Source organism: Heteronotia binoei, chromosome 6 (genome assembly GCF_032191835.1).
Source record: "Heteronotia binoei isolate CCM8104 ecotype False Entrance Well chromosome 6, APGP_CSIRO_Hbin_v1, whole genome shotgun sequence".
In the NCBI taxonomy this organism is placed as follows: domain Eukaryota; kingdom Metazoa; phylum Chordata; class Lepidosauria; order Squamata; family Gekkonidae; genus Heteronotia; species Heteronotia binoei.
The window spans coordinates 74,787,566-74,858,527 of record NC_083228.1 but is presented as its reverse complement, the minus strand read 5'-3'; the positions used below and the strand labels follow the sequence as shown (position 1 = coordinate 74,858,527).

General features: G+C 42.4%; 1 protein-coding gene across 2 annotated transcripts; it reads left to right on the top strand.

Annotated features, from left to right (window-relative positions):
• The first annotated feature begins 10,780 nt into the window (after nt 1–10,780).
• WBP1L (WW domain binding protein 1 like) lies at nt 10,781–66,343 on the top strand. Of its 2 annotated transcripts, none has more exons than XM_060241755.1 (4): nt 10,781–10,998; nt 51,280–51,382; nt 62,374–62,535; nt 64,102–66,343. In XM_060241755.1, the coding sequence occupies exons 1-4, from the start codon at nt 10,912–10,914 to the stop codon at nt 64,830–64,832; spliced, it is 1,083 nt and encodes a 360-aa protein (XP_060097738.1). In that variant the 5' UTR covers nt 10,781–10,911; the 3' UTR covers nt 64,833–66,343. The 2 variants fall into 2 exon arrangements, with proteins under 2 accessions (XP_060097738.1, XP_060097739.1); XM_060241756.1 differs by lacking the exon at nt 10,781–10,998 and adding an exon at nt 40,491–40,704.
• The last annotated feature ends 4,619 nt before the right edge of the window (nt 66,344–70,962 follow it).

The window sequence follows — 70,962 nt, the reverse complement described above, 5'->3', positions numbered from 1 at the left end:
GATTAAAAACAAAAGAACCCAACAAAAATAACATAGCCTATCATCAGCAAGATAGTACTTGAACGTGCAATGTGCCAATGATATTTCAAATCAATGTGCCAGTCCCTAGGCTGTATGACGTTGATCAGTTAGCTTGTTTACAGAAACTTGGCAAATACTAGTTGGTAGTTCTAGATGACAGCAACATCTCCTCAGGAACTGGAAGCTAAAGTAAATTTAATTACTAGTGTTATTGTGTGTGTGGTCTGTACACGTGTTGATTAAATACGGGTCTTGTGTGAACCAGCCAGCTTAATGAGAATAGCCAGGCATAAGACAGAGACTTTCCCTTCACTGTCTCTCTATTCTTGTCCCAGCAGGAGCTGCTGACTTAAGTTTTAACACCCAAATACCTGCAATAAGTGTCTAGACTTGCACTTTTCAACCATTCTTTTATTTAAAATATTTTTTAGATGTAGCGATAGGGCTCCAGTACAATGTTGGAATTAAGACTTTATCAAATTAATAAGTGAAAATTTATTGAAAAGAATCAAACTATAAATAAGCAATCAGAGTAATACTCAAGTACATCTAGGACACCAAAACAGTAAGGAACCCATACCTGCACCACTCCTAACAATTACACAACACTCACACATACACCCTCCCCTGCCTTGCCTCTTGTTGATTTGGATGGGAAGACAGGGGAGGCTCAAAACTGAGGGAAGGTTTTTTTCCTTTTTGTTTTTTAGAATATGCCCGGGAGGAAAAGGCATGTCTTGGAATAGCCTCCTTTAGTTGTGGGCTGATCACTGGAGCCCTTTCTCTTAGCCAAAAGTGTGGCAAGAGAACAGTGTTGTCATGCCTGATGGTATCTTAATTAGATCAAAACTCTGAGAATAGCAGTCATGGGGCCACCATGCCCGGCTTAGTAATCTCTCTCTGGGCTTGTACTTTATACAGGGGTCATATTTTTCCATAGGTGAGCTAGATGGCCATTGTATTAAGCTGGCTGTTGCTTAAAATTCAACCGTGCAAAGTGGTCTGCCCTTGCCCATCCTCCTGTGCAACTATTTCCTTTGTCTTGTACACACATCTTCCAACTGAGTGTGTGTGTGTGTCTATGTTAAGTGTCATCAAGTCACTTACAATTTATGGCAACCCTATGAATGAATGCCTTTGGAAACGTTCTATCATTATTAGGCTACAGCCTTGCTCAGGTTTTGCAGACTCAGGGCTGTAGGGCTGCCAATCGCCAGGTGGGAGCAGGAGATCCCCCAGTTTGGAGGCCCTCCCCCCACTTCAGGGTTATCAGAAAGTGGGGAGGGGGAGGAAAATGTCTGCTGGGCACTCCATTAAACCCTATGGAGACCAGTTCCCATAAGCCCAGGTATAATGGAGAATTGATCCTATTCTATGAGCCCTCAAAGAAGGTGTCCCTATCCTTCATTATTCCAAATGGAGGAAGGCATTTAAAAGGTGTGTGGTCCCTTTAAATGTGATGGCCAGAACTCCCTTTGGAGTTCAATCCTGCTTGTCACAACCTTGCTCCTGGCTCCACCCCCAAAGTCCCCAGATATTTCTTGAGTCAGACTTGGCAACCCTAGAGGGCTGTGGCTTTCTTTATAGAGTTAATCCATCTGAGGCTCACCAAATTCTTTCAATACACAACTCTTAGATGAGGTTGGGCCAGATCTTTCTGTGGTATCAGGATAGGTTAAGTGATAACAGACCAAAAGAGTTGTGACTGGGGCCACAACATTGAGTCAGAATGGTCATGGCAATCCAAATAAATCACAGGCAGAACTCTTTAACTATTGAGAACTATTAACTATTGAGAAATGCTGATGAAGTGTTTCCTTCCATTGCATTCCTCAAACCCACTGGCCTTCTAAAGGACAATGGTTTTACATTTTAAAACACAGGTGATTGACCAAGTTTGTATGCCCCCTGCTATCTCCGCGGGACTCCAAATATACTTCAAATTTACAACACATCAGGGATGGACCCAAAGATTCTATTCCTCCTATGGAGATTGGTCCCCATAAGGTATAATGGAGAATCAATCCATGGATATCTGGGGCTCAGGGGGGCTGTTTTTGAGGTAGAGGCACAAAAGTTTCAGTATAGCATCTGGTGCCTTTCCTCAAAATACCCCCCCCCCCCAAGTTTCAAAAAGATTGAACCAGGGGTCCAATTCTATGAGTCCCCAAAGAAGGTGCCCCCATCCTCCATTATCTCCAATGAAGGGAAGGCATTTAAAGGTTGCACCTCAGGGGACTGGCAACCCTAGCTGGTGACCTCCAGCCCCAAGGATGTTTGCTAAGCCTCAACCAGAGCCAGAGCCTTCTCAAGCTCTGCTGGTAACCTGCCCTGAGGATGCTTGTGGGGGAGGGAGGGCTAGAAGCCAAATAAATAAATCATACCGCACTGAGGTCTCTCTCCTCTCCAAACTCCACCCTCTCCAGGCTGCACCCCAAATGACCAGGGATTTTCAAACCCAGAGTTGGCGACTGGCTGCCACAGGAAGGGGAAAGGCAGGAAAATTCCATTCTGCAAATGTCACTCTGCTTATGGTAATTTGGATCTAGTAACTCTTAGCAGTTATAGCATAATCTTATCTATGCTGTGATTTGTCATTTGCTTATAAACGTAAGAAGCACACCGTTCAGTATCTTTTGCAATATTTCCAGCACACTGGCAAGTGCCAAGCAACCACTAGAAAATGTATGGAGGTCCTTTTGCAGACCACAGGGACTCTTTTTCTGTTGCCCATTTTATAGAAAGTGGCAATAGTGTCTTTCTTTTAGTAGGCTGTGAGAGAGGCAGATGATTTTTTAAAAAGATGGTCCTCCACCACCACATTCTCTTCAAACATAACATTAATTGTGAGTATAATGTCACATCGCCCCACACTTGTTCATGGTAACTCATGCAATCCTAGGCCTGCAGGTGGAACTGGGGGATCCCTCAGAATTATAGCTCATCTCCAGACTACTGAAATCAGTTCCCCTGCAGAAGATGGATGCTTTGGAAAGTGGACTAAGGCAATGTACTCCTCTGAGGTGCTTGTCATCCCCAGGCTCCATCCCCAAATCTCCAGTTTTCCAGCCTGGATCTGGCAACCCCATCCCCCATCAATGGCCAGGGGGGACCTGGCAACCCTATCAGAACCATCACTGCAGTTATAGAATTTACTATTGGGACAAACCTTAGTGTTTTAGCTGGGTCTCATATATGTTGTTTCTGCAATAACATGGACTTTCTGTGATGCAGAAGGTCTAAGAAACACTGAGTCACTCTGTTCTTCATTGCTCTCTTTTTCTGTTTGATCAGCAGAATTCACACACTGGTAACTTTGTCACCTGCCAACTGGTAGTAAGCAGGACTGATAGGACTCCAGACTTTCCTATAAAAGAGCCAATTCAAACCTTTCCTGAGGAAATGCTTTTCATGCTGATGTCTTTTATGAGGAATACCTGAATGCTGCACGATTATGGGCTGCATTCTAAGGTTCATTTTCACTTTTAGTAGGACACTGTATTGGTGTCTTTGGCCTAGTTGTTGGGGCACCTCCCTATAATGTAGACTGCACCCAGGAGCAGTGCCCTATGGCTTTGCACCGAATGGAGGAAATCCTGTTAAGCTTTTGAGAGGACTGAGCAACAGTCTTGCTTTGAGTTTGCAAAAAAAAAAATGAATTAAAAATTAAAAAGGTATCAACTAGGAGGGTTGTCAGTTCTTGGTTTTAAAAATACTTGGAGATTCAGCCGCGGAGCATGGTGAGGGGAGACCTTCAGCACATGATGCCATTGAATCAACCCAAAACAGCCTTTTTTATCTGCGGGAACTATTATCTATAATATGGAGATCAATTGTAACAGTGGAAGATCTCCAGCCCCCACCTGGAGGTTGGCACCCCTAAACTTTCCACATTTGTTGAGACCATTTAAACTGATGTAATTAAATCTCCATCTGGTACGCAGGAACTGGCGTATATGTTAACAGTGGCTGACCATCGTATTCAATTCAAGGGTAACTTGTTCATTATGTTGTATGTTGCTGGCTTTCTAAAGCTGGATGCTTCTTCATGCTGCATGCCAATTTTGCATAATAACTGGTTGGTCTTCCCACAGTGATGCAAATGGATAGATCATCTACAGTGTTTGCTAACCCCCATTATTTCAATGAGTTTGAACATATGCATAGATATTACGCTGACTGTGTACACAAATCCATTTGTGTTTCTGCAGTGGGTGGCAATGTTTTTATTTCTTTTTTCTCCTTCTCCCTGTCAAAGATCATTATAACATAAATATCATATTAGGGCAACTATCATAGATGCATGCCCCTTGGTGTTAATTTCCATTCTGTTATGCCTGTAACAGCTGTTTATGTTACAATGTGATGCTTTCAGGCAGGGCTTTCTTCTGGAAAAAGAGGCCCTGTAACTTTCAAGAGAGAAATAAAGGAGAAACACAAATGCCCCTCGTGAACTTTTAAACAATTTTTTTGAGAATTTGTTTCCATGAAGAGGTTCCAGAACTTCATTCCACCACATTTCCTCAGAAAAAAGACTCCGCACATTTTAATTTTTTGTTTGGATCAGGGTGTAGAGCAGTGTCCCCTTTAAGTTGTTAATGTGAGCTAGCTCACAGTTTTTTAGCCTCCAGCTCACACATTTTTGTCTTAGCTCAAGAGAAATGGCCCCAAAGCAAACTAATTTTATGCAGTAGCCCCCAATTTAATGCCAGTAGCTCATGAAGTAGAATATTTGTTCACAAGACCCCATAGCTTAGATGGAGTATTGGTGGGGAGCAGTGCCGGATTAAACCCTGTGGAGGCCCCTAGGCCATCAAAATCTCAGGGTCCCCCTCGCCAATTATCTCAGAATTGGAGCACCTGCCCTGCCACCCAGAGCCCCCACTGCAGCCTGCAGGTACCTTCTAAAAAGCCCCTTTGACAAAGCTGTGGGTGAGAAGCAGAGAGAGGCAAACTAGGCAATGATGCCAGCAGCAGCTGCACCAGGCAAGTTGTGCAAAGTGTGGCAAAGTTGCTGGCTGCATGTGCAGGCTGGGAGGGCTGAAGCAGGGGGGAAACTGGGGAGGGGGCCCCATAGGCCAGTACCTACTTGGCCTAATTGTTAATGTGGCCCTGGTGGGGAGTGGACTTCTCTGTAAGCAGAAAGCAGTAAAAATGCTCTTTGGTTATAATCCTTAAAGTAAAATTCACTAAAATCTTATGCATACCAATGAATGCATAAGATTCAGGATTCCAGCTGGAAAGTTACCATCTATATTTGTTTTTTCTCCCAATTATCTGCTTCCACAGATGTCATATGCCTAATAGCTTGTAATTTCCTACATGTGTGTGCATGTTTAATCCTCTTTCCATATTATCCTCTCTTTCCAGAAATGTAACCTTCCAGATGTTTTGAAGTGTCAACTTTTTATTTGACATCTCTAGTTTTTAAACAAAATCTGGACACCAAATGCATAGTTATGTCTTTGCTCATTGCATTTAATTACAGCCAGGAAAAATATATATAAACAAAGAACAAAGAACAGGCTCCTGGGTATTTCAATCTTTGTGATTTTGCAATGCTAGTGCTATCCTGGGTATATTAAGAGGAACCGAGGCTTAAAAAATACCATTGCAGAAAACTGGCCCTAATTTTTTTTTTACTGTAATAATTATGTATGTGTTAATTTCAAATACTTCCGTCCCAATTATGAGTTAGAACAGACAAATGGAAGTACTTCTTCACCCAAAGGGTGATTAACGCATGGAATTCACTGCCACAGGAGATGGTGGCAGCTGCAAGCTTAGGCAACTTCAAGAGGTGATTGGATAAACATATGGAACAGAGGTCCATCAGGGCTATTAGTCACAAGGTATAGATAGCACTCTTTGTGTGGAATAAGTGATGCTCTGTGTTCTCAGTGCTTAGGGAGGGCAACAGTGGGAGTGCTTCTAGTGTCCTGGCCCCACTGGTGGACCTCCTGATGGCACCTGGTTTTTTGGCTACTGTGTGACGGACTAGATGGGCCATTGGCCTGATCCTACATGGCTTCTCTTATGTTCTTAATTCTTTACATCCCCCCACAGTTTCTGGAGATGGGAAGGAGATAAAGTCTTTGACCCATATTTGGGTGCTAAAGTAGTGGTATTGATCTCAATAAATTAGAGATAAAAAGGAGGTAATATAAGTTCTGCCTTCAGATGGATAAGTGTTGTGGAAAACATTTTGTCTTCACTAAGTTCTTACTCATAAGAACATAAGAGAAGCCGTGCTGGATCAGGCCAATGGCCCATCCAGTTCAACACTATGTGTCACACAGTGGCCAAAATCCAGATGCCATCAGGAGGTCCACCAGCAGGGCCAGAACTCCAGAAGCCCACCCACTGATGCCCCACAAGCACCAAGAATAAACAACATTTCTGCCCCAGACATAGTGTTCCATCTATACCATGGTGGCCAAACCGTGGTTTGGAGCCACATGTGGCTCTTTCACACATATTGTGAGGTTGAAGAGAAATTTAATACAGGCTTACTCTAAAGTAAGTGTGCATAGCATCATAACCTTATGTCAGCAGTCAAGAGCACTGACCCATAGGTCAACAATTATTTCTGCCATGTGTGAAGCAGGAAAGGAGGGGAAAATAGGCAGGCTTGCAAGCTCTTCTCCTTCACCACAGAGGTTTCCCAGAGTCCTAGAGTGGGGAAAGAGAATGCAAAAGCTAAGGGAGAAAAGTAAGTGCATAGGGAATGGGAGCTGCTGGCCATACTGCTGAGTCCAGAAGGACACACACTTGGGATTCCTGCCCTTCCCTGCTGGATGAAGCAACATGAACACAGCCACTGCCAAGAAAGGCAATGAGATAGAGAGTGGTGAGTGAAGAAAGGAATACTTGGCAAGTGATGACAGTGGCAGGACTAGGGGAAGGATGATGGCTGTCCTCACCCCTCCTCTGTGAGGTGCACCAGGATAGCCAATGGTATGCCCTGTGTCTTAGCCAAGCGAGCTGCAGCACTGATAGAAGAGGCTTGCCTCCCGCCCTTGGCCAGCCAGTGCATGCCTGGTAGCCAAGGGCTGTGGCTGGCCAAGCGCCATTGTCCCATGACAGGTTTGCAGGCCTGCTGAGCATGGGGAAACTGCTGCATCACCCTCCTGTACTGGCCTGGTAAGGAGTGGTTTAGAATGAGTCCAGGTCTGTCAGTTTTAGGGTTGCCAAGTTGGAAAATACCTAGAAACTTTGGGTGTGGACCCAGGAGAGGGTGGGGTTTGGGGAGGGGAGGGGCCTCAGCATGGTCCAATGCCATAGAGTACACACTTGAAAGCAGCCATTTTCTCTAGGGAAACTGATCTTCTGCCAGCTGGAGATCAGTTGTAAAAGGGGGAGATCTCCAGCCCCACCTGGAGGCTGGCAACCTGAACCTCAGTTTCCAGTCTGCACATGAATTCCTATTGGCAGTCTCCTTTTGAAACTCTTCTCCTGAAGTATTGTAACCAGGGCTTTTTTTGTAGATAAAGAAGAAGAAGAAGAAGAAGAAGAAGAAGAAGAAGAAGAAGAAGAAGAAGAAGAAGAAGAAGAAGAAGAAGAAGAAGAAGAAGAAGAAGAAGAAGAAGAAGAAGAAGAAGAAGAAGAAGAAGAAGAAGAAGAAGAAGATGATGATATTGGATTTATATCCCGCCCTCCACTCCAAAGAGTCTCAGAGCGGCTCACAATCTCCTTTACCTTCCTCCCCCACAACAGACACCCTGTGAGGTGGGTGGGGCTGGAGAGGGCTCTCACAGCAGCTGCCCTTTCAAGGACAACCTCTGCCAGAGCTATGGCTGACCCAAGGCCATTTCAGCAGGTGCAAGTGGAGGAGTGGGGAATCAAACCCGGTTCTCCCAGATAAGAGTCCGCACACTTAACCACTACACCAAACTGGCTCTCAGCATAAACTCATTTACATATTAGGCCACACCCCCTGACACCAAGCCAGCTGGAACTGCATTCCTGTGCATTTCTGCTAAAAAAAGAAAAGAAAAGGAAGCCCTAATTGTAACCTTGAAAGCTGAATATTCAGGGAGATTGAACCCCCACCCCCCGCCATGCAACTTGTTTGTGTCCATTTTATTGCCTGATCTGTGCCCATTTGTTCTCTAACTAGAAACCTCTAGTTTGTCTGGTAGAAATGGCAGAAGGACACTGTGGGGCACCTCAGCATATGGGTAAATGTGAACCCTTGGTACAGCTGATGTTGCTGGGTCCTCTGATAGCATTATTTGAGTGGAGATGGAGATGGCACCAGAATTTGTGGTTGCAGAGGCTACTCTGTATCTCCATCTTTAGTGTGTATCTCTGTGGAATGATATCTAGCTGTTGTGAAGTTGTCATATTTATATCCTACTTTTTTACCCTAAGAACCAGGGCTTTTTTTGAGCAGGAATGCACAGGAACGCAGTTTTGGCTGGCTTGGTGTCAGAAGGTGTGGCCTAATATGCAAATATGGTCCTGTTGGTCTTTTTCTACATAAAAGCCCTGTGTGAAACAATGGTGATGTCAGGGGGTGTGGCCTAATATGCTAATGCATTCCTGCTGAGCTTTTTCTACAAAAAAAGCCCTGCTAAGAACAATTTTAAAAGAAAACATTTTTATCCTGTCCGCAATTCCCACTGCTGTTTGCTTGAGAGATGTTACTCAATTGATGGCTTTGGAATGGCAGTGGTTGGATGGTGTGCTCTGGAGCCTCTTCTTTCCAGGATTAGAAGTCTTTAACATCCTGGAAGCAAGTACTGCTTTGCCTGAGATGCCATTATGTGAGGACTCAAAGAGTAATTAACACATGGAATTCACTGCTGCAGGAACTGGTGACATGACAGCTTCAAGCACAGACAGCTTCAAGAGGGGACTGGATAACCATATGGAACAGAGGTCCATCAGTGGCCATTAATCATAAGGTATATATGGAACCAGGGCTTTTTTTGAGCAGGAACACATAGGAACGCAGTTCCAGCTGGCTTGGCATCAAGAGGTGTGGCCTAATATGCAAATAGTGATGTAAGGTGTGTGGCCTAATATGCAAATTTGTTCCTGATGGGCTTTTCTTACAAAAAAAGCCCTGGATGAAATACTATGTCTGGGGCAGTGATGCTCTGTATTCTTGGAACTAGGGGAGCAACAATGGGAGGACTTCTGGAGTTCTGGCCCCACTGGTGGATCTCCTGGTGGCATCTGGATTTTGGCCACCGTGTGACACAGAGTGTTGGGACTGAGTGGGCCATTGGCCTGATCCGGCACGGCTTTTCTTATGTCTTTATAGATCCAAGAGGGCAGCCGTGTTGGTCTGAAGCAGTTGAACAAAGCAGGAGTCGAGTTGCACCTTTAAGACCATCCAAGTTTGATTGAGAATGTAAGCTTTCATGTGCTCTCTAAGCACACTTCACCAGACAAGGGGATCAGGTATACCTCGTCTGATGAAGTGTGCTTAGACAGCACACGAAAGCTTACATTCCCAATAAAACTTGGTTGGTCTTAAAGATGCAACTCGACTCCTGCTTTGTTCAACGTATGTCTTTATGTTCACTTATAATTATAAGACCATTGTGATGTGACCTGCTTTTCTCATTTCCCTGCCTATGTAACAGCCAAGCCAACATGTGAGATGTTGCCTCGGTACTAGGACTGCCTGAACAGCCTACATTTGTTCTCCAGTCCCAAAATGCATACTCCTCTAGCAGTTCAACCAAGAAGGAGCTCAGATAGGCAGGCACATGTTCTGGTTAAGAGTTTGGGTTCCCTAAAAGCAATGGAGGACAGTTGTATATATTTGCAATCAACTGTGTTCAATTGTGTGAGTTTGGAGAAGCTCAATGTATGCATACTGCTGCAAATGTGGATGAAGGGGCACTCACACTAGGGTGAATACTCTGAGTCCCTCAGAATCCAAAGACAAACCATTTCACTTTCCTGTGAGAATTAAGATCCAAGTGGGCAGCTTTGTTGGTCTGAAGCAATAGAGAATTAATGCAATATACTTATGTTGCTGTTGTTACCATGAAGACCACTTAGCTGATGCCTAATAGCTTATGTAGGTATTAGTAGTGCCACTTAGCTGATGCCTAATGACTTATGTAGGTATTGGTAATGCCTGTTTTCAGTTGACAAATTTAAATTAAAAAACAGTCATGGTAGTGGTTTACATCTTTCTCCTTGATATAGACACCCAAGAATGATGGCACTGAGGCATGGTGCAGACATCAATTATTGTATGACCAATGGAAATAAATTCAATTTTATTTTTATTTGCCATTCAAAGGATAGCAAATGTGTATACCATTACCTTAATGCATTTTTCTTTGCCAGGCATTAACACTTGTTGCAATGGTGTGGTCTGTATTATTGTAGCTGTATGTGTATTTCCATTTCCAAAGTCAGTTTAATGTGCCCTTTTTGGTAGCAATGCAACTTCAATTCAATCTAGAGTTACTCCAGTCTAAGTCCATTTAAATCATTCTTATGTAGCATTACTCCAGTTTAAGCTTACTGAAACCAGGGGTTTATACTGGAACTAAATGATCGCACTGTAACCTCACCACCCTCATTCGTGATGTTTCTCGGCCTCTGTCTCTTTAAATGTGTCTCCAACGCAAAGGAAAGCCTCTCGACGTCCAAGTACACTTCCGACACACTTCATATGGCCACTTCGTAGCTCCTTTCCGCTGCGTCGCATGAGAGGGCGGAACTCCACACCAGGTGCTTGCGTTTCTGAAGACATGTTTTAAGTAGCAGCTGCAAAAGCCTATGAAAGGAAGGAAGGTCCGCCTACTGCCCAATGGGAGTCACAGCATGGGCGGGGAAAGTCTCCCGGGGTGCTTCAGTTCACGGGTCAGGCTCGCAGTAGCCGGGTGAAGCCAGCTGGGGAACGGGGGGTGGGGGGGGATGGAAAGGAGGCTCTTCGGTGCAATGGCCGTGCTCCTTTTCCAGGCCTTGCCCGAGGGGTTGCCGGCCAGCGTGGAGATCGCGCAGGTAGGAGGAGGGGCAAAGGGGGAGAGGGGAGGAGTTGAGGCCTTTGAGGGCAGGGCAGGGCGTGGAAGCGGAATGGGGCTGGGGGGAGGGCAGCGGACAGCAAGTTGAGGCGACTAAGGGAGACCCTTGGGAAGGGGGAGAAACGGAAGGCGGACTTTGCTGTGATAGGGGATGACTTTCTTGAGGAAACCGGCGGGGATTGGGGGGGGGGGGGGCTTCGGGAAAAACCCTTGGCAGAGGCCTGGTAGACAAATAGTGGTAGACAAATAAGTAGATGCATGCATTTGCAAGTCTCTGAGGGAGACGAGCGTGGCGGATGGATGCGACTCTTGAAATATCGTTCCTCCTTGTAAATGATATATTTGGTCATTTAGCATGTTGAGTTTCATAAATAAATAACTCAGCTCAGTGCGGGGGCGGGAATCACATATATAAAGAGGAAAAAGCAACGCTCAAATCAGATGTTATGATCATAACGTGTGTGTTTTGCTGACCATGAAAATGCTGTTAGGATGCACACATTGTTACTTTCTCTTTCGTGGTTTGTACATACCTGAACACAGAATATGGAGGTGCTGCATCCTTTAGGAAGGATGTATGCTTGAATTATTTGCTTGTTTCTATGAAATAAAAGCAAGTGGGGCTCAAGTTGTTCCCTGATGCCTGTTTTATGTGTCATGAAGATATGCAGTAACGTAAATGTGCTGTTTCACATTTGATCATGTGATGCTGTATGACTATATTTTGGGTCAGGCTGTCAGTGCCCAAATATGAAATATTTAATGAAGTCCTTTCCTGTATACGAAAAAGTGGTGTGTGAACTTCCAGGAGGGTTTAATTTTCAGCAGCAAAAAAGATACTGTGGAGACCTCTAAAAAAAGTGAACATGTTTGAGAACTTAACAGCATCGGACCATTGGTACATGTAGTTGAGTGACCCCTTTCACACATCAGCCAATTGGATGCCCTGGAGGGCCAACAGAGTACAGAGGCCTAGCCCCGCCCCAGCATTAGCAAAGATTTTTTTCATGACATAAGTTTGTATTGGCAAGAGCCTTTGTCCTCGGATGACCGAAATATGAGTGAAATATGCAGGCAAAGTTTATCCAGTACTTTTCCTATGTAGAGAATAAATGTTGTGTAGTATTATTGTCAGACTTAGATGGGTAGGTCTGGTCCAACCTCCATTTAGCCATGAATCTCACTTGGTGACCTCGGAGCCAGTCTTTTCCAGTTTAACTTACCCCATGGGGTTGTTAGGATAAAAAGGAAGGAATAACCATGTGTGCCATCCTGAGCTCTATGAAGGAAGGTTGTTTTTAAAAATGTAACTGATAAGTGAATAAATGAACAGAGAGTAGGTGCCAAAAAATGGAAACCTACAGAAACCAGTGGGAGAACATTTTGCTCTCTGTGGACATTGTATCTCTGACTTCAAGGTCATGGTACTTTTAAAAAGTTAGAGAGAAGTGGCAGAAAGATGGTCAGGAAAGGAAAGGTCCCCTGTGCAAGCACTAGTCGTTTCCGATTCTGGGATGACGTTGCTTTCACAACATTTTCACGGCAGACTTTTTATGGGGTGGTTTGCCATTGCCTTCCCCAGTCTTTTACACTTTCCCCCCAGCAAGCTGGGTACTCATTTTACCAACCTTAGATGGATGGAAGGCTGAGTCAACCTTGGGCTGGCTGCCTGAATTCAGCTTCCGCCAGAATTGAACTCAGGTGGTGAGTGAGCAGAGAGTTCAGACCACAGTACTGCAGTACTGCTGCTTTACCACTCTGCGCCACGGGGCTGCAGACTGACTTGTTAATGATGTTAAAGATGGTCAGACTTGTTAATAAATTTTTATTTCTTAGTTTAAGTAATGATTATAATACAAAGGGTAATGGGGAATTCAAATTTTACTGTTTGTGCATTCCATAAAGTATAAATTATATATTATAAATTGTACACTATGTCCCTAAGTATGTTGGCTCAAATAGGCTCTTGCCTATGTCACTAAACAGGGTAGCCCTTAAGATGCCAAAGAACACTTTCTTTTTAGAAGCAGCTATCTAGGAAAAACAGGAAAGGCTTGGTACCTCCTTAAAGTGCTATAGTATAGAAGGTTGACATGTTGACATCAGATGACTCTTCATATTTTGCCTTTCCAAATTCAATTCAGAGGTGGCTATGTATGCATAATAAGCCTTACCGGTTTTGCTAAAGAAAAAAGTTTGAGTCCAGCGGCACCTTTAAGACTAACAAAGTTTAATTCTGGGTATAAGTTTTTGTGTGCATGTACAATTCTTTAGATATGTATATGTCCATCTCAGTAGCATCGGCCAGGGACTGGAGAATGGAAATAGGTGCCACCCACTTAAGATGTAGTAAACAGAATTCTGTGGTAGCAGTTTGGTTCTTTCTTTGTTGTGCATTCTTCAGCACTATAATGCATTGCTCTTTCTTTGTCATGTCCTAATGTAATGTTGAAAACCACTATGTGGCTCGGGAGCCCTATTACAAGAGAAGCTCAAGGAAGAGACTCTTGCCTAGTGGATTGTTGTATGCCCCTGCCTTCACAGTTTGCAAACATTCAGATGGTTAAAGATGCAGGAGTCATGGAATATTGAAAATCAGTTAAGAAGGTTTCCTTGGAAGATGGGGTACGCATTAGTATTAGAAGAAGACTGTGTACTGTGGGGATTAGGAAGGCAAGAGAGGTGTGCAGATTGATGGGCTCAAGAAGAAAATGCTGATATTGGATTTATATCCTGCCCTATACTCTGAATCTCAGAACAGTCACGATCTCCTTTACCTCCCCCCCCCCAACACACAGCTTGTGGGGTAGGTGGGGCTGAGAGCTCTTACAGCAGCTGCCCTTTCAAAGACAACTCCTATGAGAGCTATGCCTGACTCAAGGCCAGTTGCAAGTGAAGGAGTGGGGAATCAAACCCGGTTCTTCCAAATAAGAGTCTGTGCATTTAATCACTACACCAAACTGGCAAATGGGGTGTGGAATCTCATTCAGGCCTTAAGAACAGGAGGCATCTGTGATTTTGATAGGAATAGGGTAAAAAGTTATGTAGGCTGATTTTTTTCCCATGTTGATTCCAGTAACTTCTTCAAATCTAAGCCTGTGGGAGTCTATTGGAAGTAAAATTAAACCAAAATCTCATGATATGGGTAGACCTTAGTAATCTCAACATATGTTTCCTATTCATACCCACATCCACATGCTTGGGCTGAGGAGCTGATGAACAGAATGTGTGTGGTGGAAGTAATGCATGGATTCAAGTTGTGTTGTTCCAGAAATGGTAAGACATGGAGAAAACAGAGTCCTGGGACAGGGCTAGAAAGGAGGAGACTTCAGGGACAGTGAAACTAGGTTGATGGAACTGGAAAAACTGTGCTTATACAGAATGATCACAAACATTAACTTTTGAGGGGAAGAGTCATCTGAGTGTTAATTCTGTGAAAAGAGGGAATGGTCACTTTGTTTAGAGAACACAGACAGAGGGCATAAGATTGAGGGAAGGATGGATGGAACAGGCAGAAAGAAGAGAGACTAGAAACAGAGGGAGGTGTGCTATGAAAATCCTCTGATAGGGTCTGCAAAAAGGTTGGTCTTTGAGTGGAGAGGTAAGAGACTTGGAATGGGAGCAGTTGCCAGATTGGTGGGGCAGGTGAATTGAAATGGCCAGCCATACTTTTGGGTGCAAATCTTTCATAGAACATATTGTCAAAGAGACTTCACTCAGATTATAAAGAAATAAGATTTGCTGCTCATACATCTATTGTAAATGAAATATCATGGTCTACTTGATAAGAAAGGTGATATATAGTGGTTAAAAACATGGATTATTTAGAAATTAATGGTGGCAAGCGCTACCCTTTCTGAAGTTAAAGCCAAGCCAGCTGTTATAACTCTAATTCATCTTCATGTTCCTATATTGATGTGAAAATGTGATGGAAATTGGTTACCTCATCTAGCAACAAATGTAGAGCAAAATTATGACTGTCCCTGAAGAGTGTATGTTATGGAAGCAAAAGCTTGGGATGGGCTAATATGGTGGCAGAAGATGTTGTGATTGTTTTGCTTGTTTGTGTAGGTGGAGTGAACAGGAAAATGTTCATAGGAGCTGAGGCTTTATAAGTGATGCCACCAAATAATGTTCCTTCATGGGTAGGAGAAGTAGGGCTAAGGAAGATAGAGGATAGAATGATTTTCTATACCTTTGAGAATGACTCTTTGGGAGAAGTTGAATAAAGTCATAATGTGGATCAGCTCAGTCTTCCAAGGTACTAGACCACTGAAGCACCAGCAATGGGTTATGCCAGGTGCTAATGCCCAGCATTTGTTTGAGAACTAGTACTCATGCATATGTTGAAACTTGATCCCTATTTCAGCACCAGTTGCCTTTAGAATAGGTGTGTGCTGCAATAGTAGTTTCACTGACCTCTTTGCAGTGGTGGCCAAGACTGGGAGTCTTTATGGGCTTAGAGGAACTGCAGAGTTCACCAAATGAATCCAGGAATACTGGAATAGATGGTAAGGGCGAGGGGTCTCCTGGCACATGGACTAAATGTAGGGTTGTTTATGGAATTGCTTAATAGAAGGCTATTAGTAACTTGAAAATAATTTCAATGAGATGCAGGTGTTCAATAATACTCTTAAATTTAATTTGGATTGTTGGTCTGAATCATAATTAATATGTAGCATATAACTCTTGCTGGGTATGGTATAGCAACTAATTTTTTCCCTTGTGTGATAAATGTTCTGTAGTAGCTGCTTCATGTTACTCAGTATGTTAAAATTAGACACTCTTATATCTAGCACCTATTTGGGCCCTCAAATACAATATCCTGTTTTTCTTGCCAAATTGCCCAGAAGATTGAAAAAGCTTCATACTCATACAGATCTGTTCCTGCTGTGTTTCACTGCAGCCTTCATCAGTCTTGTCTGCATTTGCTTCTTCCAGTAAACATGCTTCTGTATAAACAGACAGCGCTACCATATTTCAGAATAACTTCTGGAAGTAATCTACTATTACTTTATGCTAGCAAAATGTCTGTCAGGGACCCTATCTGTTGCAGAGGCCTGGAGAGGGGAGTATAAACAATGCATCTTTGTGCTGTAGACACAGATGCATTGTACCTTCTATGGGCTCCATTTTGGTGGAGGCCATCCTTCCAGTATCAGGCACAAGGAAGGGCTTTTGTTCTTTTCAGAAATGTGTCTTTGTCAGTAGCAGCTGTCCACTTTGGGGAGAGAGTAAATGGCTGTATCTGAGCTGTTACAGTGTCCTTGGCTGAGCAAGTGTTGCCTTTTCCCAACAGTACTGCTGGTTATGTCCCACATAACTTTATCCTGTGGAATTTAATAGGAGATTCACAGAATGGATCCCTTGGGTTCTATTTATTGACTACTTGAGGCAAAGAGGTAGAAACAAGGAACTAGGCCTTGTATACATAATTTTCACGTATCTTTTGAGAATGCTTGCAGATAAACTGAGTTCCTTGAAAATAAGCAACATTTGAGTCTGTACTAAGGAATCATTACAGGGTTATCATTGCATGACATTTGGCCTGTGAGGCTATTTTCCTTTTAATATAGTTTCCCTCATGCCTTCGCATGTTTTTCCAAATACAGTAGTTATAACATGAACAGTGTTTTAGATTGTTCCTGCCTCCCAAAAAAGCCTTGTTTGGACATAGTTCTTTTGTACCTAATTAAATTTGTAGGAATCCATTACTAAGAAAAGTTTTTCAGACAACCTGTTTAACCATTCAACCTGTTCAACTTTATATAAGACTGTATTTCAGCCAAGATAACTGTGTCTCTGCTTGACAAGCAGTAGTAGTCTCTGTGTTTGATCATGTCCAATCTTGTGTGCCAAAGAAGGATCAAAACAGGTTAATCTTGAAACACCAGAATCCAGCAGGTGGCATTCTTGCCTCAGTCTGTATTAGTAGTTCCCTCTAGTGTTGAGAATAATATGCTGGATCTGTTTTTGCTTTCTACAGGAGTGTATTTCTGTGTAATATTGGGAGCAGCCCCATCCTACTGTGGCCCTTGCCCTGTCAAGCATTGGCAGCTTGATGAACTCCAGCAGTAATGGGCAGGGTATGGGGAATGTCCCTCACTTCTGCAGAAGAAGCTTCTCAGTTCTCTCCTTTGACCTCATTGCTTTTCTAGTCCTATATGCAACAGAACAGTGGAGTGGCTTGGAAACAATTTTTTGTCTAACTATTACATTCCAAAAGAAATTTTTCACTTTTTCTTTCATTTTGAAAAAATAAAGGAATATACCTGTAGTCTTTTTAAAGTACTTCTAAAAAATAGTTTCAAAACTGTTTGGGGCATGAGGGGCTAGAGAATACAAACTTGACAAACTAGTTTGACCAGAAATCATAGTGGGAAACACAAGCTAGCACGTGTTATCAGATGCAGCAGCTACTCTGCAATACCAGGTGGCTTCCTTGAGCGTACCTTCGTCAGTGGTTGTAATGATGGTGGCAGTGGAAAGCTCCTTGAACAGACTTGTGTTTGAAGCAGTATGTGGTCACACAGGAAAGGAAAGGAAAGGTCCCCTGTGCAAGCACCAGTCGTTTCCGACTCTGCGGTGACGTTGCTTTCACAACTTTTTCACAGCAGACTTTTTACGGGGTGGTTTGCCATTGCCTTCCCCAGTCATCTACACTTCCCCCCCAGCAAGCTGGGTACTAATTTTACCGACCTCGGAAGGATGGAAGGCTGAGTCAACCTTGAGGTGGCTACCTGAAAACCCAGCTTCCACCAGGGATCAAACTCAGGTTGTGAACAGAACTTAGGACTTCAGTACTACGCTGTGCTGCACTAGGAATCTTTTCTTCAACCATTCCTTATGTTTTCCGTGAGATGTTAGGAACTATGGAAGACACGCTGATGCTTTTGTGTACACTCTGAGTTTGGAGAAGGAATGTGGTGTTCCTCCTGATAAGTTAGAACAGGGGTGTCAGACATGCGGCCTGGGGGCCAAATAAGGCTCCAGAGGGCTCCTATCAGGCCCCCGAGCAGCTGGCTGTCATCTGCTTCCTCCCTATCTCCTACTGTCTTCTGCATCACAGCTTGCCTTGCAAGGCTTGCTCAATCACACTGGAGTTAGAGCAAACCTTTTATTTTCTCCATTGGCTGAGACTCCTCCCTTGGGGAGGAAGAGGAGAAGGCAGAGCTTGTTTTTTTGAGGCTCTCTCAATCGCACAGCAGAACTACTGAGCCAAACCCCTCTTCATTCTATTGGCTAAGGCTCCTCCCCTTCCTGGTCCCCTAGGGAAGGAAAGAAAGAGCCAAAGCTTCCTTTGCCCAGTTTCCTGGACCCCATGGGAGAAATGCAAAGAAAGCATCTTTAAGACCAACGAGTGCTAACGTTTTAAGCATGTTTTAATTTTTTTTTTAAAAAAATGTTTTGTGTTTGTCTGTGTCCTTTGTAAAGTTTATATCTTTGCTACCTAATCTTAAATAGGTATACACATGGCCTGCCCCAACATGGTCCGGCCCAACAAGGTCTCATTTATGTCAGGTCCAGCCCTCATAACAAATGAGTTTGACACCCATGTGTTAGAATGTTAGTGAAAATATAGGGAGTTAGACAAGAAACAAGAGAGCCATGACTATTTCTTCCATTGGGTTGACTCTTGTCTGTCCAATTAACTGCAGTGCCTTCCTCTGGCAGAAAGCATCACTGCTAGTTGAGCAGGGTGTTAGGACACAATCCGGTGTCTTTAATCTTATTTAAAAGCTGTAATTGGGCCAGAGGTAGGAATCAGGATCCAATTTTTGGATTGAGGCTGTAACACTAGGCAATTCATGTGTGGTTTTTAACTCTTCTCTTCCCCTAAGCCCACTGTTTTTGGGTAGAAATTGCACTGCTCATTTGAATATTTACTTAAATGCATACTAAGTTCTTTCCCAGACCCAGGTATGCCATCAAAAAGAGGAAGTTGTCTTACATTTGCTCACAAGTTATCGTTGAGTCCAGTGATAACTTTTTAGTTCACAACAGAGTGTAGTTGTTTTAGGAGGTGGGAATCTTTCTTTCAAGTAAATACAGTGTAATGTACTGAGAACCAAGACGGTTTGAAGGCAACATGGTTTATTCAGTAGCACATTACAAGAGAGGGAGCACGCGGGCCGGGTCCCGCTTATATACATTGCCCGGAACTGCCCCCTTGTCTGACCAGTCCAATCCTGGTCAGTCAAACTTCCCGCCACAGATCTTGGTGGGCGGGGTGTCGGGCGAGCTACATCCGGGGACCCACGGGTCGCCTTCTGTAGCGATGGCTATGCGGTATAATATCTTTTGCTCAAGACACAACATACAGTTTGGGCACCAGTATAGGGGAAAGTCTCTTTCCTATCAGGGCTATTAGCCACACGCGGGTTCCAATTTATCTATAGAAAATTGCATCGGAGCAAGAGTTAAATTCTCCCTTACTGCAGTCCAGACCCAAATTAGGTTCACTTCCACCCCCTACCCTGTGGTTGTTTTTGAAGATTTTTATCACAAATCTCTCATCTAGGTGAGCCCTTAGATAAAAGGCAATTGTTTGTATGAATGTTGCGTTTAAAAACTTGAATGTTTACTGCAAAATCTATTTTATTTTATTCCATTTGTATCCCACCCTCCTCGCCAAGGTGGGCTCAGGGTAGGGTGGCCAGATCGTCCCGGTCACCCGGGAAAGTCCTGATTCTGGCCCCCAATTCCCGCCTCCCGGGCTGGCTATACCGGGACCATTAGAGATCCCGGTTTAGCCAGCGGGGAGCCGGCGGGCCGCGCGCGCGCTCGGGGAAGGCGGCGAGTGAGGGACTGAGCGTCCCTGTGCGTGCGCACGGCGGTGTGGCGGGCTCTGCGCATGCGCGGGGCCAGGAGAGTGGGCGGCGTAGGGCCCGCCACACCGCCATGGGTACGTGCAGGGACGCTCGGTCCCTCACTCGCCGCCTTCCCCGACCGCGGCCCGCCGGCTCCTCTCGCTGGCGTAGGGCCCCGGCGGCGGCAGAGGGGGAGGCGGCGGAGGCCATGGCTGGAGCGGGAGGCGGGCCGGCGGCGCCTGCGGCGTGGCGGGAGGCCCCGGGTCAGTGGGCTCGGCCGCCTCCTCCTCAGCCGCCGCCAGCCCCGCCAGCAGCGCCACCACCAGCACCAGCCGCCGCTGCGCCTCCTGGCCAGCCAGCCCGCCCGCCTGGAGGGGAGGCCATCCGTGCCCTGCGAGAAGGTAAGCACCCCGCAGGCAGGCAGGGAGGGAGGGGGCCGAAAGCGGGGGGGCGGCTGGCAGGAGGGGGCTTCCTTCCTTCCTTCCTTCCTTCCTTCCTTCCTTCCTTCCTTCCTTCCTTCCTTCCTTCCTTCCTTCCTTCCTTCCTCCCTCCCTCCCTCCCTCCTTCCTTCCTCTCTTCCCTCCTTCCCTCCCTCCTTCCTTCCTCTCTTCCCTCCTTCCCTCCCTCCTTCCTTTCTTCCTTCCTCCCTCCTTCCTCCCTCCCTGCCTCCTTCCTTCCTCCTTCCTTCCTTCCTTTCTTCCTTCCTCCCTCCCTCCCGCCTTCCTTCCTTCCTTCCTTCCTTCCTTCCTTCCTTCCTTCCTTCCTTCCTTCCTTCCTTCCTTCCGTCCGTGGCTCTCAAATATCCGATGTTGCGGCTCTCAAACATCTGACCTTTATTCTGTGTTGCTCTTTTGTTTCTGGATCCCCCAGTGGGGTGGGCTCCCGACTCCCTCCGCCGGCTGTTTCTGATAGTCCTACGCCCCCTCTTTCATTTGATATGTGTCCCGTGCGGGTGCCACCCTCCCGCCGGGAGATGCCGCAAAATGAGCCCCCTTGAGGCTTATGGCGGCAGGGCTCGGGGGAAGCGAGCTAGACTGCTGTTCTTTTGAGGGGTTATAGAGTGTTTCGAGCCCGTCCCTGTGGCATCGGTCCCATCGTTGTGGGACTCAGGGGGCCGGCGCAGCGGCCCGCCGAAGCAGCCTGTCACTAATAACACAGGTCGAGATGCAGGACAGGAACCCGGAAGTGACCGACAGGCTGCTTCAGCGTGCCACTGCGCCGGCCCCCTGGGTCCCACAACGATGGGACCGATGCCACAGGGACGGGCTCGAAACACTCTATAACCCCTCAAAAGAACAGCAGTCTAGCTCGCTTCCCCCAAGCCCTGCCGCCATAAGCCTCAAGTGGGCTCATTTTGCAGCATCTCCCGGCGGGAGGGTGGCACCCGCACGGGACACATATCAAATGAAAGAGGGGGCACAGGGCTATCAGAAACAGCCGGCGGAGAGAAATGATGTCACAGGAAGTGATGTCACTTCCTGCTTCTGGTAGGTGGCGCGGGGGAAATGATGTCACTGGAAGTGATGTCACTTCCTGTTTCCGGCGGTGGCATGCCGTCACCGGAAGTGATGTCACTTCCTGTTTCCGGCGGCTCGCTTTGCACACGGCACTCACATCATTCCCCCCTCAAGGTGTCCCTGGCTGGCCTCCAGCTATTATGGCCACCCTAGCTCAGGGTGGCTCACATAGACATGCATGTGCATGGGTAAATACAGTAATACATTAAAACCATAAACCATAGAATAATATAAAAACATAAAATATTTCGACGCTAAAATCTAGTAATGTGTTTCAGAATATGACCTGAGGTTTGGTTTGTAAAGTCCCCATTCTTTCACTCCTGATCATGCTGAGATAAAATATTAGCACTGGTGGCCATTGCTATGTGGTTACTGTGATCATGGTTCTGCAATTCCTGTGTTTCACAGTTTTGAACTTTAAGATGATTTCCTGCATTTGCATTTTTTATTCCTCTTGCACAATTTGGGGTTGATCCAAAATTTAACAATCCTTGACCAAAGTAAAATGTTTGAGAAAGGAGGTTAGAACTTGGAATATTATAGACAGCAGTAGGGGTATTTACTTGTAGAATCACAAGGGTCTGTGGGAAAGAAAGGCAGAGTATGAAGGTTTGGGCCAGTCTCAGGAAGTCTTGGACGTAGCTCATTGGGTAGTGTTAAACAGATGACATTTTGGAAGGGGACTGTTGCTGCTGCCTTCTGCAGTTCCCACTGTACCTTTCAAAAAATTGTTGTGGTTTAGAGAGGCCATCCAAGAACATCAAGCAGCGCAGCACAGAGGGCTGCTGCAGGAAAGGGAATTGGATGGCAACCTTCACCCCCACCACCATTACACAAGCAGAGCAAAAGCTTGTATGTCAGTGAGGAAAGACAATTTAGTGAATCCTCACTTTTTGCTCCCCCCTCCAACCTAGGATACTGTTCTGGAACCTGTCCCTCACTAGTAGCTTTTCTTAGGAGGGGGTGGGGTTGAGAGCTGTAGAGGAAGGAGAAAGAAAGTGGCAACAATTCCTTCTCTGGATCCATTTTCTGTGTTGGAACAGGCCTTTTGGCTTGATTGACCCAATATGAGCTGCTGAGTTTTTTAAAATACCCAGAAGTATAGGCCTGCTGACTCTGTGCTTTACCTTCCTTGAACAGCTTAGATGATCTGGAGGTCATTTGGAGACACATAGATATGTGAAAAGCATTGTGTTTTCTAGAGCAGGGGTGTCAAACTCATTTTTTATGAGGGACGGATCTGGCATAAATGAGACTTTGTCAGGCCAGGCCACGTGTATTCTAAAATGAAATGCCAGTAGTGGAGATATGAACTTTATAGGGCATAGACAAACACAACTAAAGATTTTTTTTACTTAAAATAAAAGATGCTTAAAACATTAGCACTCTTGCAATATTTTGTTTAACTGATGCCTCTTGCTCAGAATTATTGTATCAAAATCTGGAGATATTGGAGATATTGTTTGTGCTGTAGCAATCTTGAGTATGCTGTTCAGGTGTGTATCTGTAAGCTGCAAACCTACTTTTGATTTATTGATATTCATTACAGAAATCTTATGCTCATTTCATGTTTTCCCCTAAGACCCAGGGAAAAACATGAAATGGCTGGACTGTACATTTTGCTTTGTGTGCTGGTCAAGAACATGTGAAGGCACAATGACACAGAGGGCTATGTATTTGTCTACAAAACTATAGTCTTCCCCAGAAAAATAACTTCAACTTCTTTGAGGCAGTGCAAGAATAGTATTAGCCTACTATCTGGGAAGGTATAGGCCACTTTGCTTGGCTACATTGCATGGGAGAAATAAAAAATGGTGACCGGGAGAGAAGGAAGCAGATGGCCAGTTGCTTGTGGGCCTGATGGCAGCCCTGCAGGGGCCAAATCAGGTCTGCAAGCCGCATATTTGACACCCCTGTTCTAGAGTGAGAAGAGTAAGACACAGCATTGGTAATGGATTGGTTCATCCTCTTTTTCTTTTCTCTTTGTTAGGAGAGATATATGGTTTGGTAATAAAGAATTCAGTATTGCAGTCCTGTAGTTCACAAAATGATCATTAGCCTGCAATAAAAAAAGATAGCTTTGTGAGAAAATCAGGTCACTTGGAAGCAAATTTTAGCTCACCCATGGAATTTTGGGAATTGAGTTTATGTTGATAAGATTCCTGCCCCCCACTTCAAAAAAATACAATCCCCACAGTGCTTTGGATGGGAACTGTGGCATTTAAACATGTTAGAAATAAAATTAATTTTGTATTATAGATGTCCCATTCTCTGACCTTTGTTTACTTGAGTGTAGTAACTTGCACTTATCTGCTAAAGAGGGACAAATATTACATTCCTGGAAAACTTACAGGGCCAAGGTGCTCTACTGTAAACAACAATAAGCACTCCCCAGTGCGTAAAATGTCTGATTTGTGTGGTCAAGAATCTGGCAGCATGGGGTATGTCTTGCATACAATATTAATGAATTCCAGAATGATAGGCTGCCTTCCTCACAGCTATGTTCAGCTTCATTCAGAAAGGCAGTCAAAAGCCTGAATTTATTAGCTCCTATGTCTTTTGAAAGCAGCGAATTGTACAATTATACAGATTTGGGATTTACCAGCAGGTTGTGAAATGTGAGCAAGTGTGTTTGTATCCGAACTATTTGTGTTACAGGCATAATAAATGTCTCATCAAGCTGCTTTGATTCTGAGCATATTCTTAAAGCCAAGAATAAGTCTTATCACCTTGTGTTATCGCTTTAGATAACGAAGTTATAACATTTATGTAACAGACAATGTATACTCCCTTAGTTTACACTTTATGCTCAGCAGGGCATATACCCATGTGTTCTGGGTAGGTGGTATGGAGAGAGACAGAGCTGTACTGAGTCCTGTGGTACCTTTTTCTGAAGCAGATGGTGTGCTTATGCTGTGACAGATTATGACTAAGTATTTTTCCCCCTTGACAGATTTCTTTAGTAAAATACATTGGTGTTTTAGCCTCTCACCAGGCATGCTTCAGGTTAGGTGTAGAAGAGACGCGGAATAATCAAAATGCATGCACTTATATCAGCAGATGTTTGTGGAACAAATATTGCCTAATCTTTATTTTTCTGTAAAGCAGAATGTACACAATTTACAAAATACTTTGTGTTCATGAAACAGTGCAATCATATGAGACAAACAAAAAAGAGTAACTTCCAGACCTGGTCAGTTTAGTATTTGTTGAGGGATGTGATGCAATAATTCTGAGGTCTTTCAAGGGGAAAAAGAAACAGTTCTCTATAATCAGTGCTGGGTTTGTGCCCTAAAAGTACAACTTCCCAAAGACTCTTGATTAGTTTAGGGACTGATATCTTTTTCTTCTTGCAAAATAACTGCTAGAGCCATTATCTTGGCTTGTTGGGGCTTCCTCAAAGCAACTGTTTTCTTTCCATATGAACTCTTTTATTAGGAATAAGTATTTGCAGGGTACTTTATGTAACTAGAACCAGCCCAGTCCAGGCTTCTGAAATAATTTAAGAATTCTGCTTAGTTTGCAGAAAGCCAGCCTTCCATCTGTGAAAATGCTTGTTGGGTTTATTGTCTGCTTTCATTTTATTGATAGGATAAATGAGGGCTGAGAATTTCTGCCTAAAGGTGAAATTAGCTAAATCCTACCTCAGTCATAATTTGGTATAGAAGCATCATCCTTCAAGCTGGGAACACTGTATGTGCAAAAACTCTGTCCCTGTTGCAAGATATACTCAAATAATGTTAATTGATGTTTGTACTTGCTGTCTTTAGCTGCCAGTATGTTTCTTAAGGAACCACAGTTGATAGTAATTTGCTCCCTCCTTGAATTTAAGTTTGGGATGACTCTCACTTCAAATAAATTTTGGTTTATGAAAATGAACATTCCAAAATTGGTGCATGGAATTTCAAGTGCAGTACTACATTAATTTTGTTCCTAATAGCCTTTTTTATTCCACTAAGGAGGAAGGGGTAATGATTGTTGGTAGCGTCACAAAATCAGTCAAACAGCAGTAGGGTGTTTCTACTCCATGAAGGTTGTGAGTTGCTGAGTGTGCAATCTGGCTTATATTTTGATTTCTTCAGACTATTAGTGGTATTATTCTGTTACAGATAACTCTGGTTAGGCCTGATTCAGATATAGAAGTGCACTTAGGTAGCCTAAAGTGCCTACTTAGTTTTCCTATATCACATCATTAATCTCAATGCAAAAGTCATACCTCAACATCTTTGGATCATTTGGGGGTATAGTAGAGACAAGTAATGCTGTTACTGAATCTTTGCTTCCTTAACAAAGGAGGTCTTCAAATACCAAATTTGAGGCTATATTATTATACTGTAAATCTTTCACAAATAAGTAAAATGTTGGAAATAGATCCAAAGGAAGATTGGATACAGAAGGAATATGCATTACTATTTATACTTTGAGGCACATTTTGACCAAAAAAGAACAAGAGAACATACTCTATTCCAGTTAATTTTATATTAGAAAATACTCCGTGAATTTGGGATAAATTATGAAAGTTTATAACTCTGGATATATCACCAGTAGCAATCATCTTAAATCAGGATTGGTTTCCACCTTTTCAACTGACCAAACCTCCACACTTACGGGAATTGGTCTAGGTAGATTATGTGATTGGCTTATAAAAGGAGAAATAACCAAAGCCCAAGCAGAAAGAAAATTGGGTAATAGTATTGATTGGTTTCAATATCTTCAAATAAGCAACTTTATACGATCACTGCACAGGAGGGGTTTTCTTAAAAAGCAATTAAAGCAATATGAATTACTGTTAAAGGATCCTGATAATATTGCTAAAGGTCGGTTATCGAAGTTATATAAATATTTGGTAGATCTTTTATTCTTCAATACCAAGGTATGATAAATGTTGGCAAACAGATCTGTCAGTTGAATTAATTGAATCAGATTGGGAAGAAATTTGAACCTCGCTTTCAAATGCATTGAGAATGTTGTGTATTAGATGTTTTAAAACTTTAAAATGTTTTTGAATTGTTTATCTAAACTTAATAGAATTTTTGAATCTACCAGCTCAGATTAAAATGTTATTATTTGATATTTGGCATGATTGTAAAATGACAAAAGAACATATAAATTTGACTTAAATATTATTGGAGAGGCAGATTGTTAGTAGCTAAGTATTGGAAATTAGCCACAGCACCTATGAGGGCACAGTGGCATAATAAAATATGGGAAATAAAAGTAATTAATAAAATAACCAACACCTCTTTTTTTTGAGGAAAGTATTAAAATATGTGGAAAGTTAATCATGAGAAAGTGTGGATTTCAATGACAGAATATCACAAAGGTAACAATATATTCCAAATAGGAAGGATTATAATGTGTTATTTAATTATCTAAGCAGGGCTTTTTTGTAGCAGGAATCCTTTGCATATTAGGCCACACACCCCTGATGTAGTCAATCCTTCAAGAGCTTACAGGGCTTTTACTAAAGGACCTACTGTAAGCTCCAGGAAGATCGGCTACATCAGGAGTGTGTGGCCTAATATGCAAAGGAGTCCTGCTACAAAAAAAGCCCTGGATCTAAGTGATTTTTTTGTTTTTCTTCTCTGACTATGAATTGAACAACTATTTATTAAGGTATTGCTTATATTACGATATCTGTACTTGATTTATTAAATATCAATAAACTTTAAAAAAATTAAGAAACTTTGCTTCTGCCAGGGCTCAGACACCTATTTTATCTATTTATATAAATTATACATTTTCTAGTCTACAAAAGTACATAGTAGGGTGCGGTCACACTCACCATTAAATCCATCTGCAACGCGCCTCTATAATAATCCGCACAACCAATTTCCTGATCAGACAACAGCCAGGCTCCTGTTCTATCCCATCTGGGTCCCGTCGCTGGTCGATCAGAGTGTTCTACCGGACCTCGTTTCATGAGACGTCAATCTGCATTAGCGCAGGCGCAGTGATGCCCGCTATCTGCACTATCGAGCAGATCCAGCGTCTCCTCCCTTCTCTACAAGAGACCTCGCACACCCACCATGACCTCATTCTTGAGGGCGGGGATGCACGTCGCTTTTAAATGGGTCGGATCACTAACAGTTTTGCTAGTCCATTGGCACTACTTTTCCAGCACGAGCACTACACGTGCAGAAAAAACCCCAGGAATTCAAATCAGTTCACATCTAGTTTCAAAAGTGAGTTTTGTTTCCGGACATAGCGGCGGGTAAACGATTTATCGAGCCAACATTCACTCACTCATTCAGTGGCACAGTGATATCACTTCCAGGGGGCTTTGGACAGGAAGCGGTGGTGCGCTTCTGACGAGTCGCCAATGATGGAGCGTTCAAACAGAGAAATTCCACTCAGGATCCGTCAGAAGAATTTTGTTCCGGATTTAAAGCAGTATCAAATTAGTCCGTGCCCCAGTCGTCTCAACACAGGACTCGAACAAGCTAACCATCATTCGCAGATGCTGACGTTTGGACAACCATTTAAAATCCGACATGCTTCTGGACTCCACTCATGCCCGTAGCGGTATTTTCTTAACGTCTGACCTCACCCAGTAGTCTGTTAACTCCTTTGTTCCTCTCCAAGGCTGTTCTGTTTTGGGTCTCTGGATTCCCTTTTTGGCATGTTTATCTAACAGCCAGCCAGCCAGCCTTGTTTCTGGCCTACAGAAGCATCCTTAGTGAATTTTAGTGAAGACCAGAAACTGTTCCCCCTATGTTTGTGGTCATATTCATTAACATCCTTTCACAATGAAAGCTAAATATCTGTCACCTAGTAGCAGTTAATTCTTTCAGCTGACTGTACAAATAAAATTGAACTTCCATTTCTTCCCTTTATTGCCACTATTTACTATGTCAAATGACAAATGGAAGCCCCTTGGCACTTTTAAGAAAACGAGTGAGTACATGGAATCAACTCATGTTAAGGATCCAGTCGCTAACAGTGACCTGTAGTATATTGGAGCACAGCCATTTTGTGGAATGGAGATTCTCTGTGTTGAGTCTGGATCTAATATGATTTTTAAAATGTTGTCATTTGACTTCTTAATAATAGGAAACATTTGGCAAATATATACTGGAATCTGGAGTTGGTTGTAAACCACTCTTTGAAGAAAAAGGCAAAGGGAACTGCTGAACAAAATGTTTCTCACTGCTAGTTATGTGGGGAATCCATAATGAAATTGTAAACATGAACGTGGAGTTCTCATATAGAAGTATCTACTTACCCACTCATGGAAAATTCTGGCTGTACTCTGCTTGTCTGCTCATGCCATGCTTTCTGGCAGAGGTGAAGTTGTGAAATGAAAGTTGGAGGGACATCTTGATTCCTCCCATTCTTAGAGAGGTGTATGATTGGTTGTACTTCCATAAACTGATTCACCATTCTTTTCAACTGTAAATTAGATAGCAGAAAGTGAGGTTTAATTTATAGGGTTGTATAAGTCAAAAGTAACTCGATGGCACGTAACAGAGAAGTTGTTTAAATCTTTCTCTGTACTTGAGATATGCAGTGCTATTACTGCTGTTTTGATCAGCTTTAATCTCTTGAAATGGAATCTATTTAGACATTAGGCAATGTTCTTAACACTTTCAACCTTTCCCCCTCTTTTTGTTCTTAAATGATCTGTCAGTTGTTGTGTTGGTATATACCTTATATCAGTTGGTGTATACCTTAGGACTGGCTTGGGTTTTTTTAAATATTCAGTAGGGTGTCCATCTTAAACAGATTTGGTAGAAAGGAAACTTCATTGAAAACATTGAAAACACTAAAACTATCTTCTAAAGAAAGGTGTTTCAAAAGTAATTTATGTCTTTCTAAATCTTATTGTGGTTCAAATCATTAAACTTCTCTCTTGTTGAACAAATTTTGAGTCCAGTGGCACCTTTAAGACCAACAAAAGCTTATTCAAGGTATGAGCTTTTGTGTGTAAGCACACTTCTTCGGAACATCATGGCTGCCCACGTGTTCTCTAGTTGTTAGATTTACAATGCAATCCTAAACAGAGCTGCATCATTCAGTGGCCTTGAAAGGAGTCGTGTGTGTCATAAAATGTTATGCTAAGTAACAGACATATACATTTTATAATGGGCACAGACAAACACAATTAAAGATTTTTTTAAAACTTAAAACATTAGCATGCTTGCAATATTTTGTTTTACAGTCTATGATAAATGTCACCTCTTGCTATGAATTATTGCATCAAAAACTGCAATGTCTGTACTGTACCAATCTTGAACATGCTATTCAGGTGTTGTTCAAGTGTGCACATCTGTAAGCTGCAAACCAACTTTTGATTTATTGACATTCAGTACCGAGATTTCCTGGTCAATGCTTTGAGCCTAAGACCCAGAGGAAAACATGAAGCAGCAGGGCATTGTGAGCTTTTGTACATAAGTTGCTTCAAGAACATGTGAAGGCACTAAGGCACAGACTGAGGGCTATGTGCTTGTCTACTAAACTAAAGTCTTCCCCAGAAAAATAACTAGTGCTGTGGTGGCAGCTGTTGCCAAATAAATGTATCTACCTCTGGACCCATCCACTTTCTAGAACACTTGGTTGGCACCATGTTGGGGACCTCTGCCTTAAACTATGGATATTTTTTGTCTCCTGTCAAACAGCTGTCAGCATCTTAACTTTGTTTTTTCTCTGAGCACCCTAATATGTTCTGTGGACTTGACTTTAAGTGGCCAATGTCTTAAATGTGCTTTTGAAGTCTGGTCTGGTGCACATTTTAGGTCTCTTAGTGAACACACATAATTCTGGAAGGAGTTTGTGCATTGATGGTGGACACTAGAGCTGTACTCTCAAGGAAAATTAATTGGTTATGTTGCTTTCCTTTGACTAGCTTGCTTCAAAACATGACCTTCCTTCTAAATATTTTACTTAATAGCTGGAGCCCTTTCTTTTGAAGAAAAATGCCTAGGTTACCATAGCCTTGATATGCCTAATACTATCTATGTTTGAATAATCATGGGCACATTCTCTTTAGAAAGGCCTTTAATAATGAGTCTTTAATAATATTTCTTAGGAATGGTACCTGGAGTAGTTCTTTTCTACAAAAAAAAAAAAAAACGCCCCCTGAGAGTTGCCATGTTCTGTAAAGGTAGAACTAAACATTGGGTTCTATGATTTTTTTAAAAAGATTTTTTAAAAATAAATTTGTTCTACACACTTGTTGGACAGCAAATTATGGGGGAAAACTGGCACAAAAGTTTCAGAACCAAAGGATGCTTTTAACTCTCAGTCAGTTTCTGTCACTCTTAGTTGTGCAAATGCTCTTTGTCTTTATAACTCTCACTCTCGGGCCTTTTCGGCCGCAGCCCCATATCTCTGGAACCAACTTCCAGAGGAGGTGCGGGCCCTGCGGAACCTTGATCAGTTCCGCAGGGCCTGCAAGACCACCCTTTTTAAATTAGCTTATGAATAACTGAATTATACTGATAACGAAGAAAATCCGCCATCAACATCAACTAGAAGAGCGTCAAGGATAGCGTTATAATATGTTTTAGTTAATTGTTTTAATCAGGTTTTTAAGGTCAATTAATGTTTAATGTTTCTAATGTAACTGTTTTATTGTTGGTGCACCATTGGTCACCGTATTGTTAGCCGCCCTGAGCCTGCTTCGGCAGGGGAGGGCGGGGTACAAATAAAATTTATTATTATTATTATTATTATTATAAGTCCTGAGCATATTTCTCAAAGCAAATTAACAGCAGTTGTAAGAAATGTGTACTGAAGGATTTGGAGGATCCCTGAAATCTGGGTGAAAATGAAATCCTGGATGTCATGCAGAAACTCATCTGTTGTCCTGGTCACATTTTATATGCTGTATAATAAACACTGAGGTTTAAGATGATAAAACTGCTAAGGCCTTTGGAACGTAGGGGCAGTGTCTGGACTTAGTGCTCTGACAAGGCCATGGGTGCTGATTGACAGCAGACAGTGCTGTATTAGAGTGCTTACTGGTGCTGCTTTGAAAGTAACTCACTGTAGTAATGGCATCATTGACACATACTAGCTCAGTTTATATTTGGTATGCACAAAGTGACAGGAATGTATCTGTCTTGTACTGTTAGAGTAAAAAGCATTTGCATACAATCCTGGAAAACAGCAGTTTCAAAATGAAAGAAAAATAATGCTATGTTACAATTACAGTACCCACTAAAGAAATGTATTAACAAAGCCAGGATGTTCCCCAGAAACAAGTGTGCTGCAAGACAGCTCAAAATATGTAACAGAGCACCACTGTATGTATTATTCAGTAAAAGGTTTATTTTGTATTATGTATATCTAAGAATAATTAACAAAAATGACCACTAGCCTATTATGGTTAATACTGTTTCTGTAGCACAGGCCTTGGAAGGCAGGTCATTTCTTCCTACTTGATAGTCCCCATGCCCTAAAACTTCTCACGAGCCACTTGATAGAGAGAAACTGGGGAACCAGACCTTGCAACAAATCTAGATGCTTGCTTTACCCACAGAGAGTGTAATCCCGGGACCTATAACATCTTGGACTCATTCTGTTTTTCATCCTCCATTGTGTCATACACTCTAAATTGAACAAATGGGTCTGTCCCTATCTAAAAGAATAAAAGAAAGGAAGAGAAATTTTGAAAAGAGGAAAGGTTGTTTTATTTTCTACAACCCATTGATAAGACTGCCCCTTTGCAAGATCTAGTTGAGCAGCCAAAACTATGGAGTTGTGTGGAAGAAAAGGAGCAGGGAAAGGCTGGTAGAAAACCTTTTAAAAGAGGCTGCATCCTTGCAATGACGGTAATGCCCATGAGCTTTGCTGGCTGGTCTTGCCCTGCTTTAATGGTGGCTTGGTTGATGAATTTAGCAAGATATGCAGCTGTTTGCCTCCTTGTAGTAAACTTTGCAGAAAGGCATAGCAAACAGATAATCAGAGTGACTTCTCTTTACTGTACTCATCATTCCCTGTGCCTCTAGTGGCTCCAGTGCAGAGCATTTGAATTTTTGAAAAATACATTCTGTGAACAGTGTGATGCTGGCTTCAGGAGATCTCCAGCTGACTTGGGCACAGGAAATTTTGTCCCCCCCACCCCCAGGCCCACCCTCTGGGAGGCCCTGCACCTAAGTATCAGATTAAGGAAGAGATTTGTTTGCGAAGGGCTGGAATGAGTGTGTCCACGAAGATAAATTTGGCTGGATCTACCTAGTGTAAATTGAGTTGATGCTGTAGGAATTAGTCTGGGCAATCTTGTGTGACAGCACCCAGGGCAGTGGGGATAGCAATAGAGTTTGAGCTGATGGTTCATTAGGATAAGTCCAGCAGTAGGGAGGAACAAGAGAGAAGACAGGAATGTAACTGGTCAGAGACTCACAGAATTGGCTGGTAAACAAGAGGTAAGAACAAACAACAAAAGCCAGGGAGTACAAGGGTGCACAGAGTTAACAAGGGCCTAATATTTGAGGCATAAACAACATGAATTTAAGTAGACTTCGGAGGATGGTAGAAGACAGGAGGGCCTGGCATGACTTTGTCCATGGGGTCGCAAAGAGTCGGACTCGACTGTGCGACTGTACAACAACAAATCTTTGAGCAACAGGATCACCAAGGTCTTCTGAACAACAGAAGGGGTCCTTCTTACAAACAGCCGTGAAGCTGCTATAGTGGTCTATCAGGCCTTTATTGTTTAGTCTGACCGGGTGTCCAGAATCTCAGGCAGAGATCCTCCCCATCACCTACTCGATGCTTTTAACTGGAAATGCGTGGGATTTAATATGGGACCTTGTGCATGCAAAAGTAGATACTGAATCACAGTCCCACTCCTATGGAACAGTGTCTAACCATTCAGCCTACAGTATTTGTAATGTGTGACTGAAACAAACCCTGTCTAAGTGGCACCTTGGTTAGCACCTCTGTGTGTGTATAAAATGTATGTGTGTGTAGCTGAACCATAGCTTCATGCCATTAAAAGGAGCCCATAGCTCATTCCTAGTCTCTTGATAATTAAAACATCAACAGCATAGTATTTACCCAGGTCAATTTGGGTGTTGGCAATATTCAGCTGTACCTAAATAAATTCCAGTATGTTTGAGGGGAGTAAGTAGTACTTCAAACACCTTTAAAAGGTGGAGGAATTTACTGGGAAGTTTTACAAAGTTTCACAACTCTGCAGAACTCTTGATCTAAAGCAATTTGAAATTAGCAGACCAAACAGAAGGGGAAAGTTCCCAGACTCTGGTAAATATGTGCTCAGTGTTTCCTGACATGGGAGTGGTGAGGCTTCTTGTCTGGCATGTGACAGGCGAGAACAGCTGCTGATTTAAGAGAAGCACAAAAAAGATTGCTGAACTTTTAAAGCAGAGGTATAGCAAAGTTAAATTTAGATCACTTTCTTTCACATCTCTATTGCTGTGGAACCTGCTGTACCAAATAGCTTATAGAATGTTTTCCACATGGGAACAGGCTGATGTTGTTCCCCTCACTGGTACAGCTGCTGATACAGTGCAGCAGCAGTAGGGTTGCCATGTGACAGATTTCCGTATAATTCTCTTGCCCCAGCTCCACAGCAACAGCCATCGGCACCCAGCTCCATGCCACCATTAATGTTTTCTGTCTAATGTGTTCCTCTCAAAAGATTTGTCTGTAGTGTCTTCAGGCTTTCAACACTGACTTATACCTTGCCCAGGTACATATCTTTTTCACTGGAAACAGAAATTGTGACTTTTCTTTTAAGTGGTTTTTCTTTAGCTTGTATTGGGAAGGGGGGTCCTGAAAGTTTTGGTTTCATTAAAGAAGATGGTGTCCTTTATATGCAAACACATTCTATCTTTTTTGAATATCAGACTATCAAATACCTTAAATATTCTAAACAGTTTCTAGGGAGACTAGTTCCAACTTTTAAGAGATCTATAATAAGCATCAGTTACCATTATTTTATGGTATAACATTCCTCAGGTTGTTAGAATTATAGAATCATAGTTGGAAGGGACTTCCAGGGTAATCTAGTCCAACCCCCTGCACAATGCAGGAAACTCACAATACCTCCCCTGTTTAAAAAGCTCCAAGGAAGGAGAGCCCACCACCTCCCGAGGAAGCCTGTTCCACTGAGGAACTGCTCTATGGTCAGGAAGTTCTTCCTAATGTTGAGCCGGAAACTCTTTTGATTTAATTTCAACCCATTGGTTCAGGTCCTACCTTCTGGGGCTACAGAAAACAATTCCACCCCATCCTCTATATGACAACCCTTCAAGTACTTGAAGATGGTGATCATATCACCTCTCAGCTGCCTCCTCTGCAGGCTAAACATGCCCAGCTCCTTCAACCTTTCTTCACAGGACTTGGTCTCCAGACCCCTCACCATCTTCGTTACCCTTTTGTGGACCCGTTCCAGCTTGTCTATATCCTTCTTAAAATGTGGTGCCTAAAACTGAACACAGTACTCCAGGTGAGGTCTTACCAGAGCAGAATAAAGCGATACCATCACTTCACATGATCTAGACACTATACTTCTGTTGATACAGCCCAAAATTGCATTTGCCTTTTTAACCGCATCACACTGTTGACTCATGTTTAGCATATGCTCCACTAAGACCCTAGATCCTTTTCGCACATACTACTGCTAAGACAAATCTCCCCCATCCTATAACCATGCATTGGATTTTTCCTACCTAAATGCAGAACTTTACATTTATCCCTGTTAAAATTCATTGTATTGGTTTTAGCCCATTTTTCCAGCCTGTCACGGTCATCCTGTATTTTGTTTCTTTCTGTCTTCTACTGTATTTGCAACCCCTCCCAATTTAGTATCATCTGCAAATTTAATAAGCATTTCCTCGATTCCTTCATCCAAATCATTTATAAAGATGCTGAACAAAACAGGTCCCAGGACAGATACTTGAAACACTCCACTTATCACTCCTCTCCAAGAGAATGAGGAACCATTCACAAGCATTCTTTGGGTGCGATCTGTCAATCTGAATAGCCCTGAAGCTCCAGTAGAGGCAGATTGCCTAGCTCCGCAAATTTGCAGTTAAGTCAGCCTTTAGGTTTTTGGCAAAAATGGAAGAGAACAGGAAAGTGGCTTCCTCAGGAGCAAAGACAAGAATCAGACCAGTTTCACACTAGAGCTTTAATCCTGGTTGAACTCTGTCCCCAAACTGACTTTCTACACTAAAACCATAGAATCATAGAGTCATAAAGTTGGTTTCTCTGATTCTAGTGTAGAAAGTCAGTTTGGGGACAGAGTTAAACCAGGATTAATGTTCTAGTGCGAAACTGGTCTCAGTGTGGGAGAGACCCCCTTCCTGAAGCTTTGGGAAGTGGAGACGGACTGAAGGTTGACTTCTAGGGTTGCCAGGTCTGACTCAAGCAATATCTGGGGACTTTGGGGGTGGAGCCAGGAGATTTTGAAGGTGGAGCCAGGAACAATATTGTGACAAGCTTGATTGAACTCTGAAGGGAGTTCTGGCCATCACATTTAAAGGGACTGCATGCCTTTTAAATGCCTTCCTCCTTTTGGAAACATTTGTCCAATCTTTTTGAAATTGGGGGGGGGGGGTTTTTGAGGGAGAGGCACCAGATGCTATGCTAAAAATGTCTCAGAAAACAGCCCCCCAAGAGCCCCAGACACTCACAGATCAATTCTCCATTATATCCTATGGGAACTGGCCTCCATAGGGTTTTATGGAGTGCCAACAGACATTTCTCTCCCCACTTTCTGATAACCTTGAAGTGGGGGGGGCTCCAAACCAGGGGATCCCCTGCCCCCAACTGGGGATTGGCAGCTCTTGTTTACATCGCAACATGGGAGAACCCTGGGAGCAAAGGGTTCTGAAGCTTCGGACCAGTCTTTGATTGTGCCACCAGCACTGCTGCAGCCTTCTGATGGTTTGCCAACCTGCTCTAGCTGGTCTGGTGGAATGGCTGAGGGATGGCTCCTTCCCAAGGTGCCAGGAAGCTTCAGGGCAGCAGGGAACTCCGTAGGACTAATTGGCTGGTAAGAACCCCCTCCTCCCAATCATGGCAATGAGGCAAGTTGCTGCAGCACCCCAGGTTTCAGGACCACCTTTCATGTTGGGGGAGAACACAGGATGACAAGCGCCTTTTACATCAGCCTTCAATCAGCTAGGTGCTCAAACAGGAGCAAATATGGTGGCAGTGCTATTTCCTCCTGACTTTTTCTTACAGGGTTGCCACTTTCTGGAAAGTCAGGGAAATGGAAAGTGGTCTGAGAAAGTGGTCTGAAGTCAGGGAAAGTCAGTGGATTTTTGACCTGCTGCTACAAGAGCGTGATCTCTTCTTGGGGCAACTGAAATAGAGAAGTAGCAGAATGCAACTAAAACTTAATGATGCCCTTTCCCAGCTCCACATTTTTCTCATCTCGACCCCCAGCAACCAGCCTAATGTTTGTTGAGCTTTGCCCCTGCATGATTTCTCAGGTTTGCCTGTGGCATTTGCAAAGCAAGGCTAGTTTAAATGTTTAGCAAAATACAAACTTTAAACATCTACCTGTTTTCATCCCTACCTGCTAGTACTGCATTTAACTTACATATCAATATAAACATGTTTTTGAGTCATGCTTGTGTATGGAATGGATGTTTTTTCTTCTGCTAAACCCAGCACAGAGTTGCAAATGAGTTTTGCCACTGTTGGATTTCACAGACAACAACTAGCACTTTCTGCTCTGCACCATGCAAAGTAAATTTTGCAAAAGTGATTGCTTGTTCCTGCTGGAGTTTACTGAGTACCAGCACTCTCACCCTCTTTTGGAGAGCCGTTTTGGTGTAGTGGTTAAGTGTGCGGACTCCTATCTTGGAGAACCGGGTTTGATTCCCCACTCCTCCACTTTCACCTGCTGGAATGGCCTTGGGTCAGCCATAGCTCTGGCAGAGGTTGTCCTTGAAAGGGCAGCTGCTGTGAGAGCCCTCTCCAGCCCCACCCACCTCACAGGGTGTCTGTTGTGGGGGAGGAAGGTAAAGGAGATTGTGAGCCGCTCTGAGACTCTTTGGAGTGGAGGGCGGGATATAAATGCAATATCATCTTCTTCTATCTTTCCTGACTTCTTCCATGCATAAAGGTTGCAAATGAGGGCTTTCTGCTTCTCTAGATTGCAGAAACCACCTCCTGCTCATTACATCATGAAAGTGAAACTTTCCCAGCTTTTGGAAAGTTACTAGTTAGCATTCAGAGTTTACTTGAATTGAAGTTTGTATCTTGGTGTAATTTTTGGTGCAATTGCAAAACAGATGTTACTGCAGTTAATGTTAAAAGAAGCTGATATTAAATCTCTTCCTTTGACAAATATTTTTGCAGTTGAGACTTGTATAGTTGTAGAGGGGAGCATTTCATTAGGCCTTGCATTAATGCAACTTGGCCTATTCATTTTTTTTAACTTGTGGTTATATTTGAATGGTGGTCAGGGAAATTGACAAATGTTGGTCAGGGAAAGTCAGGGAAATGAAAAATAGAATTTTAGTGGCAACCCTGTCTTGGCACCTCCAGACTGGATGTTCCAGGCTTGAAGGTTCCCCATGAGCCTTCCCATTGGCAGTGATGGTCCTCCAGAAAATCATATGGGCTCTCATACCTTAGGGGCCCTATACCTGTCACTGCCACTGTAAATCCTAGCCAGTTGGCTAGTGAAGAGAGAAAGGGCTGGGGACGGTAGAGGCTTCATATTGAGGGTAGAAGGCCTTCACCATCTCATGATTCATCCTCCTCCAAGGATCTCCCTCTCCACTCTCCCACTCCATGGCTTAGAGAGTAAGAGGTTCTGGAGGACAACATCTGAAAGATCTAAAGAAGATCTGGGTTTGGGCTCCATCCCCAAACTCTACAGGAAATAGGTGAGTCCCAAAGAGCAGTGCAGTTGGACATCACAGTAAGAAATGCAGATCTGCTGTGGGTTTAGTTTCAAAGCTGAACGGGTTTACTTCAACCCAAGAGTATCTTTGTATGGATTTTGACAAGGAGGAGGGAAAGTGCTCTGGAGAGGACGCATCTTGTCAAGAGATTGTTTCAAGCAGAACGTTTCCAGCATTTACTGCAAAAGGTGATTCGTTCTTTAAACTATCAGATGAGACACCTGAAGCTCTACTCAGGGGTGTTAGACATGCAGCCCAGGGGCCAAATCAGGCCCCCATAGGGCTCCTATCAGGCCCCCAAGCAATTGACTGTCATCTGCTTCCTTCTCCCTGTCTTGCTTTGCAAGGCTTGCTCAATCGCACAAAAGCTACAGAGCAAGGCCTCTATTTTCTCCATTGGCTGAGGCTCCTCCCTTGGGGAGGAAGGGGTGAGTAGCTTGCTTTGCCAGGCTCTCTCAGTTGCGCAGCAGAGCTACTGAGCCAAGCCTCTCTTCCTTCTATTGTCTGAGGCTCCTCCCCCTCCTGGCTCCCTGGGGAAGGAAGCAAAGAGCCAGAGCTTCCCTTGCCCAGTTCCCTGGATTGCACAAGAGAGATACAAAGAAAGCACTTTTAAGATCAATGAGTGCTAATGTTTTAAGCATGTTTTATTTGAAACTTTTAAAAAATCTTTGTGTTTATCTATGTCCTTTATAAAGTTTATATCTCTGCTACCTGGCATTATATTTTATGACACAGATAGCCAGGCCCGAGAAGATCTCATTTATGTCAGATCTAGCCCTTGTGACAAATGAGTTTGACACACCTGCTCTACATTCATTGGTTTCTGCAAAATTAGATAGTAGAGGCTGACCGGCCAAAGCTTCATCAGTATGTCCCTTCCCTGACTTTTTTGAGAAGGTATTGAAGGTTGAGTGGGCAATACCTGGGAGTAGCAACTTGCTTTGTTGCCCTTCCTGCAGAAACTGTGGAGGATTTAAAGGTTCCCCTGATCAACATGCCTGTAGTGGCTTTGCATTCAGGAGCCCTGTTATCCAAAGATAGTGTTAATACATTGAAAGACTCTGTGGACTGGGAAAAATAAAGCAGCTCTCAATGAAGCGTTATCTCTGGTAATCCAGGCATCTGCAGTTCTTTTGAACTTTACAAGGGCCATTGTGGTATGGGCTGATAATCTACTTCAGGACTTGGAGACAGATCTGATTATGCTCAAGTGGTCCTTATTAAAATTAATGAGGGCTACAGAGTTTGCTTCTTATGCTTCACAGGATACGATGCAATTTTGTGCTAGGGTGCAAGGAGTGAACATTGAGGGGTGAATCTTTGGGGTGAAGTCATTCACTTCCGTATTATTATTAATAATATTATTATTATTTAGTGCTGGAGCTGGGCTATTCAAGAATTGGAGGGGTCAGCCTAGATCCAGCCAGTAAGGTTTGTAGTAAAATTTGCATGCCTAGAGCTGGAGGAGGTGTGACCTTACCATTCTGAATGGCTTAGCCCCACTCAAGAGAAGAAACCTTCAGGCAGGTTCCAACATTTCTATCTGTAAGTGAACATATTCAAGAATTAGGGAAAGGAAAGGAAAGGTCCCTTGTACAAGCACCAGTCGTTTCCAACTCTGGGGTGACGTTGCTTTCACAACGTTTTCATGACAGACTTTTTACAGGGTGGTTTGCCATTGCCTTCCCCAGTCTACACTTTCCCCCCAGCAAGCCGGGTACTCATTTTACCGACCTCGGAAGGATGGAAGGCTGAGTCAACCTTGAGTCGGCTACCTGAAAACCCAGCTTCCGCTGGGGATTGAACTCAGGTCATGAGCAGAGTTTAGGACTGCAGCATTGCAGTTTTAACACTTTGCACTACGGGGCTCTTTCTATTCAAGAATTAACCACCTAGCAATAAGCTATTATGATAGCACATGGTGCAATATATTGTATCAATAATTTACTTTTACTGGCTTCAAAAGTGTTTTTGGAGGAGAGAACTAAACACTGCTTCTCACCTCCCCACACCCCCTTCTATAATAACTAAATGTAAGTGAAAGTTGGCTGCTTGTTCTTTCTGGATTGATCCTCTAATAGCCACAGAAACTAGCCATTTATTCTAGTTTTCTCTTTAAATGCTCTGTTATGCCAACAGCTATGCATTTTCTTATAGGCAGTAAGCCTCTCTTGGTTGTTAATCAGCAGCTGTCTGGGTTTTTTTTTTTTTCTTGCAGTGCTGCTACTGATGTCACTTCCCCCTTGGCAAACACTACAGCATTTCTGCTGCTTCTGAGATTGGTCACGGGGAGGGGAGAGAGAGACACACAGACAGGCAGAGTGAGTGCATGCTGTGTCCTGGGACCCTGTTTACTTAACATTCCCAGCCAAGGAAGCCCTGGTTTAAATAAGATTGCGGATGCAGCCTACCCATATCAGATGAGGAAATGGTGATTGTGGGATTTTAAAAATTCCTTTGTTTAAAGCCTTAGTGTGGATTATGAGAATGCAGAATGCCTTTCCTTTTGGGCCTGCGGCAGGTAACTTGTTTTTGGTTTGTGTTTTTTCTAATTGCTCTGGGTAGAGAAAGTGAGGTTTTACTAGGTTTTTTTAAAAAAATTTGTCTTTTCAAGAGAAGCCACTCAAACGAAATCAACCCGGGGGTCCTCCCTGTTATATATGTATTAGAAGAAAAGTAATTTTTGTCCTTAATATGGAGCAGAACTCCAAATGAGGGTACAAAACTGTTATGGAATAAGACTCCCTATGAAAGAAAGGCTTCCCCCTACATTCTCCCTATTCTTTTGTACCTTTTCCTTTGGAGATTCCAAAGTGGAAATGTACGTTTTTACAGCTCTTAATCAGCTCATTTTGGATGGCTTTTGTTTTGTTTGGTTGGCTTCATACAGTGCCCTGCTTTTAAAACACAAGAAGAAAGCAACATACAGAACAAACTCCACCATCTTCTTCAGAGTCACTAAATTAAGAATGTTTGTACTTTTAAGTAATCTTGCATTGTGTATAGAAATATTCGTAACCTTCAGCTTCTTATAGCTTGGAATCTGAAACAGTAGCAACTGACCTGACTGCTCCCTGACTTGCAGAAGACACAGCCAGTTTGTTACATAGAATCTGTAACTTAGTCCAGGAGCCATGATATCATTTCTTGCACCTACCATTTAATCTACTGTTATGCAGGAAACAGCCAGTGAAGATTTGCAGTTATTGGGGTGTATTCATGTTAAAATTTAAAAGACACCCAAAAAATCATGGGGAGGGGGGAGGAAGGTGTTCAGTGGGTGTTTGTGTGTGTGTGTCATTTATTGCTTCCAGTAAATATTAATTCTGAAATTCTCTTTATGAAAAATAAGGAAGCCTTAACCTGTAGTTAATCTGATTTTCAACCGTATTTTGTCTTAATGTAAGAGAATTCCCTCAAGTGCAATGACCTTTGCAGTTGATGACTATAGCTACCAACATATTTCTGGTAGCCAGATTAAATTTGACTAGGTTAAACATTATCTGTGAAATTCTAATTAAAATTAAGATGGCTGTATTGTTACAGTTTTAATGGAGGGGATGAATGACTGTGATGAGGTGGGTTAGTAACAGAACAATTCCAGTTTTGAAATATAACATATTGAGGCTCCTGAGAAATGCACAAATGTATCAGAATTTTTCTGAGCCAAAGTTGACCTTGTGGAAGTTGGGTCAGCAAAAGGGAGCTTTGTGATTTGGGAAATCCTTTAAATCCATGCACATCTGCCTTAAAGGAAACTCGCTGGGCACCTTCTTAGTTGTTCTTGTTTTAGCTACTCTCCAATTCTTACTTACAGAAGAGGGAAATCTCAGAATAGATAATCTGATTTTTTTTAAACCAACTAGTTTGCTTGGTATACCAGTGGGTAGTTTTCATCACTTGCCTTCTCATCCTCACTGTGCAGTGTCTGGTCTTGGCTGTTGTTAATAGGGCCAAGTCCCTTCTTTCCACAGCCCAACTACATTTGCCATCTTTCCCAGCAGAAAAAAGAACAGATTTTGCCATTTTCATGTATTACATATATACAGATTTTTAAAATAGGCATTAGCTGATACTGAACTTGAACACAAAGTGAAGCAGCCAGGTGGCTTGTTAGACCTGTTTAAACTGATGAAGTGGCAATTCTGGCTCCAGTTGCTCCCTCCAGGCTCCAGCTTTCATTGCCCCTCTAGTTTATAATTATACACTATGTACTCAAGTGTTTAAACAGCTTGCTTTTTTGATCCTTACAATAAAATCTGAAATTTTCCTAGAAGATCTTTCAGAACAGGAATTTAGTACATTCTGTGTTTATACAAACCACATATGTACATCATTTTTTTCTGACTTGAGAACAACAGCACAAACCTTGTCTGCTAGAGCTGATGGTTACCAGGTTTTGTCCAGTATATACAACTTAATATGGTATAACCATTGTAAGTACAACATGCTGTGTATTTACATGTGCTGGTTTAGTGCTACAGTATTAAAATGTCTGATTTTTCCAGTTTTAGATAATTATTTTTGTGGTTGTTTTAGAATTTTAAATAATTGGATCTTATTCTAGTGTGGCTGGGCTTACTAAACTAAAGTGTGGGAAGCAATTTTACCAGATGCCACCTTTGATAGTCTAACTCTAAACACCTGCTATAAAATTGGTTCCTAAATTTTTCCCCTTGAGTGAGGACATAATGTACTTCTAAATGAACTAGAGAACTTTTTGATGGCATTGCAATGAAAGTAGTGCCTTAGGCACTTCAGTTACAAAGCCATAATGCACATATGAATTAATAAAATATCAATAAGAAATACTGATACTTGTTAAGTTGAATTAAATAAAATATTGCACAAAGAACTAGGTTTGCATTGGTGGGAAGTGGTTTAAGCTGGTTTTGAACATGTTTTATTTTATTTTTTTAAAAAATAACTGCACCCGAAAATCTTATGGAAGAATTCAGAAGCAAAGCTTGATTCCTTGGATATACTGTGCTGTTAAAATTCAGTGGTCACTAAACCTGCTTATGCTGCTCTTTCTGTTCTCTACTTGTGATATTTTCTCTATTAACATGTTGCTACATAAAAAATAGCTGCCTCCTTTGTCTCACACATGTTCATAATGTAGCACCTTGAACATGAGCTTGGTATTGATTTCCAAGGTATATAGATAGGTTAAGAACTGTTCTGAAGCATGGTCCCCAAGTTATAATATAGTGAACTTTCTGAAGCCACAGAAAAGTATTCGTCCAGGTCCCCTCACATGTCATTGAGAACAAAGGCATGTGGCTTGTGCTAGGCAAAGAACTATAAAAGGGAGGTAATAGTTTTTCACATGTTTTGTGTACTATGTTATCTTTCAAGATAACAAAGGTGAAACTAAAGGAGTAACATATGTACAATCAACAGTTGTCCTTTTGCCTCCATATGAGTGCTACAAGCACAAGTACTCAGCTGCCTGTGCTGTAGTTGCTGAAGGGATATGTTCAGGTTGGTGCTCTTTCTTGTAGCCCAAAGCCAGTGTGATGTAGTGTAATTTAGAGAGCTGTTGTAGTTTAATGGTTAGAATCTTAGACTAGCATCTGAGGTTAAAATTTGAATCTCAGCTCTTCAGTGGAAACCTGTTGAATGACCTTTGGCCAGTCACATACACTCAATCTAACCTATCACACAGGATAACATGAGAGAATAGAATGGAGGAGAAGAGAACAATGTGAGCTACCTTGGGTCCCAGATAGGGAGAAAGGTAGGGTATAAATGAAGTAAATTAAATTTTGGATATAAAAATGAAGGTGAAGAAATGACTTCTTGTAGCTCAACATCTTTTGAGTTCTTCTCGGAAGTGTTGTTGTCGTACTAGCTGTTCCAATGGCTAATGGCCTGTCAGCCAGTTGTGGAGCTTCCTTCTAAAGAAGGCGGGCAGAAGTTGACCTTGAAATTTGTTTCAGAGGGCAATGTACGAAAACAATGACTTGGACAAATATTTTGGACTGATGTTAGCAATATATCACTGCTTCATAACATTGTTGATCATTTGTTTTTATATAGTTCATATGGTTTCAGATGGTATTTTTATGAACTTGTTAAGAACAGCCCCATGCTCTGAAAGAAGCTGTACATTTTAACAATAAATACAGCAGTTGAATAGGGACAGGAAGGTTGTTTAATACCAGTGTTAGAGGATGTACAGTTTGGTAGAAATCTGTCATTAAAATGTGCACACAGTGCATTCACAATTGGCTTGTGATCCAAGTGAGTTAAGATGACACCAACTGAACTTAGGTCTAATTGTGTGTCTTTAGGATTCAGATACCAGTCTTACAGTACTATGCAAAATTAGTCTAACCTTAGAGGTGTTAAACTCACTTGTTATGAGGACTGGATCTGACATAATTGTCATTTTGTCAGGTTGGGCCATGTGTGCCATAACATATAATGCTAGGTACCAGAGTTATAAACTGTATTAAGGATATGTTGTCAAAGGCTTTCACGGCCAGAGTCCATTGGTTGTTGTAGATTTTCTGGGCCATGTGGCTGTGGTCTTGGCATTGTGAGACCTGACGTCAGGTCTCACAATGCCAAGACCATGGCCATACAGCCTGGAAAATCTACAGCAACCAATGTATTAAGGATGTAGGCAAACACAATTAACGGAATTATTTTTGCTCAAAATACAAAAGTGCTTAAAATATTAATGCACAGTATTTCCTTTATGTAACAGACTTTGATAACTGATACCTCTTGCTCTGAATTATTCCATCAAAATCTGGAGCCATTGTTTCTGCTTTAGCAATCTTGAGTATGTTGTTTAGGTATATATCTGTAAGCTAAGAACATACTTTTGATTTATTAACATGTATAATAGAGAAGAACTGTTCACAGATATACATTGCCCCAAAAAGAAGGCAATGGACTTGAGTTGGGGTTAATTTGAACCCTCTCTCTTCTCTGAAAATAAACTTCTCCACTACACTACATCAGCAACTTTTTTCTCTGAAACCCTGGAAGCATTTTTGTGTGTGAAGCAAGGTTTCTTCCCCACTTGGAGAGTTCCACCCCAAAACATACACTTGTAATATAACTCTTTGAGGAACTGGAGCAACCATCCTCAACACGTGCTCAGTCCATCACAAAAATCATGAACTTTTACAGATTTTCTAGCCACCTGTCAATGTCAGAATTCCTAAATTAGCCTTTTTCTCCCACTACCACTGTGTGATTCATCCACACTAATCCACTCTCCTCCAAATCTCAAGTCTCCTCCCACTGACCACTCCTTTCCTTGTACATCAGTCACACTTAGAGACCCGACCTTCCACAAAGACACACATACACCCCATAGTGCTGAAATTCAAACATGAGGCAGAACAACTGGGCGACCCAAGTTCATAAGCCCTGCTCTGCCATGGAAGTTGCTGGGTGACTTTGGGCCGATCACTTTCTCAGCCTAACATACCCTGAACAGTTATGAGAATAAAAACATGGATGGGTAGAACAATATTTGTAAATTGCTTTGGGTCCCCATTTTGGGAGAAAAGCAAGATACAGATGCCTAGAAAATAAAAATGATGCAACAAAATCTAATTAAATCTTTTAATGTGGCTGAAGATAGATAAGCTGAGTCTTAGCTTCCAACTACATTCCTGCTCTTGCATGCCAACCCCCTCCCCAACACAAACACGCAGCACCTTCCCTTCCTATATTTCTCCTCCTCTTCCATGGCTTTCCAAGAGCAGCTCCTATCACATACCCCATTGCTTGCACTTCAACCCTTCCCTTCCATGCCTCCTCCCTCCAGTCCCCTCCTCCCAGATACACTCTGGAATTTCCATTCCTACATTTCTCCTAATGCCCATTTCCATCAGCAGCTCTCCCTCCTCTGGTATCACAGAAGAGAAAGAACAAGAGATATGGGCAAAGGAGAAGAAGGTAGTAGTGGCGGCAATGATAAAGGAGGTGGCTTCTGCTGAAGTGGGGGTGGTGATTTGGGTTGGCCAGTGCAAATGTGCACTGATGGGCAGGTAGTGACCCACCTTGCCCCTGACTGGAGGAGGAGAGACGGCAGTGGCCACCCAAGCACAGCCTGGCCCAACCAAGGCGGGGGGGGGGGGGAGGGTTGGATCCTTCAGCCAATCAACCTGATGCAGGTCTTTTCACTGCTCTTGTTGCTGCTGCCACCACCTTCCTCTTCCTTGCTCACAGGTCAGATAACAGACCTGGACAGTCTGGTTCTGGTCCCCAGGGCTTATGTTTGACACCTGTGGTCTAACTCAGTAAGTTTAGACTGGAATAACTCTGCTTTGGATTGCACTGCAAATAAATTATAGTCAACATTAATCTGTTTTCTCTCATTTTCAGGCTCCCAAGGCCTGAAACTTACTTAACCTACAGCCTTCCAAATTTCCTTCTGCATATTCCACCCACTGTATTGAAACAGCATTACTGTTCAAGTCCATTTGTAGTAGCTGTTCACAATAATGATTTGGCAGCTCAATAATGCTGTGCCCTTCCCAGGCAAGTTCTTCAACTTTTGCCCACCACTCAGCACTGTATCTTGAAAGGCCTTCTCTTCCATTCATTCCACATTTTCCCTTCCACTACCTCCTTCCATCCATCTCAACTGGCTCTTGTAACTGTTTATGGAAAGACTTTACCGCCATAAGTATTTTATAATACAGTATATGTGCTGATCCCTACTGCTGTTAATATGGATAATAATTTAAACTGTGGACTTTTAAAAACATTTTTGTTCTTATGATACTTCTACTCCCCCTGGGATATAGTATTCCAAATTCATTGGCTGCAGCATTTGGATAGCATGTGTTTTTTAAAAGTGTCCCTAGAATTAATTGCAGTAACTAATATAACTTCTCAGTAAACAGATAAAATGGATTCTGTATTTTGAAGTGATTGTTCCTTTTCTCTGTGCAGATGGTAGTGCTACTATGGTATGCTATAGAACAGGGGTGATCAAACTTGCTTAATGTAGGAGTTGCATAGAATAAATGTCAGATGTTTGAGAGCTGCAAAACATGAACAGATATTACACACGTCTTAACTCTTAATACTTTATTTGCACAGAAAGGTAAAATACATATGTATGTGCTTTACAACATGACTATGCTAGAAGGAGACTTTTATTTAAAAACTGGGAATAGCAGTCCTCATAAAACCACCATAGGTAAAGGTTAAATCCATCTTTAAATCCATCCCTCCTTCTAGTGGTTCCCCCAGCTCTTGCACTCTCTTTCACTGCTCTGAGTCTCCGGTGACCTTGGTGGTAGTGGAGAAGAGCTTGCAAGCCTGCCTGTTTTCCCCTCCTTCCCCACTTCACACATGGCAGAAATAATCGCCTACCTACAGGTCAGTGCTCAGAGGCTGACTGAGGTCCCAATGCTAAGCATGTTTACTTGAGAGTAAGCCTGCATTAAGTTCGTCCTTTGGGAGCTGCACAATATGTGTGAAAGAGCTGCATGTGGCTCTCAAGCCACAGTTTACCACCCTTGCTATAGAAGAAAGCATAATCTGATAGTTTTACCAAAAGTCATTTATAATTTTCTAATAGCATTCCTCTTTGAACCCCTGGAGTGAAAGACCAACACAATACTTTATAAAATTTAATTTTTTTAAAACTACTAGTCACCAGCAAACACATGGAAAACATGTTTTCTATGGAAAACATGCAGAGTGATAGAATAGCATTGCTATTGAGTGCATGTTCAGTAGCAATCCTGAGTTTCATAATAAAGTTCCATGGAGTTGTACTTTGGAAGGTGAAGGGAAACACAGAATATTGCTGCTTTTTGTAAACTCTCCCATCTTCCTCCCACTATTAATAGTGGATACTACTGGTTAGCTTCAAAAGTGCTTTGTCATATAATATGGGCAGATGTTCATGGTTGACCTGGACAGTACCGACTGCCTTGCTGATTGTCCTAACCCCTTTTAATAATTAAAAAAACCTGCAATTATAGCTGGTAGCTCAAGGACTGCAGGTAGCCCAGGTACACCTTTATTCTCAGTTGGAATATTTGTGGTTATCACATTTCATTAGCTTTTTGACTGCCTTCCCAATCAGCGGCCAGGGTGTCTACAAAATGTTTTTCCCAGTAGGCAGGGAACCCCTCTTGTATTTCTTGAAATCTGTCTAGCCTGCTTTGCATAGCCCTGGAGTTTGCTCAAACCTCTATTAAAGTTCAAGTAGTTTCTTGTTATGGATGAAATGGAGGAGTGTCTCTTTTGCTATGTAAGAGGATGCAGGAGATAGTTTCTAAAAGGGGAAACATCTTGTTGCTTTTGATGTGTGTTGTTTGAAAATGAAGCCAAATGTCTGGCTTTCTGTGGAAGGTGCTAACTCCAACTGGGGTAGTGGGTGTTGGTAGGAATGTTAATGCTGATGCCTGTGTTTCTGGATCTCAAAATAGAATGCTTCTCCTTTAATAAAAAAAGTATAGCTGAATTTATGTGATGTGTTACTGGTGTTCTGTGTTCAGAGGAAATAAAAGGCAGTTTTGGATGATGAAAATACAGGAAAAAGGCACATTGCTTTCTAATTTTTACAATTAGCTAGTGCTAATAGTAATGCACTGAAGTTGTTCTGTCTGCCTTGTTGAGCTCTCAAGTGTATTTTGACTTGTTTTTCAATAGTAGTAGTAAAACACAAACTTCTTGTTCTCCTTCCTGATAAAGTATAGCATAGGGGCTGAGAACCAGTTCAGATTTTGCATTGGATAAACTCAGACAAGATACATTTGTTCAACTTCATCATCCAGCTGTAGTTCAGCAATATGACGCTGATGAAAGGATTGTGTTGAATGATGGCTGAGATAACATATTTTATATTTTTTGTTTTTCTGTCCTTTTAAGCAGTTTAGGTGGTGTTCACTATAATGTGGGTTAGTCTACATGTTCAACAGGCCCACAATCATCCATCAAGTTTCACAGCTTAGCAGGAATTTGAAATTTGGGCTTTCCACCAGACACTCTAGCCCAGGCGTGGCCAAACTGGATTAACGTAAGAGCCACACAGAATAAAGATCAGATGTTTGAGGGCTGCCATACAGGAGGGAGGGAGGGGTGGAAAGCAACTTTAAGTTTAAATGCATTCTCCAATCCATTGGATGGTTTGGCTTGGATAAGTGATTTAAAAAGATAAATGTTTTTTCCAAGTCAGCCGACAGGGCAGTGGGAACTTCAAGGGCCACGCAATATGTGTGAAAGAGACACACGTGGCTCCCAAGCCGCAGTTTAGCCACCCCTGCTCTAACCGTTACACTTTCATTCAAAATAGCAGTATCTCCTAAATCCAAAATCATTAGTAGCTGTCACACTGAGAACCATTGGCATCTGTTCTTAGAAGAGTAAAATAATGCTTTAAGCCTATTTCACTGTTGCCCATTCAAAATAGTTGTTATTTGTACTGCCCTGTAATTCTGCAGCCAGTTTCCTATTGATGTCTTTAAGGAAATGGAACACTTGGGTATCTAGAGATCATAATCCTTGTTGGTGTCCTTTCAGGCTGGGACAGTAGTAAGGTTTGAGTTCTCCAAAATTTAGTGTCTTCTCTAGTCTAACCTAATTCCTACTCCCATACCTCAGCCCAATCTAAGAAGAGACTGGATTTATACCCCGGCCTTCATTCGAAGTCTCAGAGTGACTTACAATCTCCTTCCCTTTCTGTCTCCACAATAGACACCTTGTAAGGTAGGTGAGAGAGCTCTGAGAGAAACTGTGACTAGCCCAAGGTCACCCAGTTGACTGCATGTGAAGAAGTGAGGAATCAAACCCAGTTTCTGAGGATCAGAGTCTGCTGCTCTTAACTACTACATCAAATTGACTTTCTGAATGGTTGTGTAGAAGTAGCATCTGCAGCATCACTTGCTCACATAAATCCCTTGTTCATATATCTTCCCACTCATGGTTTAGATTGTAGGCTGTTTGGAACAGGGACTGTTTTTATTGCAGCTTTTGTTGTTGTTTGTTGCAAAAAGCATCATGTGCATGAGTGGTTGTGTAGAAGTAGCACTGCCACTGTCTTGGTCTTCTTGTATTGTACTTTCAGTTAGATTAGAGGTCTGTTTGGCCTCTTACAGTGCTTTAATGCAACTGTGCCTTCATTTTCAAGGCTGTAAGACAAGGCTCCAAAAACTGCTAGAACAGCCATGTTGACTTATCCCTGAATTCCGCCCTGGGTGGGGGTGGCAAGGTATAATTTACCACTGGGTGACCTCATGCCATAGTTGTTTTCCATCTTTTAGCTGTCCAAAGTGCTGGCCTTCAGGGAGGATTACATGATGATAAAGTAGAGCTGATCTGGCTTCTGTCCTGGAATACAGGAATATTCCAGGAAGACACTTTATTGAAAGCTTGTTTTATTTTAAAATATACTGCTAATTAGGCAAGAATCACTTTGGAGTAGGCTTATGTGGCAGCAAATATTACTTTGATTTAAATGAGACTTACTTTAATTATCATGTTCTTTAATTCTATCAATACTAATACTAGGAGCCAAAAAGCCATAACAAAATGAAATAGTGGAGATGTATAGTGGAATGGTATTTCAAGATATTGAAGACACAAACATCTGTCTCCTGATCTGTATGTATTTGCATATCCATTTGCAGCAATGCAAATACCCAATCATTTTGTCTGTTATGTGAGCAAGCTCACACTATTGATTATATTCCTAACACTAGTAGTTGTGGGAGAATTCTGAGAACATAATTGTGATGATGCCCTAATAAGCATCAGTTTCTAAATGCTGACAGTATGTCTGGAACAAACCCTAAACCTATTTTTGCTAGATGGTATTTTTGGTTGACATAATGAATACTTAAAGGTGATATCATACCATGTGATGTCATCAGGGAATTCAAGGCTAAATGAGATGTTCAGGCTTTCTAACTCTGGGCCAGTCTTGAAAATAAGCATAAAGTACTTTTCAAGTGGGACCATAGGCTATTTATGACCATGAGCAAGTATTTATGCTCTGATTTAATACATCGTCTGCAAGCAACTAGAGGTTTATTGTGTATTTAAGGTTCCCAGGTCATCCTCACTTTTTAAAATAGTGTTGCTAACCTATTTCTCTTTTATATTATAGGACAAAGAAACCTGCATAGGAATCAACAATCAGAGTTATATCTGTGAAACGGGCCATTGCTGTGGACAGTCTCAGTGCTGCAATTATTATTATGAACTCTGGTGTAAGTCTTGCAAAAAAATATTCTTCTTGTAATCTAAAATCACAGCCATTTGAGTTTGAGACTGTATGGTTTTTTTCTTAATGCTAAGCTAGATGTGGTGATTCAGCTCCAGGCACATGAAATATATTGAAATTAAATGTAGAAATCTGGCTTCAGGTTTACATTACGTACCAAAATAAACTTCTTTGCTTGCGCTAGCAGATTACTTTTGTTGGGGAATGAACAGGGAAGAGTGTTTCTGTTGAATCTTCTGAGAGCTCAATAGTCTTCAGTTAGTATCAGCCACAGAGCTTTTCTGCACCAGTTATCAGGTTTACTATGTGCAGATCCACTCCATTCTGTGAAAGTTATCCTTTGGGGTGCTGTGAAGTTCCATTGTGTCTCCCATGTTATTTAATAAATACATGAAGCTGCTGGGAGAGGTCACAGAAGCTTTTAGAGTTAACTGTGATCAATATGCTGGTGAAACCTAGCTATAGCTGTCTTTCTACTTGGACCATGGTAAGACAGTGGAGTCCCTGAACAGGTGTCTGAAGTTGGTAATAGACTGGATGAGGACTAGGAAACTAAACCTCAACTGAGGTAAAAATTATATATACATGGTTGGCTGGTCTGTTGACACTGCAGTAGCTGGACAGCCTCTTCTTGGTAGAGTTGTGCAACCCCATAAAGTGGCAGATTCCAGTTTGGTGGTGCTTCTTAATCCAGTATTGCTGCCTGATTTGTAGGATGTTGCTGTGACAAGGAGTAGTACACATATTGTGCCCTTTCCTGAAAGATAAAGGCCTGACCTCTATCATTCATACTTTGGAAATCCCTACATGCTCTATTTGGGGTTGGCGTTTCAGACTGCTCAGAGGTTATAGAGACTCCAGAATGCAGAAACTCCTAAACAGGACTAACCCAAGAGAACACAATGCATCTGTACTGAAAAAGCTACACTGTTTTTAACAGTTGATTTCTGAGTACAACTCAGAGTGATGGTTTTGATTTTTAAAGTCTTAAATTGCCTGGGCTGTGGTTTCCAGAAGGAACATTTCCCTTATGTCCTACTGTGTACTTTACTATCCTGTTTAGGCGGGCTATCTCCATCAATCCTGTGAAGATGCTTAGAGCAGGAAATTGGTAGAATGAACATCTGAATGTGGATACCATGATCTGCACTGCATTGTTTTCAGTGGGATTCATATCTCCAACCATGTTCTGCCTAGTCACATGTAACTGCATGTGATTAGAACTGCATCTGAGCAAAAGTTTCAGTTCATACCCATGGGAGACCATGAAAGTTTTAGTGTAGCATAACACTGCATGAACAATGGAGACATTTTCTTGCTTATTCCCTTCCCACTTGTTCTCAGGCAGGGCAAATCCAGGCTACAACAGCCCTTAGTGCTTCATAATGCAGCCAAATCTGGCTGTTTAGAACCATGGTGTCATCACTTTCGGTATGAGATTCCTAATTAGCTGGGATAACAGATGAAGAAGCTCAAATATTATTCACCTGTAGTATTATTTTGGGATTTTGCAGGACTGAAAACAAGGAGATAGGAAGGCCCAGGAAAATTTTTTTTTTTTATGCTAGCCCTAAACAATCAATGTAGGAAAGTCAGGAGCTTCCATTGTCTTCAAAGGTCTTAGTTGCCCAAAGGAGCACATTCTTCCTTTTGAGGTGAAAAGGGTCATTTTTCACCTGAAAATTTCACATCACAGTGGGGGCAAAAGTCTTAAGAGTAAGACAGAGGTGTTTTTACTAAGAACAAAAGTATTTTTGTGGCTTTGAATTTTATGGTACCTGTGTGGTTTTTAGTATTTTTACTAAATGCATTATATGCCCTGCCTTCCCTCCAGTCCAGTCTAGGTCCCAAGGTGGTAGCAACAATAAATAATATGCAAATATTTATATTAAAATTATTAAAACACATAAGTCATCCTTCAAAGTGCTCCATAAGCTCTCTTAAAGAGATCTATTGCACAGCCTTGCTGGAAAACTCTGTGGATAGGTTTCTGCTTCACTCCTTCTGGAAGGCTGCTTCACAGCAGTGGGGCAGCAACAGAAAAAGGCCTGGGTCATAGGGGTGTGCATTCTCAAGAGTGAAGGGGCTACATGTGACCCTGTAGCAAAGGGTACAGTTGCTGAGTAGGTTTATATTCAAAGATATTTGTTCCAATCTGTGGGCTCCTTGTCATGAAGAGCTTTAAAGGTAAGCACCAGCACCTTAAGTTGGACCTCAAAACCAATAGATAACCAATGAAGAAACTCCAGAACCAGTGTCATGTGGTCCTGAATGTCAGGCCCTGATAACAAACAGGCTGCTACATTTCACACAAGTGGACATTTCTGAACCTTAAGAATCAGTTAAAGATTGAAGTGAGCATCGATTTTCATTAGGAAGGGGAGGAATCTTGGAGCTCTGCACAGGTTTAGTACTGCCTCTTTTCTTGATATTCTAGTTTACTATGTGTAGAGAGGCTGGGTTCCGCCCCCTCCCCAGCAAGCATTAAAAATAACACTTCCTGTATGCAGCCTGAAGTGGCACAGTGCAGAACATTGCTACCACATTAGATTTTACATAGGTAGGCGGGAGAAGGCGGTATACCATGTCTGTTCCTTTTCCTTTCCTTGCCACACTGTCTTGTCTCTGCAGAATCTACTGTTCCATCCCCATTGACTCCAGGACATACCCTTGCTTTGAGTACAGGGCAGATGGTTGTGTCAGAAGTGGCATGTGATGCATGCCAATGTTGTGGCTGATGCCACTGTCACCTGCATAGTTGTAGTCCCCCATGTTACCAGCTGCTGTCCTTTATAAAGTTTATATCTCCAGTATCTGGCATTGTTTTATGGCACACATGGCCTGGCTCAACAAATTCACATTTATGTCAGATCCAGCCCTCACATCAAATGAGTATGACTTCTCAACCTTACATTTTATCTACACTGGACTTCAATTGGCACGTAGTTACTCGCCCAATTTGTAGAGATCCTCCTGGAGCTCTTCAGTTGATCTTGGTTTTCGCAGTCCTGAATAATTTAGTGTTATCAGCTCAAAGGATGTCTGTTTAGCCTTGACTATGTCCAGGGCTTTTACTTCCCTGGCCCTGGCCTGGTGCAACATATTCCTGCTTGAGATCAGGGCCCCACGGAATGTTCTACCATTCTGCAGGGCCTGTAAAATGTTCTGCCAGGCCTTTGGATGAGGCAGCAGGCATCCAAATTATGTTGGCCTTCCTTTCTAAAGTTTTCCCTGTCTGTGTGGCCCAGATGAAGAAAATCTTCAGTGACCCAGCAACTTTAGCCTTTGGAACTATCACACTTTAACTGACAGCACTACCTGTTCTAATTTGTATTGTGTTTTAATTATTAGATTGCTGTGCTTCTACTGTTTGTTTGTTTTTACAATCTAAGTTTTCATTGAAGAACCACATACAGCTGATTAAATTATCATATATAACAAAAGAAACAGCCTACATTGTATGTATGTAACTTCAAATAATATTTAAAGAAAATTATTACAACTCCTCTAGAAGTATCTAAATAACCTATATCTTTTTACTTTTGATGATTACTAGATGTTAACTGTTCTATTCCTCAAAATCAACATATTATATATTGTCCTATATTTAAACTATGGTCTTTTTTTCCCCTTCTCAAACGATCATTAATTATGCTTTAAAACAAACAACAGTAATTAGTTTACCAAGTTCTTAAATTCTTGAAGTCTTCTATCTTCTTGTTTTGATATGAGAATACAGTTGATTAACAGATACAATATACATTAGAAACTCAGAGTCAAGTTGTACCTTTAAGACCAACCAATTTTTATTTAGAACGTAAGTTTTTGTGTGCTTTCTTAAGCACACCTCATCAGACGAGGAATCCAGCACAGTGAGCACAGCCATACATAGCTGGTACTGAGTAAGTCTAGGGGTGTTCAGAACTGTGGACTGGGGAAGAAACTTCTGTCCCGCCTGTGGACCTACAGTATGGGATCACATACCTGTCTGCAGCCTTTAGACTCTTTAGGCTATATGTATTTCTAAACTAATAAGTATACAACTTACTATCTACAATAAGACGTCTTTAAAATTTACAGTACATCTAATCCTATTTCACGATCTTCTGATTTTTCAGAAACATGAAGTTTATTGCTTTTGACTGGAGTCAACGGTGATTGAGTCTATCTTTTACAGCTTTAGTTTCCACTTGCTGTAAAGGCAAGCCCAGTGCATCCAGAGCATGGTCATATGCAGTATATTGAACTTGCTAGACCACAACGAGCAGTATTTTATACCAGCAGCCTACCATTTAGATATGGTGGATTTTAAGTCTCTTCAAATCATGAGCATTTCTAAAGCCAGTTTGGTGTAGTGGTTAAGTGTGCGAACTCTTACTTGGGAGAACCAGGTTTGATTCCCCACTCCTCCACTTGCACCTTCTGGAATGGTCTTGAGTTAGCCATAGCTATCACACAAGTTGTCCTTGAAAGGACAGCTGCTGTGAGAGCCCTCTCAGCCCCACCCACCTCGCAGGGTGTCTGTTGTGGGGGGAGAAAATATAGGAGATTGTAAGCCGCTCTGAGTCTCTGATTCAGAGAGAAGGGCAGAGTATAAATCTGCAGTCTTCTTCAGTCTTCTAAACTGAGGTCCAGGAATGCAAGTATTTTGCTTCCTTGAAAATCCATGCCATTCTGCTGACATGATTCCATCAAAATTTTCCTCCTAGTCCAATAATCAACAAACTCTACCGCTATATCTCTGCTAGAAAAGGTAACCTTGGAAGTGTTTGCTGTTTCACCAGTGCGATAAGCTCTCAGAGTAAGAGGTGTCACTCCCTCCTCTAGTTTTACTGAAGTGGCCAACCAAGACACCATAAAAATAGAAATATCAGTTGTTGCTTCAGCATTTGGTGAAAAACCATGGAATTTCAAGTTTTTATCTCTTATACGAGACTTCAGCATCATAATTCTTTTCTCTAGACCAGCCATCTTGAGAGGTAGTTCCAAATGTTTTTTCCAGGGAGGCAACATTCTTTATGGCTGCTTCTGCTTGGTGTCGGGGGTGTGGCCTAATATGCAAATGATTTCCTGTTGGGCTTTTCCCACAAAAAAAACTATGTGTAACAAAGGTGGTGTCAGGGGGTGTGGCCTAATATGCAAATGAGTTCCTGCTGGACCTTTTCTACCCCAAAAGCCGTGGCTAAGGGAATTACCATATCCATCATATCTTGTCTTTACTATTGACGTCGATTTCCCCGTGTTTCTAGTAGAAATATTGTTAAGAAAGAGTCATCAGTGTTTGTACCTCCATGGCCCGAAGGAGCCAAGGAAGTGCTAGCTACTTCAGGCGAGGCAAAAAACTGTTAACAAGGGAGTTCCCTTGGCTTTCTTTTGTTTTTGATTACCTTTAAAGGCCTTAGGCAGCATATTTCAAGTCTAGTTTATTTTAGAATAGTGAATTAGAATTAATTCTAAGAGCGAGAGGTCAGGGAGCAGCAGATAATGGCTTCTGGTTGGCCAGCAATCGAAGCTACACCCCTGCTTCTACTGCTGTATATTGTTGTGAACTTCCCTGAGCCTGCTTGCAGGGAGAGTGGAATAAAAGATGAAATATAATAAACTGGGCATTTTGTTGCTTTCCTCTAGTACCAGATTATTTATGAACAGATTAAATAACCAGCCCCAATACCGATCACTGTGGGACCCCAATGCTTACTTCCGTCCATTACACAACTGTCTATTCCTATTCTGCTGCCATTTAATTAATTTTTAATCCAGAAAGGGACCTATCCTCTTAACCCATGACTGCTTAGGTACCTTGGCAAAAGCCTTTTGAAAGTCCATGTATATGATGTCTGTCAGGTCATCATTATCTATGTGTTTGTTCAGTTTGTCACAGAGCTCCAAAAGATTGGTGAGGAAAGACATTCCTTTCCAGCAGCCATGCTGGTTCTTGTAAACAAGAAAAGCATTTCTTTGCCATTGCATACTTTAGTATTGAGAGCTTTTGAGATCATTCTTTGTATATGGTTTTCTTCCTGATCTTGCCTCTTTTGGCATGGAATAGGAATTCCATTCAGTATTGCTGTTTTAATCATTTAGTCTGAAATGGGGGTAATAAAAAATGAACTTGTTGCCTGTTCAGGTCTTGAAATGCCATGTGATTTTGCTTTCCAACTTGGTCTGCATCCGTTTCCAAAAGGTGCACATCCACTGGAAGTATCTTCTTAGGAAAAAGCTATATAAGAAAAAAAATGGCTGTGCTTTGGCTTCCTCTTGTTACATGTTATGGCAGCAGTCAGTATGCTGAACCTGATGAGTTAGTCAATTTTGGGGGGGGAGGGGGCGTGGATTCTTCTTCATATAGCAGTTGATCCACACTCAACCCTATGCTCTCTTCCTCCTTCCAAACTGCTGGACCATTAGCTTCTGTGATTCCCTGTTACAAATGTATGTTTACATAAGAACATAAGAGAAGCCATGTTGGATCAGGCCAATGGCCCGTCCAATCCAACACTCTGCATCACACAGTGGCCTACACACACACACACAGTGGCTAATAGCCACGTAAGAATATTTCCCCATGTTTGCTGATGCAGTTGTTTCTTAGTGAAAGCCAGCTTGGTATAGTGGTTAAGAGCGGTGGACTCTAATCTGTAGAACCAGGTTTGATTCCCCGCTCTTCCACATGCAGCCCATTGGGTGACCTTGGGCCTGTCATAGTTCTCTCAGAGCTCTCTCAGCCTCATCTACCTCACAGGGTGCCTGTTGTGGGGAGAGGAAGGGAAGGTAATTGTGAGTTGCTCTGAGACTCCTTTGGGTAGTGAAGAGCAGGGTATAAAACCAGATACTACTCCTCTGAGAAAAGGTGGGCATTGGACAGAGTGCAGGCAGAAGGGTAAAGTTCATGCTAAAGTTTATCTTGAGCATTATTTCTGTTTTCTCTTCCTTCTTTCTTTCTTTAGAAAGGTGCAGGAAAAGTAAAACCAAATAAATCATCCATCACTGCCTCTTTTCCCCATTGCAATGCACCTGCCTGTGATGCAAACTGTTCACTCCACCTCCACTATTAGAAATTATTTGGAGAACTGGAAGGCACAGAGAAAGTGGAGCCTTAAAAACCTGTACTGCTCTAGGCAGTTCCCAAGCCACCCTTGTAAGCATTTGGTCACTTTACCATGGCTGTTTTTGCACTGACCTTAATCAGCAGCGACGCCCCTCTTCACCGCGCAGGATCGGCGCAGATTTCACTCTAATCGCCGTGGAGCACCCGGAAGAGCTGGAAAGTCCCGCGGCTTTTGCGGCGCAAACGGAAACCGCCAAAAACCAGTTTACATTTGCACCGCAAAAGCCGCGGGACTTTCCGGCTCTTCCGGGTGCTCCGCGGCAATTAGTGCAAAATCCACGCCGATCCTGCGCGGTGAAGAGGGGCGTCGCTGCTGATTAAGGTCAGTGCGAAAACACCCCATGTTTTCAAAGTGCACATTTTGTTCTGAGCAAGTATCTAATGGGTGCTGTGATGATCCTGAACTTCTGACTGCAAACTGAATTTTGAGAGACAACAAAGTTTATGTCTGTTTAAAGATATAAGCCGCAGCCATGCAGAAGCTGGTTTTCCATATCGTGGCTCCACCTTGCTGAATAGCACAGCTGTGTGTTAAAGCTGTGATCACATTATGTATTAAGGATATGCCCTTCTCCTCAGAACACCTTAAAAATACAATAAAATCAATACCAAAATAACCATGGGACTTTCTCATGGAGTCAGTGCTGCCAGCCATGTGGTTTCAGTTTGCAGGTTTCTGCACTTTCTCTGTTGAAATACTTATCATTTTTTTCTACTTGAGGAAGGTGTGGTTACCCAGTATTGGTGCCTGATTCAGTGGTTCTCATTGATCTGTATGGTTAGAGTTAATTTAGGCTTTGGCAGTGTTCAAAAAGGATCTCTCTGTGTTTTCATGTGATGCTTGCTGAGGGAAAGTATGGGTTGTCTGAGACTGGCAAAATTGTCTTCAACCAGGCCTTTTAGTGAGTGAGTTTATTTTGATATTTTAATGCTGCCTCTATCTAAAAAAACTTTTGCAGCACAGCAAACTAACATGGGAGATATGAACCAGAAACTATGTTATATTTACTTCTATGCTAATAACTGAAACTGGACCCACTTCACCCTCTTTTAGGCCAAATAGACACCAGAGCCATTGCCTAGCATTGCTTCTCAAGCAGGCAGAGAAATTATTTGCTGTGCATTTTGGCTTGTATCTAGTGAGTTTTCCTGCCAATAAAATAATGGCATCTTCCCAAGTTTTCTGTGAACTCTAGGGCAGACTATTCTGTTCGTACTCTTGAACAGTGAAGGGGAAAACATGTTTTCTCATTTTGCACAGGATAAAAAGTACTTCCCTCCATGAGCTCTTCACTTGGATCCTTGCCACTAGGGAAACATGAAAATGTATCCTCCTTGTATTTCACCTTTTTGGAATGGGGGAGTTGCTCTAGATTATTTCAGCAGTCTTGAGTTTTTACATGGACCATCTGGCCAGAATATTACATGTGAATGAGGACTTGGAGACAGTATTCTGATTAATGTACCTGTACTTCTCTGTTGCTGGTAGAAAGAGCTCACTGTGGGTGGCAGTGAAGACAACATTTGGCTGTGTGTTTCCATAAGCATCTGGAGCACTGCATTGCCATGCAAGCACAGAATTCAGCTGTCAACATCACCTTTATCTTAAAAACAACAACACCACTTTATAGTCTGTTAGGACTTCAGAGAGAGAGCTGCGAATGTTTGGTCATTGGCAGTGTTTTGTGAAATCTCCAAACAGTAAGGTGTTTAAAAATAGTTTTAACACCCTGCCAAGCTTCTTCTGGCATGCCTTCCCGATCTTCATGTCTCTCCAGCCATCTTTTCCAGTTATCCAAATCTTCTAAATTTACTGGAAACCCACATCATGGAAACAGAGTAAACTGCAAAATAAATACATACAAAACTGAGTTATTTAAGCATAGTAATCAGGAAAACTCCTGGAAAACTCCATTTTTGTTTTTGAGATTATGGAGTGAAGATTGTTCTGCTTATTGATTCCTAACCATTTCTGTCTACATTGCATTTACCACAACTGTAAGAGCTGTCAGGATTGAGGGAGCATGATGGCCTCAAGAAAGCACTTAGTGCTTTTTGTAGGAATGGGTTAGTTTCTAGCAGGCTCTTTTATCTTGACAACTGGTTGTCACCCCTTCTTCTCTCCTTTTTATGAAAGATATTGATCTACTTCCTGGTAAGCAAGGCAATCTAGTACCAAGCAGTAGGTCAGTGGGTTACTACTGCATCTCACATCCTCTGTGGGTACTACTTATGGAGAGTGTTGTTGGTTGCCTTTCCTTACTCTAATGGATTAGGAGGGAGCTTGCTAGGTAGTTTTAAGTTTTCTGTGCTGTAAAATGGTTAACTGTGGACAGAAGGGAAGGAGAAAATAGATGGAGATAAGTGTGTGGATGTTTTGCAGCTGTGCAAGTGTCTACTATTGCTTGTAAATCAAAGCAGTGGAGGACACTTGCATAGTTGCCCAGTAACTACACTTGTAATCCTATCTATTTCCCCTTTTCTTTCCCATCCATAGTAAACTGCTTCTCAGTCCAGCTGGAATGGTTGACTTGAAAGTGATGCTGCAGCTGGTCAAGTTCAAATGATGGCAATTGCTGGAGTACCCTTCCTGATGCCTGCTGGCAGCCTTCCCCTGGCAGGATTCGGTCTGTAGTCTGCCAGTGGTTGGCACTATGTGCTAGCTGGGAATTGTTGTCTTAATTCTGCATTTCTACATAGAGTTGCACATCCTCTTCATCATGAAAGCAACTTCATGCCTTCATTCTTGAACTGCTGCAGTCATCAGCTTTACTGGGGTTACATCTCTTGGATCTACATTCTAAAAAATGGTCTCCCTTCATATCCCAGAGTAGATGGATTCATGACAGGACTGGCAGTGAATACTCTCTTGTTCAAAATACCATCTGTGTGGCTGACTTCATAGTTAGAGAAGCTCCTTCCTATGAATTATTTTTGCTTGAGCTACTTCTAGAAATGCGGTAAAATGTTAAAGTTTGTAGCTGTACTTGTACAATTACTAAATGGTTTCAATTTGGTTATTCTATATTTTGTAGCTCTCTCTCTCCTCTTCTATATCTGGGTTTAATCTGTAAAACAGAAGGATGAAATGGACTAAATTTAACAGCTAATGGAAACAGCATCCTTTTTGGCATGTCAGTTAAATCCTCTTTTGCTTGTCTGTTGGAGGATCAAACATGGAGTAGTGGTGGACACAACGAGAGTGCCACAGTTTTCAGTTTTGAGCATGCCATAGTCAATGTTCTCTCTAAGCTGTGGAGTCTTGTGAGCAAAAGTTCTGCTTTGTGAGCTACTGGCATTAAAGTTGTGAGCTACTGCAGACATTAGTTTGCTCTGGGGCCATCCTTCCTGAGCTAAGACAAAAATGTGTGAGCTGGAGGCTAAAAAACTGTGGGCTAGCTCACACTAACTCACCTTAGAGGGAACACTGGCCATAGCGTTCTGGAGGTAATGTGTGCTGTCCAAATTGTTCATGGCTTTTTGTCAGTCATGGTGGCCAAACTTGCTTAATGTAAGAGCCACATAGAATGAACATCAGATGTTGGAGAGCAGGAAGGAAGGAAAGAAGTGAGGGAAATAGATGGGGAGGGAGAGGTGAAAAGAAAGCATCTTTGATGCATTCTCCAAACTGCCAACTGACTTGGCTTGGAGAAGTGATTTAAAGAGAGAAATGGCCTCTCCAAGCTGGTCAACAGGGTGATGGGGACTTCGAGAGCACACAATATGTATGAAAGAGCCACAGCTTGGCCACCCCTACCTTAAAACAACATCCCCCCTCCCCAGTTCCTAATGCCTTTACTTACATTGCCACCTTTGGTCCCTTCACTGCCTCTCTAAAACAGCATTTTCTTTTCTCACTTTCTCCACAGGGTTCTGGCTAGTGTGGACGATCATCATTATACTGAGCTGCTGTTGTGTCTGCCATCATCGACGCGCCAAACACAGACTCCAAGCACAGCAGAGGCAGCACGAAATTAACCTGATTGCCTATCGCGAAGCTCATAACTACTCCACCCTGCCATTTTATTTCCGTATGTACTGCATGCAAGGAGCAGGCTGGCTTTTAAAGAGTAAAGCTCATTACCACTTTGGGTAAAACCACTAATAGGGCTTCCCAGAGAAGGTAGTAGGAATGAATGCAGACCAATCTGGTGATCTGGTGAGGACAAAGTGATAATCATTGGCACCTTGAGTGACCCAATTCTGTCCTAACTCTGTTCTGTTCTGTTGATAATGTGGCCAGGATAGAAATCTTATGGATAAATATCCTGGCTACATAGAGAAATTCTTGAAATGGTTTTACATCAGGCATCTTATAGCCGACCTGGGCTCTGTTTTCCAGCTTTAGCAGCTGACATAGAAAGAGGAAGCGGTTTATGAAAAGTTTGGTCACACGCTACCCTGGGCAGCAGTGACAAAGCTGAGAGGTTTTTGCTTCCCACACTTTTCCTCTGCAGCTGATACAACATAATCAGCCTCAGATATAAGAAGTAAAGTTATGTGGCAAAGGGGCACTATATATGAACATATGAAACTGCCTTTTGCCAAGCAAAACCATTGGTCCACCTAGCTTGGTATTGTCTAATCAGTGCGTCACAGAAAAATCTTTCTCAATAGCTGCTCTCTGAGATCCTTTAACTGGAATTGTGGTGGGTTCAGCCAGGGACTTTTGGCATGCAGAGCATGCACACTCTATATTTATTTCAGAAATTTATTTGCTGGCTCTCCAGAAGACATGTTCAAGGTGATGCACAACAATCCAAATGTAAACAATTATGTTAAGACAAATAACCAGCAATAAAAGTAGCCAGGTTAGCTCTACAACCAAACCACAGAGCCATCTGAGATGGCTAATCTGACTTCATTTTTGTTTATTTTATATTAAGACTTATTAGGCTCTTCTTAGAAAAAAATTACAGATGACATGTGTAATGCACCCATTCAAAATAGATAGGTTGGGTAGTGGGCTACAAAAGTACATAGCCAGATAATGGCAAGGGAGAAGAAAAGGCTGAGAGTATGGGGAAAATAATGGAGAAATGGGTACAGGAAAGAGGTCAAGGGTATGTATGTTAATTAGTCCTTTGAAAGCTTTTCACGAGGGGAGCCCAGTAGGTTCCAACCTCAGTTTCCAGGTGTAAACTGGGTGGTAGGGCATTGGGAAGCTGTCTTCATTTCTTCCCACTCTCTCCATATGAGCTTTTTGCCTGGTCCTGAGACAATTGGATGAATATCTAGTTGATTCTCCAGTGTCTGAGATTTAGGAGTTTCCCATTTTTAAAGATTGCAAAAGGGAAGTCACAAACCTGTTTCAGATTACCTGTGAGGCATCTGGACTATGTACTGCCTGCTTGCGCTATGCTGTTCTTTGCTGCATTTGCCTCAATTTCTCCATCTATAAAATATGAGAAATGGCTTCCCTAAACCCAGTCAGGGTTAAGGGTTTTTGTGGTGGTGGTATTTTTTTATTAGAGTAATTTCAAAGCAAGTTGACCACAAAAGGCCAAAGTGTTGTGTTAAACATCCTAATAGTGCTTTAGTTTTTAATGTAGTAAAGTAGCCTGGAAGTAACTTGTCCTTCCTACCTCCCCATTTAGGATTTTTGCCAAATTATTTACTACCTCCCTATGAGGAAGTAGTGAATCGACCTCCGACCCCTCCCCCACCATATAGTGCCTTACATCAGCAATGCATCCCGCCTGGCAGTGGCAGTGCAGCAACAGACATGAGAAACCTCCAGCCAGCCCAGACAGGCTCTCTGACCGCAGCAGGAAGCAATAATGGAACCCTAGACAGTGCTGCATCCTCCAGCATCGGGGGTCTGGAATCCTCTACTCCACTAGTTGAGCGATCACCCACCAAAGAAACAAGTGGAGAGCCAAGTGGTGCGGGATTAGGAGAGATGGCTGACCGGTTGTCCTGTTCTGATAAGGAGCCAGAGTGCAAGGAGGAACTGCTTAAGGATTACAACTCTGAAAGCTTAGACCAGAACAGCGCCTTCTCTGATGCAAAGGACAAGACACCTGGCAGGCACCGACGGTTCACAGGTGACTCAGGCATTGAAATCTGCATCTGTAACCAGGACCACCATGATGGTGATCTCAAGGAGCTGAATGGGTTCCTTGACGATGGACCCGTGGACTTCTGTGATAGCTGCAGTCGCCGCCCTCTGCATGGAGATGAGGAAGATGGGCTTTTCAGTGCCTCTGATGAGCAGCACCAAGAGCATAGCCACCAACACCTCCCGCGGCAGCCGGTGTGTCTGCTTCTGAACACCATAAATGAGCAGGACTCCCCAAACTCTCATGCCAACACATCCCCCAGCTAAACCAGCAGAGTTCGAAGGGAGGATCTACAAAAGGATAAACATTACTTAAACCAAAAACAAGGCGGTTCTTAAAATGTTAATTGTGGGAATATAACCCTAATTGGATGGAAGGAGGGCAGAAGTTTCTGGGCCTTCTTTTCTAAATTGCCTCCCCTCTCTTCCATCTTACTGTAGGGGATTAAAAGTGAGATCTTTTTTTAATAAAAAGGAAAAAGGAAAAAAAAACTTTTCCTATTGCTGATTTTGGTGATGGTTTATTTGGTTGGCTGGTGTTTTTTAAGTTTCCAAGACTTTTATCTTATAATCAGAAAGATTTAGAACTTGTAAGAACAAAGAATACTAGTGTATTCTCCACCTCGTTCCCTTTCCAGCTGTCTTCCCAGAAGCTAGTGGCATTTAATGGCCCTGGCAGTCCATTTGGTTAATGCTGTTGGGAGGGTTACTATGAATTCCCTGCAGTGATCAATCCCTTGGTGTGATCTCTTGAGTGTTATTGGTTACAGCAACCTATAGGAAAGTTTTTTCCTCTTGAAGCTGGCAACTATATAGGACCAGTTTCTTCCAGAAGAAGTGTTTGCCTGAACCATAAAGCTTGTACAAAATTGGATGAAGGTGCAGGGGGGGGGGGGCTGCAGACATTGCCTTGTGCTTCAAGGGAAATGTATTCTTCAGCTGGCACCTCTAAAGAGCGCAGCTATGAGTTGAGGCTCATGGCAGAAGAACTGCCTTCCTGGTACTGTGGTCTTCTTGTGACGTTTACCAGGGGCACTGCAATGCAAAAGGGCAAGTAGGGCTTTTTGACTTCTGGCCAGCATACTAGTTTGAAATGACAGAATTTTTTTTTAAACCAAAACACACACAGAGAACAGGGCTGTCTTTTTGGCCGCTGTGCCTTTAGGTTTGAGCGATGCTTGTTGAACAAATGGAGACCAGAATGCCGTCCATTGCTAAAGGATGCCTTACAGCATCAAGGTGGAAGACTTGCGCAGTATTTTTTTTTTCTTTTCTTTTTTTAGTTCAAAAGTCTAGCAAGATTCTCACAGTGACCACTGAAGAGAATTGAGTATCTGTGTTTCTCTCAATAGTGGCAACTGGCTACTGTATAATATCTGTGAGTGTGCGTGTGTGTCTGTGTCTGATTGCAGGACATGCATGTGTGTTTCTTACTGGTGATATGAAACTTGCTGCTGTAAGACTGCAAAAACAAAACAAACTATGAAAAAGAACTGTAGCTTTGCTTTTAAAGAAACAGTGAAGCTTTTTGATAGTAACAACCCCAAGGGGGAAGAGGAAAACCAAACATCTGAAACTTACATTCCCCAGATTGTTCCTGTGGAAGAGAACAGGCCTTAGTTTCTAAATTGAGTGTGTTTCCTTTCCCCCATTTTCCTCTTTCTTACAATTGTCTGGGTCATTTAATGTCATAAAATGGACTTTTAATTTCAATTGCTTGAAACCAAAATCAGTTTGAAATCTGGTGTAAGCCCAAATATAATGCCTTTTTCTGATAATTCATGTCCTTGTGTCTCATTTTCTGTGTGGGGGACTGAGTGGTTATATCACAGTGAAAGAAGAGAATTCTTTCTGCACTTGCAAGGTGAATTTTAAGCATAATTTGTATAATTCTGGCCATGGGTTAACACTGGGCAGTGAAATGAACACTACCGTTATGTTTAAAATATGTGCTGGCACTGGTTGGTATGCATGTGTTATTCATGTGTGAAGGACCAGCAGAGAAGCTATTTCTCTCCTCTCTGACAATGATGGCACTGAATTATTCTTTGCATATCACCTACAGGCAGAGGCCAGCCTGCTTCAGGCAGTATATTTTGGGGTTCCATTAAAAGGCAGCTGTCACAACCCCGGTCCAGACCTTTCTTTTGTTTTATACTGCTTTGCCAATAATAAGTCCTTCAGGCTGGAGAGTTGTGACCCATCTCAGCACTCACACCCTCCCGTCACGTTGCTACATCAAATCCACTGTTAACTTTACATGTGTGAGGTAAAGTGAATTTGTTTTATTAGTTTGTTCTACTTCATACATAAAGATTGTTTAATCCTGTATCAGAGAACATATCCGCTACAAATCAAGACCCCTTTTCTCTGGGTCTTACAAAGTGTCAAGTGGACTGTATAGGCTGAGGATAACATGGGAGGCACATATATAAGAAAGCACATACGTTTATTTAGTTTGCAACTGTGACCTGTAATGCCTTCCTCCTCTAGTCTTATAGCTATCAGAACTTGGAGATGCGGCATACTTAAAGACAATAACTTGACATCATTTACAATTCACTGTTTTTATCAAGGAACAATACCCTAGCGATACCTGTCTTATACACTACAGTCCCTAACAGACTTCCTACCTAGTCCAGAATACCCCGAAAAGCCCATTTTCCTGTTTGTCTTCAGGTGGTTTTTTCACTTCAGCATGCCATTACACCTGTTGAAATCCAATTCATCAGTTCAGAATGGGGATAAAAGGTTGGAATCTTTAATTGAAAGGTGGGGGACTTAACCCCCAACCAAACACACACAAACACACACAAGGAGCTGAAAGAAAGGAGCATCCACTCAAGTATGGTTAAGGGGAGGTTGCTGTTTTAATGCTTCCTATGAGAAAAGGAAGTGTTAAAACTAGCACTGTGTGCTCAGAGGACAATAGGTACTACCTGTCACATAACACAATATCAGCTTTATGTTGGATGGAGCTGAGCTCAGCTTCAGCGGTGGGGGAATGTGAAGAGGACTTCATGGATGCCACCCAGCTGTCATCTGTGTGCTGAATGAGAACATGCATTGTTTTAACCTAGCCATCGACTGGGCGTGATCACTTCTGAGGTTGCATCCCATTTGTTGCTACATTTTTTTATAATTCAGGTAGTTTAAAGTGAATGGTACTTTAAACTTTTAAAAAATGCTCTACATGAGAACCTTTTGCATGCAGCTGTTGGGCCCAAACCAGTCTAGTGCTGGTTAGTACTTGTGCTCATAAGGGATCCCCAGAGTCCTACCAGAACCCTATCATCCTTCCCATGGGCTGTGCAGACACAGACACAGACACTGTGCCAGGCTGTTGTGGAGGATGTAAGGTCTCTTGTTGCTATCTCTCTCCTCTCTGTTCAGTTAAGGAGTATAAGCTCTGAGCCATATTCCATGATCACATGGAACAGGAATCCAGGACAATTACAGGAGGAACCCTGGACCTCCTATTCCCCATAATAGCTTTCCCCATGAGTACATGCTGCAGGAGCATGTGATGAAAAAGGACTTGATTGTGTTCTATTAGAAGTTCTCTCAGTGCGGGCTCTGATATATGGTGGACTGGAAAACAAAGTGCAGTCATGTTTGTGAACATAATATCCCATGGGTATGGTCATAAAGAACCTGAGACTGGCCATTGCTTCTTGATCCAGAATATAGCATATGTCAAACCCATTTGACATACCCAGGGGAGGGACGGTGGCTCAGTGGTAGAGCATCTGCTTGGGAAGCAGAAGGTCCCAGGTTCAATCCCTGGCATCTCCAAAAAAGGGTCCATGCAAATAGGTGTGAAAAGCCTCAGCTTGAGACCCTGGAGAGCTGCTGCCAGTCTGAGAAGACAATACTGACGTTGATGGACCAAAGGTCTGATTCAGTATAAGGCAACTTCATATGTTCATATGTTCATTGTCTCTAGAGCCTTTTTTTCACCAGTAGAGATCCACCAATAGAAAGAGAAAATAAACACCATGTGTTGTAAAATATTCTAAAATTGGTGCCTTGGCACTCTTCCTTAGGGGGGATTTAAGAGATAATTCATCCAGAAACTTACAGTATTTTGCAGTCTTTAGCTTGCTTTTGTTGGTGAATTGGGATTTTCTGCCCCATATTATATAAAATGATATGAAGTTAATGGTAATCCATTTGGGAAACGAAGTTCAGAGCTCTGATCCTGACTTGCCTTCACATGTTAGACAGGTATTAGGCTGCTGGTAGATACAAGTCCTGCAGCACCAATCTTAGCAATATGGGGGATGAGATCATTGTTAATCCAGCAGTGATGCCTGACTTTTTAAGGCATATCCTGTGCATATCCAACTGCTGGACCCAAAAGTTGACAGAGTATACTTATGAGTTGTTAGAACTACACTGTCTTTCATTTATCTGCAGTGCATTAAGAGTTCTGATTTCATATTTAAAAATATAAGCATGCTTATCAGGAAAAATAAAAGTAAAATATTGGTGAGAGCAAATAGCTGCAAAACCAAACCAAACCAGGTCCAAATCAAAGCATGATATTAAATGATAATTATTATTATTGTTATTTTCTGCCCATTCCCCCATGTGGGCTCAAATAGTGACAAGAGCAGCACAGAGTTGCTTCTGATTATCTTAACTGGAAGTTCACATTGTTTCTCTGCTCAAAGTTTTCTATGCTTAAACCCCATCTGCTCTATGCGTAGGAAATTCAGATTTCATTATCCAAATCAAGAAATTGGACTATGCATACTAGTGGTCTGCTTACCTGTGCTAGGGCTAGGTTAGGCTGTAGCCATGGATAGCCATAGTCCATCCCAGGGTCCCCAAGGTCTCTGAAGTACAAAATACAGAAAGAGCTGCAAGTATGGCAGATCAGGCTCTGAGCCTGAAGAGAACTCTGAGGTGTGAACACAAAGATCTCAGGTAGCTCACTCATTTTAGTGTCCAGCTTCTGGGTGTGGGATTCCTGGTTCAAGCCCCAGAGCCCATGGAAGCCTGCTCATTTTGGAGTATAAAACTTGGATTGGTGTGGAGGAAACTGGAAAAGAACAAAGCAAGGGCTATGAAAGATGTGAGAGGATTGCTTGAGTCTATAAAATAAAATGCAAAAAGTTGCCAAAACTCAGTGCTGAGCTGTTCAGTTCATCTAACTCTTTGTACCTGAATTAGCTCTGAGAGCAGTTACACAAAACACCTACTAGAGTTGCTGAAGGTTCCTCCTGCTTTCCAGCCTGGCAAATGTGGGTGGGGTGAGAATAGAGACTTGAAATAAAATTTTTGGCGATTTCAAAGGTTTTAGGGTAGCCATAGGTTAACACAAATTACTGTCTTAGTGGAAAGTTCCTGGGACATAAAGGCATGACTGGTTCTTCTGAAAGATAACAGTTTGCTTAGCAGTTTGGAACATACGTATGATGTACATATCCAAAAGTAAGAACAACAACTTCATCAAAAGCAAACTGGTAGTGATTCATTCTGGAATACAAGAGCATTTCTTTCTGGGCTTGTTTTTAATCGAAGAACAGCTGTGTTCTGAGGGTACATGCTTTTCCAGTTCATCTGGCTGCACGCCCAGCTCAGAGGGCCACAGGTATTTGGTATTATTTCTCCACCCTGTATAGCCTGTGCTTTGTGTCTGCTGCAAGAAAATAGCCTCCTCCCTCTACCATTGCTTAATATGTTCCCTGGGGCTGTTGTGTAACTTGGTGTAATTACCCAGGGAATGTGATGCATACTAGACTCAGCAAGAGGAGAGGGTTATTCTTTTTGAAGAAACCAATAACAGAAGAAACATGAGTTCCACTGGAATCAACACATTAGGCTGAACTACAGTGTCCCCAAAATGTCTGAGACCAACATAGTTTAGAATGCTAGCCTGTCCATAATTGAGGGCTGTCATGTTAATGACCTGACTTCTGTGCCTCTTGAAGAGCTTGGAGAATTCAGAGATCAAAGTGCAGACTTCAAGAAGAAAATATGTTCTGGGAAGTTCTGAAATCCATTGTCCCAAAGGCCTGCCTAAAGGGAGCCAGTCTCTGCCAGGCCTTGCTGGTCTCTGATAGTGCCAAAAGTTGTCCTAAAAAGGATTTGTTCATGGTTCTTATGAGTTCTTGCTGTGCTTTCAACATCCTTGCTCCACTATGTAATTTGTAGCATTGGAAATTCTTTTGGAAAACGGATTTCTGAGATTGAAGTCCATGTTTTGTTTATTGTACCCGAAACTCAGTGCTATGAAGTTAAAAAGGCTAGTCCTTTGAAATTGTCCCATCTTGGCTGAGGCGGGACTCTACCTGGAGCCCCTCCCACACCTCCCAGGGCCCCGTCATACCTCCCAGCCTCCTGGCGAGGCCCTGCCGGCCGAAACACCTGCCAGCTCGAGCCGATGTGC

Coding starts and splice junctions, on each gene's coding strand:
- WBP1L (XM_060241755.1), top strand. CDS start 10,912: ATGGAAAGGAGGCTCTTCGGTGCAATGGCCGTGCTCCTTTTCCAGGCC. Junction 51,383..62,373: donor TTATTATTATGAACTCTGGT/GTAAGTCTTGCA, acceptor CTTTCTCCACAG/GGTTCTGGCTAGTGTGGACG. Junction 62,536..64,101: donor CACCCTGCCATTTTATTTCC/GTATGTACTGCA, acceptor CTCCCCATTTAG/GATTTTTGCCAAATTATTTA.